This window comes from Leptosomus discolor, chromosome 8, assembly GCF_034619465.1.
Source record: "Leptosomus discolor isolate bLepDis1 chromosome 8, bLepDis1.hap2, whole genome shotgun sequence".
Classification (NCBI taxonomy): domain Eukaryota; kingdom Metazoa; phylum Chordata; class Aves; order Leptosomiformes; family Leptosomidae; genus Leptosomus; species Leptosomus discolor.
The window spans coordinates 14513681-14585769 of NC_141398.1; positions in this window are offsets into that span (position 1 = coordinate 14513681).

Below are 72089 nucleotides of genomic sequence, written 5' to 3' on the forward strand. Positions count from 1 at the left end.
ATCATGGATAGTTTTGATTTCTTCACTGAATCTGTGAGCATCTTCTACATACCATCTTATTTCTGGCAGCCTTTGTTCCTTGATGTATTTTCAGTTTTCTTGAGTATCACTGTTTGTACTAGGAAAACTAAAAGAGTGCCCTTTGAAAATATAATCAAAGCGATTAACTATACAGGTGACTGAAGAAGACACAAACATCGAAAATAAGTGCTCAGCAGATAACATAGTTCACCTTCCCTCTGACAAATTATTTAACGTGGTTGTCTGAGTATTCACCGCCTTGACTTAACTCTGCCATTTCCCTCTCCCTAGCTTCATGTCTTTCATATAAATACAACAGCTGATACTGGACAGAGGATTTCTCTGCAGGGCCTGAGGCTTTTCACAAGGCAAAGGTATCACTTAGGGATATCATGTTGCTATAGGAAGCACCCTTTAGGTGACAGGGGATATGGAGCAATTGCTCTGTGCATCAGTCGTTCCCAGCTGGAATGATTCTGAGACAGCAATCCTGATCTACCCCTTCTTCATTTTGCTGTGTTACCTCTTTGCTAAATGCAAATTGACAGGATTTAAGAGATGTGGCCTGTTTGTTCTGGTCAGGTCAACATATTCTATTTTAAACTAGCCCTTACTCTTCTTCTAATGTTGGTCAAAATCTTAAGGCTGAAATACAATACAGCCAAACAATAACTGTTCTGTGGTTTTAATATACACAAGTGTTTCTTAGCCAGAACATAACCAATAGTAACATACCATATCTGCAGACATTCCACAGATTATTAAGAGGACACTTTTATATTACAGCCTGTATTATGTGTAATAATTTTTTCAGCAACTGACAGAATAGTACGTGGTTGATTTGATGACATGATAAAATGCAGATGATACATAATATACATTCAGATTTCATAGGAGTCTATATAAAACTATTAACTTTGATAAATTTGTGATAACTTGCATCACAGCTGGCTTTGCCGCATGTGACCAGTTAAAAAGAACAAAACATTTCTTTGTTGGTGCAATAAAATAAGTCATGAGCATAAACATGCCAGATAAAATTTACAGCTAGGAGGTAGTACCATTTTGGTTTTGCTGATGCTCCACAAGTCTCTACTTTGTATAAATTAAGCCAAAATGGAGAATATTTACAATGTTTCTGACACTTTACAATATCTAATGTGAATTTACATTGATTCTCAGTACACCTCCTTGCATGTAAGTATAAACATTGTTAAAATTATCAAGATTATGAAGAATTTTGTGTTCATCATTGTTCCATCAATCTGGTCCATCATTTAGATCTGAATATTAATTTTTGGTTCTCCGACCTTAGAGTGCTCTCATCAACACTACTTGTAACTATAAACAAAGTCTAGTCCAGCAATACTTAACACTTTTTTGAAATGTCAGCCTCTTCCATCATGCTAGGGGATGAAAGTTTTCATATTTAAAAGAAATACTTCAGGTACTTCTGGTTTCAAAGAAAAAGAAGTGTAAGATGAAAATTAAATAACTATATGAGTTTGTATATGCAACTCATACCTTTTTGTAATACTCATTATTACAAAATGCTTAAGGTAACCCAAACAACATGTTTTCCTAGTGATGCTATGTTTTCATTAAATCTGAATATATTTAATAGCATTTTGTGAATACTATTTATTTTACACAAAAAACATATTAAATAGAAACTATTGTTTCATTATTCTAGTATCTTCTGTCTTTAAAAATTACCAGATCAGATTTCATTATAGTATTTGAAACATCATCACGTTTGCTTTCCTCTCCCCTCCACATGTCTGCAAGTGACAACTCATCACTGTTCAAAAAATTATTTTAAGACGACTGTTAAAAAGGATGAATAAGGCTAGATATTTACCTTGAAAATTGACTCCATCTGCTTTCCTGGGGTGATAACTTTTGTTATGTATTTATGGTTTCTCATGAAGAATTTTCTTGTTCAGGCAACAAAACCAAGTTACTCAATTTTTTTCATTAGCACTTCCACTGCCACAGGCTTTGGCAAAATACATTTTGTAACTTCAATGGTAAATTTTTATTGCAGCAGTCTACGGGTTTTATACACAGATATGGAAGTTTAACAATGTGAAAATGTTCGGAGAATTGAAGATACATCCAAGAGTAACGAGGTTACTCCATTTTATGACTACTTCTACTGTATGCTGGTGTTACATGGAGCTGCGGCTGTTTAGTCTTAAGAAAAGGAGGCTGAGGGGAGACCTTCTTGCTCTCTACAACTACCTGAAAGGACATTGCAGAGAGGTAGGTGCTGGTCCTTTCTCACATGTGACTAATGATAGAAAAAGAGGGAATGGGCTCAAGCTGCACCACGGTAGGTTTAGGCTTGACATTAGGAAAAAATTTTCCACTGGAAGGTTTGTCAGACACTGGAATAGGCTGCCCAGGCTGAGTCACCATCCCTTAGTGTGTTTAAAATTTGTTTAGACGTGGTGCTTGGAGATATCGTTTAGGGGTGTGCTTGGTAGAGTAGGGTTGATGGTTGGACTTGATCTCAAAGGTCTTTTCCAACCTGAATGGTTCTATGATTCTATGAAGTGAAATACAGGATCAACAACCAGGAGTCTTTACTGTAAATGTTCTGATATTTGAAGATGTAGAATGTTTCATTACTGTGTCCGTACAAGGTGGAAATAAAGCATAGCTAAAGCAGGCCAAGACCAGAGGTGCAGCTGCTCACTAGAAAGCATCTGCGTGCCATAGACCCTTCTGCCCTTTCTTGTCCAGTTACAGATTAGAGTTGCATCACATTCTTTACCTGTAACTCCTGAAAGATACAGCTGAACAGCATCTGGGTACATCTATCCTCAGGAGCAACTGCAGGAGGATTCAAGAGAGTTCCTTGAAGTGTCAAACATACTGCTACCTCTGGAACATGCAGGATATAAATTGGGTTTGAATGAGTCATCATCCCAAAACATAGATACTCACTAGTTTGTATGCCACACACATAATAACTCTGTTGATGTTTCAGGTACTCATTTTGTACATTTTATAAATAAAGTTATCATAGGTGCTCTGGAACAGCTGTCCTGTTCTCCCATAGCATTTTAGGGGAAACATTTGTAGAGAAGCTGGGTATACCAGTGTAAAGAATTTCTCAAGAGAACTGTTCTTTTTGTTGTTCTTTTTTTTTTTTTTTTTTTCCCCCCTTTGGTTAAACAAAACTAGCCAATTTAAAAGAATGCACCTGGTCTGGAAAGCTGTAATGCCATTAAATGCCTTATGTCTCAACATTGTGTACAACAAATTGGCATAACTTTTTTGCGCCATATTTGGGTGTATTTCCCATCTGCTTATTTTCTTTGATGTTCCCAGTAATAACTGACAGTCACTTGGGTCTCTTAGCTATCATCTGCTCAAATAAAACCTGACATTGCTTTCATAAAATAATGTTAATAGTATATCAAATTCTCCAGCATATTCCCTGCACAGCTGCACCAAGTGACAGAAACAAAAACTGCCTTCAAACATAATTTATAAAATCATAAAAGGAGTGAACTGTTCTCCCTCTTAAAAGCAAAGCTTAGCTAACTTGTAAACAAGATGACAAATCACGAGCAGGTTGGTTTAGGGTTTTGTTCCAGGACAGGAAAGGTCATTGGAAACATTTTTTTCCTCATCTGGTGCCTCCTTACCAGAGGCAGCAATACAAGAAGCAAGAATAATCAGTGAAAAGATGTGTCATTAAAAACAAAAATAAGTTCTTATGCCTCTCATAATGTAGAAACAAAAAAACAGATGCAGAGGGAAAGAGATCCAAGTGCTTTACAAATATGACAGGTTTTATTCTCCTTTCCACGTGAAATCTGCTGTTTCCAGTTTAGTACAAGCACAACTTATGCAGTCACAGTTGCATTTGAGATCTTCTAATGTGCTTAACACTGACGTATGTTCCCTATTGCTAGAGAACATATTAGTGTAGATTTCTTTCATAACTTCTTTGCTCAGCATGAGAATAAAAGAACAAAAATAAAAGAACAGCATAACATTTTATTTGCTTACCTGTATTTCAGATGGAATACCATCATGTTAAGTGGATGTTCCTAGCAGGTATTTTAGAATCATAGTCTGACTTTTGTCAGTCAGGTATCTTTTCTAATCAAATTATTTTTTAATAAAAAAGATGAGAAGTTTCTATACTTAGTTCTTCCGAAGCAAACATTGTTACAGAGGCCTTTACCAAAAGCAATTCATTGAAGATCAACCGAATACTGCAAAATACTAGACTGTAAGTTAACACTTTTGAAACCTAAGGCATATTTTCGTATATATAAGCTGAAGAAGTTTTAAGCCATGTACAAGCAACCTAATTAGCACACCGGAAAACATTAAGTGCTTGGAAAAGTTTGAAACTAACTGCACTTTCCAGCAAAGATGGTACAGTAAAGACATGCAACACAAGATCATAAGGATGATGTCCATGTTGCTTCCACTTGAACTTGAATTCTCAGCTACCAATTGGTACATTTTAAAGGAATCTGAGAAAAACAGATGTTATTACAGAATATCTAATTCCACAGTTTAGTACCAAGTACTCGCATACAGGCCAGCATCATTATCTGTGCTACAAGTTGAGGTGAGCAGTGGCTGCGTCTTTCTGTACCTCTTCACTCGTAACTGAAAGAAGCATTACTATATTTTGGGCAAACGACTGGAAATGTCAAAATGTTTGCACAGCTTTTTGAAAGTCATATATGCGTGTTTATCTTAGAAGATATATGTAGTTATATAAACAGATAACGTACTAAAAAGATGTGGAGTGGGACTGTCCTTACAACAACTGCTGAGTAACTATCCAAAGCAGTCTTGACTTGGGACTGCATGCTACAGCTATATGTAAATACTATTTATTTTTAACAGAAAATTACATTGCCGTTTTCTTTATGATGCAATAGTTTCTAAAAGGCTAGGAAAAGATGCAAAGACTGGAAGAACGTAGAATAACTCCTGCTTGTTGTCTTCTCACTGGCTCACAAAGCTAGCTGGGTGCTGAGGGGACTGTGTCTTGCCCTCTCCTAAGGATCTGAAGGCACGGCACTTACGTCCCCGCTACCTCGCAGAACATCCTTGATGTGGAGCAGCTCTGAACTGCCTCCATCTGCTTCTTAGCACAATTTCACCACTCACAGTGAGGCCCTGATCTCAGTTTGAGTTTTCGTACTCCACTGTAATGTAAATAATTAATGTGAATAATAATAAGCAACTTGTTTACTGCTACTCATGACAAAGATTTTAATTTAGATGAAAAAATAATACGCCAGCAGCCAGTTCCAAGCCTTTGAGAGTAAGACACATCTTGCCTTTGATTTTTAAGACATGATACACACACTGCAATGTGCCATATTTGTAAACTCAACTGTTAAGTAGTATTTACCATGGCTAATGTAGCAGCATACAAAGAATGCTTGTTTGTAGAAGCAACTTGCAATGTTAAGATTTACCGACAATTCAGAACTGTGAACATGAAGGAATTTAGTGAGTGGCCCTAGTGAACTGTTTCTTTACGAACTGAGAATTACACAGAGGCTTCAGCAGATGTTCTTTAGCTTTTAAACAATATTTTATGAGGTAACAATGTTCGTGGTACATCACTTATGGTTTAGTTTTTCTCTGTTCTCTTTCTCCAAAACTGGGTGGAATGCTGTTCATAAACTCTGTATTTCAACTATAAACACAGCATGTTTTCACTTCCTCAGTGTGAGCTGGTGGAATTGTAATTATCAATTACCTGGGAGTAAGCTATGTCCTGAAGCCCAACAAACAGCATTAGTTAAATTAATCTTGATTAGTTGGCTCAGTTAGGGACTGTGACTCCAAAACATACTACCATCCTTCCCTTCAAGGGATGAAGTTATTTTGCATCAGTTTTGAGATGATAGCGTATTTTTCCACGTACCCAGTGAATTTTGGCAGTCATTCTCTGCTTTCTTGTTCTTCTCTGGAAGAAGAATAGGTATAAGAGAATACCATTATTAATTCAGAATGTACCAAAGAAGCTAGAAACTAGACCTTTAATTTGAGAAGGCAAAACCATATTTCTACAAAACAGTTTAAAATGCTACAGCTTGAGCTTTAAAATCTTTCTCTCTGAGGTATGACCCTTTCAGATCTTAAAACTAAAGAAGTGTATGGTTACATTTTTCTGGTTTATACGGCAGCTAATGACAACATGCTGATATTGCACCACAGTGGATAAGTGACACAGATATTTCTTCACCTCCGTAGTTCTTTACCAGATTCAGCATCCTAGCAAGCCAGCAGGAGTGGTCCACGAGACAGTATCTCGACAGACTATAAGGGCCGGTAAGGTAGGATGTCTAGAGTCTGGATCATCACCATTGGAGATCCCTAAGCATAGGCCAGTCAAGGTCCTGCCAAGGGTGGCATGAGCTATGAATAGCAGATTCTGCCTATAGGCAGAGGATGAGGACTTGACCCTCATTTCTGTGAGTGTCTGGACAGTCTGACTCTGTTGCTTAGATGGTGTGACCTGTCTTCACTATTTAATCTTCAACATATTCCTTAGGCATTTGATAATAATAATAACTACCAACAGAACTTTCTAAGTGATATTTGTTATGCCTTCCTTCCTTAGGAAAGCCTGAAAATTTGTATTAGGTAAACTACTGTTATTACACGTAAGACGGTTCATGAAAGCTGGGCAACGTTTAGAGATCAGAAAAAGAAGCGCCCGAGTACTACAGATTCACAGGTTAGGTAGCAACTGGTGTGCATTTCATTAACACCTAACCTGCTGGAACTGGCCATGGTTAGATGAATTAACGTCCATGGCACTAAAACTATCCTTTTAAGCTCTCAGCATCTTTTTGTACAATCATTCTGCCAATGCCTTTTAGTTGCAATGGTTCCTATCACAACGGTTCCTTTGCTACATGAACTCTCTGGCTAGTCTTAAAAGGTTTTTTTTGGGTAATTGCCAAGTTAACATATCTCATAATTATTTCCATAATTGTAAGGACTAGCACAAAAGTCAAATATGGAGCTGCTTTTGTTAGGTTTTTTTTTTTTTTTTTTTCTTTTTTTATTCCATAACTTGTCAACGTGGCCTGATTTTGCAAAAAGCTGAATGTCACAGGCAGCCTCTGAGGATTCAAAACTCCTTGTAGGCATTAAGTTGCATCCTACAGAACAAGGCTTAGCCAGTAGCAGACCTACCTGTAAGCAAATTGCTGTTATACCGTACCCATTGAAGATGTTTATTGACAGCTGTGTAATTGTAAAACAACATCTAAGATTAGATACGTAATTAAAATGTGTACATAATGGCTAGTCTTCTAAAATCAAAAGAAAGAGAAAAAGAAGAGGGATTGAGGGCATCTCAGTTAGACATTATCTGCCATACATTTAAAAACCAACAAATCATTTATATCCCCTGTAAAACAATTAGGTATCCAGGATGTATTACAGCACAGGAGTACATCTCCTACTCATATTTAGTTGTACCCTGACTTACTGCGCTACTAAATACCACGTATGGAGTGCTTCATGTGCTAACTACCTGAGGCAGAGCTTTTTCAATTTTCAGAGCTTTTCAAACTCAGTTACTAAGTTCTGTGGCTGCTTTCATATAAACTTCCCTATTGTGTGCATTTGAGATAATTTTTCAGAGTTCCACTGATTTATGTACATAAATCAGATATTAAAATTAACCATCATTCATGTATTATTCTTTACACATACATGCAGAAATAGATGTGCCTAGGCTTAGAATACATCAGTTATCTAAAGAATATAACCGATGGCATAACAGAGACCATCACTCATCTTGAACTCATCGATTTAGCATACCTCAATTTAAAGTAATTGTTAAGAGAAGTGATTAACTTTGTCCTTTCCCTTCTACCCTAGTATTATCTATTCACTGGAGATACCTTGTACAGTTGCCAGCATTGACAATGCGTAGTTTTTCTATGTGTTTATATTCGCTGCATATATGCCAGAAAAACAGATTCACTACCTCCTCTCCTTGTTCCTCTCTCCTTTCTTCCTCAGTCTTCTGCTTCTTCCGGTCCGTCCGACCCTGCTTCTTCCACTGTTACAGTTTTGGGACTTACTGGAGTTTTCATCCCTCAAAACCAGGCTGGATAATGCCCTGAGTAACCAGCTGTGATCTGACCCCTGATACAGCTTTGTGCAGGAGGTGGTATTAGATGACTTCAAGACATCCCTTCCAACCTGAATTATCCTGTGATGCTATGATCTGAGTCACTTCAATCCTTCATGCAAGGCAAGCCATCCAGCTTTCATGGCTGGGTCAGGGAGTTACAGCATTAAAGAGTACCTGTGCACAAAGAACATGAGCTAAATGACAGTAGCAGCAGAGGCTGAAGGAGGTCCCTGTGTCATCTGCCAGATGGGCTCTCTGCACCCCGTGGAACTGCAGTGTGATATGCAAGCATGCTGGCATACAGGAAGTCATCCTTGATCGCTCTTTAATAGAATTCCTGTCTTATTCAGTGCCTTACACAGAGAGGGCTGTCTGCACCTTTTTTTTATCTTTCTATTATGCTGTATGTGGCTTTAGCTTCAGTTCAAGCCTTGCCCTGGAGACAAAAACGATTGTCTAAGCTTAAGCTTTTCTGTAGCGCTCAAAAGCACACCATGTGCTAAAGACTGTGATGTACCCTAAGAATGAAATTCACCACTACACTGTACGCTAAAGGCAGCTTTGAGGCAATCCTTACAAACAAACCTGTCTATGGCTTTTCCACAGTGTTCAACGCTACACTGTGCATTAACTCCGTCTGTAAGAGAGTCCTTGAGAACAATATTGTCTCCTATATAAACAGAGAACACAGACATGGAATTTTGGGTGAACATAGACATAAACTGCACCTTCTACCATCCGGTGAGGCTCTGCTCTATGCCACCTACACAGAGAGAGGGGCCCTCCAGCTCTGCATCCCATAACCCTGGCCTCTTGTTTCCCCCAGTGTTTTCCAGAAAGCTGGCCTGTCCCTTTCACCTCCTCACCCTCTCACGCTACAGGAGAGCAAGACCGCCTGGGCACAATGCTATTTAGTCTCTTAGAAGACCCTCTTTTCCATGCAACACACAGGAAAGAGGGATCTTTTCTTGTCTTTCCTCAGACATGACCAGAAAATCAAATGGGAAAAGGGAACCTTAACAAAAGGAACTAATCCATCAAACCTCTTGCAGTTAGAGGTTTTATATGTATCCTAGTGACCGCAGCTATTTTATTATATAACACAATGCCTAAAAACATTATTTCTTAACTGTCACAATTCAACTTCATTACTTACCAGTACTCAGAAATCTCTAGATAATTTTCTTTACTAGAAAGCTGAAAAGTCTTCAATCACTCTCGTATATTGCAGCATGGTATTTCACAATTCTAAGGCTCTAACTTTAAAATATTGGCCTATCGGGTTCTGACACTGACACTCGTATGACTGAAACCAACAACACTTTCATGAGTAAGAAGGATGTTAACAAAAGGCTGCATTTTTATACTATTTTTCAACCAGTTTAAGAGTTTACTGATGCTGGAAGAACTGTGCACCACAGCATACCTTGTGCCTTGCCAGCTGGAGAGGGACAGATGGGTTCAGAGCTGGAACTTCTGTATCAAAGAGTGGAATCTCAAATGATTTGGTTATGCTCAGATAATGATCATCTTAGTGATTCAATGGTTACTCTACTTCAGGCATGGCCATACAGCCATATCCCTTTATTCCATCCCTTCACTTTTTCAGAAGGTGAGTTGAAAGAAACACTTCCTCCACCTTTAGAGACTTCCACTGTTTTTTGGTTTTTTAGGGTGAAAGAACAAGCTGATTATTAGCCCATTGATTTTCAGGTAAACCTTTGTGAGATATATTTCCCTGAACAGTTCTATTAGAATTTGTTTCAAGTAAATTGCAAAACTGCACATCAGAAAACAAATAAGCCCTGAGTTAACACTTTCTTGTGAAAATCAAAGCAAGCATTATTACAAAGCAGCTATCATTATCTTCTTTCACTCGGTAAGACAAAACTATTTTAAAGACATCATCTTGGGAAGAAGCAGCTCTTACAAACATCTGCTTCATATAGTTATTTTTTCAACTAAGGTTAGTCTAACCCATATTTGAAAATTTTTGGTCTATTGTTAAACGCTAGTTCTATAAAATTACGTCAACCATACTCCAGAGCAATTGCGATGAATTTGTTATTAATACAGTTAACTTCGCAGGTATCATGCACAGACACACCTACAGTGTCCAGTCTATATACACCCCAACTCAAAGCCAACACATTTACATGTTCTATTCACAGATTAACACAAAGCTATACTTTTTCTTCTTTGATTAGCATAACTTTATATTAACATCTTCTAGTCAAGGATAAACTACTGTACCTTATACATGTTTAACAAACATAGTAAAGAACATTTATTACACATGAATAATGTAGCATGTATGACTTAAGGCATGGCTGTGTATCCTGATACAGTGATTCAGGAAAAAAACCAGAGGATGTTGTAAGCATCCTTGTTGACCATGCATTGGCTTTCTTTCCATGAAAACTCTGTATGCTTTTGTGAGTCTGTATGTGCCAAAAGATGAGAAGACCCCCAGTGCACATCAGTGGGTCTCCTCCCACAGATTCAGGGATTTGGGAGCAGTCTCTGGGTGCATAGGTCAGGATGTAGTCTCCTGTCCTCCCTCTCTTTCAGACTTTAAAAGAAGGAAAAGGTTTCTACTTAATGTCATGCTTCTCAGGACTTCTGTCTGTATTGCTTAAAAAGAAATAAAAATAATTGCCTCTGGGGGGTGGGGTGGGCTGTAAAGTTTAGTTTGATTTTGATCTTGTCCACAAACTGAAATTGCCACCTCAGTCTGAAATGAAATGAAAGATGAAGAGAATTTTTCCTAATTAGACAGTGTAAATTCTGAAAAGTCCTTCCTGGGGATATTTCCTTAGAAACTCGATCAGACTTACTTAATTATGAACAAAGTATTTGGAGATTTAAATACATTAAAAAAAAGGGCAACTTCCTGGGTTTTGTTTTCTTTCAAAGAAAAGCTGAAATGCATAATTATAAGAACTGATCTGTGAGTGATGAGTGTCACGATTATTTGAGTTGCTATTGAACTTGTAGCCCGGCTACTGAAAATAAGAAAATTAAACAACAACAAAATCTTTCATTTGCATACAACAGAAAATAGACCAAGGCTTAGGAAAACTTTGCAGAACCCAACAACCTTTCAAATAAGGATACAAGCCTGTAATGTGATTGAACCAAAAGCTCAATACTGTTGTAGATCCTTTGCCCAGGGTTACCAGATCTAATGAGCCAATAAATGCTAATAGATCAAAGTCTAGTTTGGCCTGAAAGGCCTAAGCAATCTACTTAATGAAACAACAGACATCCCTAGACTTACGCTACGGTTGATGTATCTGGCTCAAAATTTCAGCTAAATTCCATGTGTAAGGCAACCCCACAAAAAAGCTGAACTAAGAGAAAATAGCAGTTAGCATCTGATAACTGCAGATCATTTAGAGAAACAAACAAACTTATAAGAAGGCCATCAGCCTTCAGAATCTGAGTAACATTTTTCTGCCTTGATTGTCAGTAAGCTGTTGATGAGGTGAGACTTGTCAGTGTTTTTCCAGTGACAAGGTAGGTTCTGTGGAGCAAGTCCTTCTAATCTTATGGTTTTAAATGTGTGTTTTCTCATCAACCTTATCAAGATGCTCTTGTTCCCCGCCCATATGCAAAAGGTGGGAATTGAAAGCCACACATCTGGTCAAACCCACAGGATGCTTCACGCTCCTACGAGGTTTCCTCCATTAGATGTCCAGGTAGCAGCATCAGTATGCATTGTAGAGGAGAACTGATAGGAGTGACAGAGAAGCCCACTCTCTCTTCCACACTTTCTCCTTTCACCCCAAGCATCAAAGGAGCACAGGTTATTGCAGGCTGCATCTACAGGGACTTCTGCAGCTTTCCCTCCCCTCCAGGAACTTCAGCAGTCCTGGCACACTATCTTGTAAAACAGTTACCTAAGCTAGTTGTCAAGGTAAATCAAGAACAAGCAGATAGATCACAGAAAGAATTAGAGTTACTTACATCTCTTACAACACTTCTTTCTGTTCAGTAATCATTGATATGCTGCTCCTTTCACAATAAAATACTGAGATTGGTCCTTATTTAGGCATTTTATTTCGAGGCATGACAGAATAATTTGAATCAGTTTCCTAAGCTTATTTTCCTATTTCTCAGTTGAAAGTAATTCAAAGAACTATCCTATTTGGGTTTTAGCATGCACAGTGTACATTTCTGTAGCTGCTCTTGATATACTCTTCAACCATAGTCCCTAAGAAAGCATATCACTTAAGCAGAGATAATTGAGGCCACTAAAATTTGGCCAACTAGTTTTAGGACAGCTAGAACATTTGCAGCTATAGCTCTTCTCTACTTCTACTCTCAGCTATCACAGCTGTCAAGGAAAGCACTATTAAAGAAATACATGGTTGCATTTAGTCAGATTTAACTTACATGTTCTCTTATGGCAGGGGGACTGGACTAGACGATTTTTAAGGTCCCTTCCAACCCAAACCACTCTATAGTTCTATGATTATTAGATTTAGTGGGAACTGAATTATATCTTACAGCTACTGGTATCATTCACATGATATAATTCAGCCACTGTTTCATGTGCATGACACATTCCATTTTTGTGATTTTTTTTTTCAACACATTAACACAAATAATTATATCTATTACAAATATTAGGTACTGCTGTCATCCAATTTCTTACAGACATGATAAACAGAGTATAAAAAGAAACCCCAAACCTAATTGTAAAGTATACTGTATCATTCGTGCCCCTGACCTGAGCTGAAGGTTTAGTCTCTCAAGACTACCACTCCAGGGGTAAAATATCTCCTCTATCAAACATTATGCAAGTGACAAAACAACAAAGAGCTTTTCAGAACCCACTGTTATTTCTAAAGTTTAAATACATATATATGTACATACACACACCCACACAAATTATCCTGATACAGTCAACAGTAATACTTACACATGGCAAGAAGTGAAACTTTCCTCTCCTGTGCCCTTTTTCATTGAAAGGCAGCTTGTAGTAATCATCCCTTAAAAATTACAAATGCCAATCATTAACTTTCAGCTGATATTATTTTAGCAGGTAAGGTTATTCTAGTCCTACAGGGTCAACAACAGCAGGTGAAAATCATTTAGTGAAAGAACATCCTGTCCCTGATCCCTGAAGCAAACCCTAAGGAAAAAAAAATAAAAGTGACATAAAAAAATGTATTCACCAAATGCATTGAGAATGACAATTTTTCCCCGTAAATGAACATTTCTGGGACTGCTGAATATTAGTACACTAAAGAAACAATGTTTATTACGGAAAACCTGGTAAACTATATTTTTTGCTTACATTTATAAGAAAGCTATTGCTATTTCTCTGTTACCAGTCAGCACAGGAAACTGCCAATGACAGCTCCACACGGCTGTTACTTCCTCACCTGTATTTTACAGCATGAAGCCAAAGCAGGTCAGGAAAAATAAGAAAGAAAAGAAAAAGGTCAGTCAAGAAAGAAGTAATTTCAGTACTGCTAAGGTAATTTTCCATTGTGAAAATCTAAATTTGTCCTGATCAACATTTCACTTCTGTGAAAGGAAGCTGGTTTTGGCAGGCATGAACAAAAGGTCAACAGAAACTACAGATCGAGAAGAATCAAATAGATTGCAGCTTGAAGTGGGCCATGTAAAGATGAAAAATAATAGGTTACTGTAGTTGGAGTTCCCACTCCTGGTTTTTCTTTTGTCCAAAGTAAGAAATAACTTTACCGAGTGTGGCACTAGAGATTGCTTCTTTTTCTCCACTGATTCAGTTGCACGGTACAACTCTCACCTGCATAAAGGAGGAAAAAGCCACCTTATCCATCCAGCTTTCATTTTGTCACAAGGTACAATGATCAGTTGGCCTAAATACTGCCCAAGTGGACAAAGAGTAATGACAATCATTTGTCTCAGTAGGCCTGAAAGAACAATCTGGAGGACTCAATAAGACATATAGCAGGAGATCTTCTAAAATCAGTCATAAGAAAGACAAGTTAGAGACTTGAATGGAATTTTTGCAATCTAAATAGTCCAAGTTATCTTTTGGCATATCTTTGCCCTTATTATCACAATAGGTCACAATGTTTGCAAAACTAACTTTGGCTCTTGTGTGCTTTTCTTAGACTCATGCATCTGTGAATATTTAAAAGATTATTTAAGTAGAAGTTTGAGAGTCTGAATTTCTGTTTTAAATATTTTGTTGATTAGTAAGTTTTAATATATGAGCAGTGGCAATGTTGAATTTTGCATGATATCATTTCTGTAACTCCAAGATAGACAGGACTTATTTGAAGTTGAAAAGACTGTTATTTCATTTGGGGAAAGATAAATACCCAAGAAAGTGCTGAGCTATCAAAACAATTCTGAGACGCAAATTACATCCTGAGCTAATCATTCGCATTCACTGCCAAAAGCATCTTCCTTCCTTGCCTACAGTATTAGAAGTAGCAGCTGCTGCTGAAATCTCCCCTGGAGATTGTTAGGATCTGCATGAGAAAAAGCTGTGCGCTGGAGGGCAATTTCAATAAATAACAACTGCAACTTTATTGTATGTGTTAATTTGTAGATAACGATGCAAAAAGGTGGCACTTATTTTCATACACATCAGATGATGGTGATCTTTCAAATTACAATGTGTCTACCCACCTATCTAGACAAATCAGTGTATGGAGCACTTCTGCAACAACACGAGGCTCCATTTCCCATCGGTTAGTATATAAGGTGCTCACTGCAAGACAGAAGTTACTGACTGTAAGACATTATCCTTACAGTGCTACTCTTACTGAGGGCAAATTTCCTTCTAGATGACTTTAGAGACTTACTTTGATTCCTGCCAAAGTAAATGAAGAACTCTTAATTCAGGTCTGTTGATGTGATTGTTTATGAACACACATTGCCTTTTCCAAGGCCACAAACATTGCAAAAGCAGATTGACCTGAGGAACCTCTGACAGGTGCAATCCCACAATGTACATAATCCTTGGACTGCAGGGGGTGAAGTAATAATTTTTATTGCTGTACGATTTTTCAACCAATCCTCAATCACTGAATTACAGGGGAAATGCATTTTTAGTTCATTAATAGTGCAAAAGACAAAGGAAGTGCTGAGGCTTCCACTGAAATTAAGTTGGTTTATGGTATCTTAGATGACCTCCTAAAATGAGACACTTGAGCAACAGTTTTGGAAGATACTGCTCATGTTTATTTTGGTGCAATTAAGGTCAGAACTACTTTATTCATTGCTGGTCTTGAACAGAACATCCAAACAAATGTCTCTGTGAGAAATTAAACACTGACAAAGAATGAGGTATTTCTGACCAGGCATCAATAACAATAAGAAAAGTCTGTTTAAAAAATAAAACTTAAAAGGTGCTTAATAGAACAGCTTGCAAAAATGTGTTTTCTTTTAAAACAAGGTTATTTATCAAAGTACCTGTTCCTTCCCTATTGACTCTTTTATTTCCTTGTATTGACAGATTTAGTGAAGACTAATGGCCAGTTTGACATTTCCTACGCTAGTGGTTTAAAACAAAAAAAGGACACAAAACCATCAGCACTTTCTTTTCTATCTCCAAACTGTTATTTATGGAAACCACACTGCATTTTAAGAAAAGCTGTTTATAGCCTTAGCAATTTTGTTACGCAGTGAGTAATTATTAGTATACTGCTCATGTTCCTTGCTTTGGACCTTGTTTATTATGTATTCTTCATGGTCATCAATTTTTAAATTAGAGTACTGAGAAGAGGTAATAAAAATTTCTGAATTACAGAGTACATACGAAAATGTGTCATCATAACAATAATCCAAATATATAAAGGCCCAAATATTAATAACATCAAAATTTACTGGTAATTTGGCATGGTATTTGGCATATGGAGAAATAGGAAATTTTCCTTTTTTGTATTTATTCCTTAATGCTATATTTTATAATAAAAAAGAAAAAAGTAATCCCAATTATAATAATTATAATTATATATATAAAAATATATAATTGTGAATATAATTGCAGTAAAACATCTTTACAAAACCAAATATAATCCATTACCTCAACATTGATATTAAGCACTGGAGAATCTACCACAGGTAGGAGATGAAAAATATAATTGATCTTTTCCTATTGATAGGAATTGATAACCACTCCAATTACTAGATACTTTCTTCTACATAAATCCAAATCTTTGGATGAGATGGTGATCATCAGAAACTTCTCTTATGGTATGACTTCAGTTTGGCTCAGCCAATGTTGCCCTCTTATGCCAAGTGTCTCGTGAGGGAGAATAGAAATGCTGTTCTGGGAATAAAGCTATTCACATCTCTGTCTATTGACACTGAAGATAATCTACTCTACTTTCACAGCCTCTCCGAGTATGCTGTTTGACATAAGTGTAGTGACAGGAGAGAGGATGTGCAGAAGAAAAAACAAAGTTCTTTGCCCGAGTACTCTGCTTATGTTGACTTAGTGAAAATATTCACTTTCCATACAGTACAACATCTGTTTAGTTGTTGGCATAGTCTTCCCCATATTAATAACAGCTAGTTTGAGCCTTAGTCAAAACTTGGAATAAAGCCAAATGAATTTAACAGACTTACTCTGGTGTAAATCCAGGGTAAAAGAAATTACCTTTGCATGGAGATTGACTTGTCTTGCTTTTCAAATTTCTTTGCCCATGCATGTAAAGCGAATCACTTTTTATGCTGCTCATGGATAAAAACCTGTCATGCAGAAATTGAAATTTATATCCAATTTCTTTTACTCAGTAGATCCTATGTGTCAAAGAAAGTAAAACATAAACAGTTAGTTTCTTCACAGATAAATCTTTTGTTTCTTCACAGATAAATCTTTTTAGTACTATGTTATGTCTGAAATTGTTTTTGTGTCTACTTCTCCACATGTCAACTTGCTAGAAATTTTAGCTATACCTTTGTTACAAATGTAACACCTCAGCATACAGAATTATAGGTGGCTTTCTGTGTTTTTCTAAGCTGTAATAATAGTTTATAAAGCTTTCACAGAAAACAATGCTATCTGATATGAGAAATTAAATTAAAACAAAACTTAAAAAGTTACACCATTACACTCATGTAAAGTTCCTACAAAAATGCAGTTACATACGTCAACCAAAACTGTTCAAATTAACTGTTTGAACTGGTTCACTGATATTTTAAGGGATTAGAGGTTAAAAAAAAAAAAAAAGGGAAGTCAATATCAACAAAAGAAGGATCTTTCATAATATTTGAGAAAAAATACTTTTTGTTTTATACTAGAAATGGCTGTACTGATAGTGAAAATATGAAACAAAAAATGACGATGTCAAGTTATTTGACAACAAAAAACTAGAAATACTATAAGACGTACAAAGAAAAAGTGAAATAATTGTCAAATAATGAATTCAACAAACAGTAATTCATGGCTACCCAGAAGGAACAATGGATATTTAATGTGGTAAGAACATATAATTCTATGGAAGGAAAGAAAAGGAAGGCAATTCTTTTATTATGAGAACTTAGTATGACAGAATCTCAAACGTAGCAAGCAATACACAGTTGGGAATACAGTGCTTAAAAATTATATAGCAAAGAAGTCATTATGTTAATCCAGTTGTTCTTCCTAAATAAAAATGACTGGGTTCAGCACAGTGTTATGTAAACCATTACTTAGTAAGCCAGTGGCTACCATATTACTGCCTTCACATAAACATTGTCTTACCCCATATAATTCCTGGCTGTGCCCACACACAAAAGCACTGGATTTTTACCACGCACAAAACCACTGGGCATAGAGATCACACCTTACATCATCCAAAATCGTTGCACTGGTACCCAGCACTGTGTGCGCACTCTCAGTAGACTACAACTCCCTTTTCCAGTCCTGATGGATATTTTGAAATATTAGAATAAGCACCTGGAGAGAGTTTACCAACATTAAAAATCTCATGCTGTAAGTCAGATATGAAAAGCAAGAGAACTGCCATTTGTAGTTTCAAGCTGAGTTTCTGATGGACTTTGGTGTAGCCAAGTTTTCACTTCAAGTACCTGGATACGCAAACGGCTCAGGTTAGAAGGAAGACCATGAGAAATATGTTTGATAAAATAGCTGGTTTAAGAAATGAAACAATGCAATAAAAGAAGTGTTCAGATCAATACAGATTTACTCACTGGACTACAAAAAAACAAACAAACAAACAAAAAGAAGAGATACAGTCAGAAGAACACTATACGCAATTAATAAAGTGGGACTAATCCCCAGATGACACCTGTTACAGCAGTCTGATTGTAGTTGTGAACTATGTGGAACTTCACTGATTTATGACACCTGAAGACATAGATTCATTTGTGTATATTTCCAAACAGAAATTATTCCTACCAAATTGCCAACAGTATTCTGAATTTTCAGGTACAGTGCTTTCAAAGACGGAGAGTTTGTGTCTCAATTCATTATTTCATGCATGCTTCAGAAATTTTAGATTGAAAAGGAAGATTTAACTTAAAAACAATGCCATAATAATAGCAGTCTGAAGAGAGACTCCTAGGTACCTAGATGCGGAAACAGGCCATTGATCACACACAGCTGAAAGATACCCTAATGTAAGTCTTAAAAACGTAAAAAAAGACATCCCAAATACAAATGATATATTTGTATGTCAACACATATGTCAAGAGAGATGAAGAATCTTGTTAAATTCAAATTAATGAGGAGACAAATAGCTAGGAAATTCAGAGAATTACAGCTGAAAAGCTTCCTGACATCCATAAAACTTAATTTTCTTTAAAATTAAATAAAATTTTTTTAAAAAAGTTAATTCATTATCATTCTGGATGAAGGACTGACCTGCTTTTATTTTTCTGGTAGGTCCTACAGGCTTTCCTGTCTCTTGTATAGCTGTTCCAAGGATTTGACCTGTGAGGTCATGGGATCCAAGAAACCTGAGATAGTGTCACTGTCCACATTCCACTTCATGACTGTCTATCTAGTTCTCTTATACTCATCAATTATTTTGTATCTAAGTACTGTATGGAACATGCAGTTTCCAATGGCGTTGTCCCTTATGGACATGTGAATGACATGAAAAAAGGATAAAGCAAGATGACTAAGCAAGCAGCTTTTGTGGGAGATCAAGAACATTTAATAAAAATGTCCTTGCTTTTCTGCTTGTAGAAGGTCTACTGAAAATCAGAGATGATCTATTATAAAATACAGAAGAAATTAAGACTGCAAAAAAGTTGGAAGTTGTGAGAGCAAAGAAGCAAAGAGAAAAACAAAAGTGAAGCTAACAAACCCTCAGGAGTCGAAACTCAGAACTGAAAATTCCGAGTATTGCTATCCAAGTTCCAGCTTCCACTAACTGGTTTTGCAAACTTGCCTATGTAAGACAGGTGTCCACAAGACTTAAGTAGTTTGTACGGCTGTTTAGAAAATATAAAGAGAAAGCTATTTATATCAAGTGATGCTTCTGTGTACCATTTCCCTGATGGCAACACCTGCTTATGCTACTGCACTGACTGTTCACTGTAATTCTTTCTCACAAGTATCAGGGTCGAACCATTTTGCTAGTTCTTTCATATTGTTGTAGAGATCATCAACAGTACTGTTCAACACTACTGCTAATGAGGCCTGCTTCACATAAAATAAAATCAAGTTATTTGTAGTCCAGATCAGTTCCTCCATTGAACTTCTGGTGCATTGCCATAAAACAAACAAACTGAAAAACCCAACTGGGCTGAGAAAAACAGAGATGGCAGGGTAGGGGTGGAACGAATGACTGACAAAGATGAGGAGACAGGTGTGAATTGCTTTAATCCAGAATCGCTTCAAAGGAAATGAGTCTGCTCTCTTAGACTGCAAGAAACAGTAAATGACACAAAACCTCTGAAGCGTAAGAAAAGAAAAAGCCAGGACTGGGGAGATCAGAGGCAGAGTGCATTTGTAAACAGAAATAGTGTTATGTGAGGAGGTAAAAAAAAAAATCATATGAGTAAACAGCACTGTTCTCTTACAGTTCTCCCGCTGCGTGTGACTTGGGGAGTGCAGCAAAGTCTGCAGCGACTCTGCAGAAAGAGTGCGGGATGAGTAAGCAGCTTATACAACTCAGAGGAGCAGAAGTAAATAAATAAATCTGTGGGACAAATAAAGAAATAGCCAGTCAAAGATCATAACCATAAAGCACAGAGCAAGCTGAGGATTATAGGGTTAGTGGCTAGAATCAAATTCAACGCAATCTGTAAAGGCAATAAGGCAAGGAAAATGTAATTCCAGGAAGTGAGAAGAGAAACGCTGAGCTACTTGCTGGATATTTTTTCCTGACACTAAACAAGGGCACTAATGAGGCCATATTTGAAATGTCGCATTGATTTTCTGTCTGATTCATTATCTACAGATAAATATGACTTCATGGAAAAGCTACAGCTTTGGCAGACTGCTGGCTACGTACATATCAGTAAAGTAAACAAGACCAGGAAATGGGCTGGAGCACTAGTGTGGGATTATCCACACTTTAACCCCAGCTTGCTTTCTGGCACTGTAATGTGCAAAGTTCAGCTGACTAACCGAGGCCCAGCTTGACATAGCATAGCTGTATGACTTTGCCCCTGTTTCCCTAAGAAATTGGGACAAACCGGCGAGAGAGTCTGTAAATTAGAACAATGCTGAAAAACAAAAATACTGAAGTGAAATAGTTTAGGTGGTGACCCCCATTGCCTCTTCTGAGGATGTGTTTCAGCTTCCAGCCATGCGAATTTATTTACGCTGTCTCAGTCTATATATATCCCTGATTTCCTGGGCAGCCTCCTAGTTACATACAAGTTCCTTTCTGAGATCCCAAATTCCTGTGAGCCCTTTGCAAATCTTGTAAACATCTCCATAGGGAGCATGGAGTTGGCCTTCATGCAGAAAAAGCGAAGTATCGTTTGAGCATCTGGCAACCAGGTTGTGAATACATATGCTGGCATTAATTCCCGAACTGTTGGTCCCTTAGCCAACAATAAATAAGTGCAAAATGTGCAGATAGACTTCTAAAGTCAGAAATTAATTTAAAGAATATAAGAATACACCATGGTCTTTGTAAGGATGTTCTGTGCTTGTACCAGTTATAAAAAGCTTGACAGAAACTAACTAGAACAAAGTGTGCAATCATATTAATTGAAAGACCATACAACTATGGTTTTTAAGATTTAGACTACATAAAGGACACAAAACCGTTTAAGAGACTTAATAAAATATCAGTTCTCTCTTCATTCTATACATATGAATAATATTTCTTTACATCATTCTTCTGATAAGAAAACTGCGTTTTCAAAATGTGAGAGCCTGTGTGATAGCACTGTAACATAGACCTCAAATGGGTGACATGAGCTAGGCACAGTAAAACTGAAATGCATAAAAATATACGGCCATGGACCATTCAACAGTGGACAGGTGTTTTTATATGTCTTGTGAAGTTGAAGATAGGACTAATAAGGGAAAAAAACCCTGAAATTGCACTCTGGAAACTCTGCTAAGGAATTTCTTGAGCACAAAATAAAAACCAATGAGATTTGCCCCTGTGGAAACTGTTTTCATGAAGGCAATTACATATTCCAGGCAAATTCTAATTAAATTCCACTTAGACATGCATGAACTAATGCTGTGTACTGAGTAAATACCATCCAAGGATGACTATAAAGAAAATATATTCTGTTTATCCCTTGCCTGGACTGATTAGTTTTCTATGGCTTTCTCTGACTATACTGTCCATTTTTGAATGATCCATACCTGAAGCACATGTAACTTTTGTTAGTTAAAAACATCTTAAAACAATTTGAGGAGATTTCCTTCTTTTACTGCACAACAGCTCCTCCAGCAATTTTATATCAGTCTTGTGAATCCTTGAAATGTAGCATTATTACCATGGTAAAGCCATGAAATCCTTCATCTGCTACCATGATCTATACAAGCCATTGTATGTAAGAATTAATTAATATTGGAGTAGTATGAAGTTATTTGAATCCCTGCCAGATTAGTTCCTGCAGGTATAAATAAGAGAAGACCAAGTTTCTCCATATCATCTGCCCAGAGGGTGTGTCACAGGGTCCCCACACCTAGCTTTCAGCTAACTTTCTTGTAAGGCCTTCAACTATAATGGCAGGAAACCTGTTTCAGTCAAACATCACTTGAGCTTCCTGGATCAGATGAACCTTTTGAAGCTGACATCTACCCCTTGGCCCTAATGTGTTTAACACAGTAATATATCTGGCACAGTAACATACCTGGCATATACCCACACTGTATCTGGCGTAGTAATGTATCTGGCACACATCCACACTTCTTGTGGGTATAAGTCACAAATCACCTACAAAATAAGTTCTGATATTCAGTTGCAATGCACAGTATATTACCTGTGGAGACATTTATCCAAGTAGGACCTCAGCTTATGATTCCCAGATCTTTGTTTTCTGTTAGCTCCCCTTCTTCAACCTCTACAGCATCAGAAGCAGTAAGGTGGTGTAGTCTATATGATGACTCACTCCCAACACCTGTGCTTTTAAACTGGGTCACTTCATGCAAGTAAAGAAGTGTAGAAGAGTATAATGTAGCACAAACTCACAATCTTAATTTTCTTTAAATTCTTACCACACTTAAATCTGGTGGGAAAAGGAGAGAGTCTACTCAAAAAAAAAAGAAAAAAAAAAAAAACAAACCCACAATTTAAAAAAGATGTGACTATGGGGGAAATTTATGTAGCAACACATTTCTAAAATAAAATGTTGTGGTTACTTTTCCTCAAGAATGAAGGATTTGGTGTCCACTTCCGTAGTTCATTCTTCTTCGCATGAGAAATCCTACATATTTTTTATCTCCTATACAAGATTTTCTTTGAGACTCTAACAAATCCCAAAAGCTTCATGACCTTTTTGCAGAAGTTTGATTTTCACCTGTGACATTCATGAGCCAATGCAGACTCTTGCTCTGAAAGAGATATAAATAAAGCTGGCCCACAGTCTTTATTAGCTTTTTTCAGTTGATGAGAACAATGAATAAACCAACTGTGTACTATTTCTTTTAAAATAATAGTTACCATAGATTCTTTTTCAAGAGGAATACAGTGGTTCTCTGTCAGGTAACGGTGGTTTAGATTTTAATTCATTAATACCTGTAAGTGGATATACATCTCCACTTGAAATGCTCTGCAAGGTATAAAGTATTATTACTAAGCCTATTACAACAGCTACAAGTCACGTATACGTATTTGAGATCACAAACTAAACCAGCTGCATATAATGTTTATCTGGCAGAAATAAGAGCACCACCTGGCTCTTCCTCACCATTAAAAGCATTGCAGGAATAGACATATCATAGGATATGTGACAGATTCATTTTTACAACTTTCGAATTTATTGCTTGGTGTCCTTTATTCCATTAAGCAATGGCTTAAAGGCACACAATTAACACAAAGCAACCCTCTGAAATACTATTTTAGGAAAGATAGCACTGTGTCAGCCCAGAACAACACAGAGGTTTCAGCACCGACATTTGCTGGTCTAAACTGCAATAGCGCAATTGCCATTTAACAGGAAAGTCCTGCTCAGATGTGAGACCAGGTAACCCTTAGGCCTACTTGTGATTCTCTGCCTGCCTGCAACCATCTCTCTCCCTCCCTCCCTTGCTAACTGCCAGCAGCCTCTCTCATTTACCTAATTCTGTTCATGACCCTAGAAGAAGTCATAAGCCCCAAACTGACTATGCCCCTTTGGTCCCTGATGGTGCTCACCAGCTCCCCTAAGACCATTAGAATGGCCAGCGCTAGAAACGAGGAATCCACTATCTGCCGTGTGTGCAGTTCCCTGCTTGCCAGGGAAATAAACAGGAGGTGTGTGCTGTTCAGTGTGATTAGCCTGCAACAAGAAAAGCCCCGTAACTAACAGGTTTTCCTAAAAAAAAAGGAAGAAAAAGGAGCAGCCAACTATCCCATCTAGTCATTACATTAGAGGAGGCAGCTCAGGGCAGGCAGGGGAGAGAATGCTAACTAATGCTCTGCCTTTGACTTAATTCAAATTTTGAACTAAGGTTTAGACATATTCCTGTCTTATGGATATGAGACTATATGGGTCAAACTAGCGTCATATTCCCGAAGCTAAGGTACTACACAATGCAACCCTCATTAAAAACAGTTGACGTGACAGTTTGTTACTATAAACTGGTGATTTCAGTATCAACTTGCTGGTATTAAATCTAGATCTCTTTCAGCCAGAGATGCTGGCAGTGTCGAGAACAAAAGCTTTAACAGGAAAAATTAAATATTTTTTTACAAATATGGACAGAGAGTTAGATTAACTTTTTTTATTGAATTTAAGAATAATAGCACAAATTCTAAACCAAGCACATTTCTGCAGCTCCAAGTGATTAAAATTAGTCATCAAATGCCAGAATGACTAATTTATCAGCACAACTACTCCAGCCGTAATGTAACAGCTAACGCTTTTTTTAATATGCTATTGCTGTTATAAAAATGCCAGCCACTCATTAACTGCCTGTAACAATTTTTATGGATTTATTGCTTAATTAGGTTTGTACCTTTATTTGACAAGGGCTGTTGAATATAGCATATACTCCTCTCAAATCAGTGTAAAAGTCTAAGTCAGTTTTTATGGGAGCCTATATTAAAGCACAATTCAGTGATAAAATAAAATGTCTTAACTCACTTCAGGGAGTTTTAATATGGCCTATTATAACAAATAGCTATTTACATGTTTTCATCATTTTTCCAGACATTTTTCATGATTAAAATAGTTATGTTTTTAAACACTAAATGATTATTTTCCTCTCTTAAAAGTCCATCTGCTCCTTCTCTGTGATGCTGCGGTTAAGTAACGATGTTGAATTTATGGTACCTTACCAGGGAAAGACAATTGGTACTGCGAATGTAACAATCCCATTTCTCTTCTGGACAAAGCAGAAAGGGAATGCTTTTTATCAGCTGACTTCTAACTCAACCTCTGACTTCAGAAGTTAACCATAATGGAGCAAAAGGAATATTTCTGCAATACGTATGAAGAAGAGAGAGAATCATCCAGACCAATATCTGGAGTAGAACATTACCTCTAGTTAGTTGAGCTGACTTTTTCTTGTGTGGAATTCAACTTTGTCCTGATAACTGAATCAATAGACACCTGCTTGCCATGCTCAACAGGTATTGCCACACTGAAGTAAAGAGGGTGCAGATTCGACCTCCAATGATGGCACTTCTCTCACTTCTGTGCAAAATCCCGCTTACCGTGTGGTAAGACCCTGTTATTCAATCTCTCCAAAGACCCTGCAGCTAGTTTAGTGTCAGCCCAGAATATTGCCATGGGAGAGTCACTGGCATTTCTCACTCAGCAGACATGCCTGCAAGGTAAGCACAGAAACAGAGGTCTCATAAACATTTCCAAGTCTCATGGAATTACTCTAGTCACTGTGATATTTCTGGCTGGGAAAATGGTGTACTTCTCACATGAATTTTATTGACCCTGGCATATAGAAGGAGAAATACAGATAATAAAGTTACAGAGGATATGAAAACTATGAGGCAGAAACACAAGGATTAATGACAAACTGTGGCAAGTCTTCAAAGTGCTCTGAGGTCTCTGGTGCTTAGAATGAAATCCAATCCTGCTGAGGGCACAACAAAATGCTTATGCCTCACTGCAGCTTTGGAAAGCTTAAAACAGTTTCTTACGCTTCCCTTAACATTGGCATGAATTTCCAACTTCGATGCATAGTCTAAAAAGACTTGTCTTTTTAAAGCTGGGTGATAAAAAAGAACCAAAGAAACCAATTTGAATAATTTTGCACTTTAAAAAAAAACACTAGAAGTGCTTTGAAATCTCCAGCCTAAAATAAAAGATTTATATAAAGCAAACAGAAGTAGTGAGCAGTTTCACTGCAAAACACACACGAGTAGTTTTCAACACAAATCTAATATTTGGAAATAAGAATAGCTGAAAAGATGGAAGAATGGTCATAACTACACTTAAACAAATATTTGTGGGAGTAAATTTATGGGCCTACAAAACAGGTAACCAGGATGAAAACTCATCAAGTATCAAACAGATTGTTTCTTAAGTTTCTTCACATGGAGAGAGGTCCTTGGGAAGGAGAAACATTTAGAAAATTTGCTATTGGTGTGCAAACATTGGGGCTTGCAAAGCACTACAGAAACACGAATGGAAAAACCCATACATTTAACCTCAGAAACTATAAGCAATTGAAAAGATTGAATGAGAAAGACTTGCAGGTAATGTGGATTTCAGATGAACCTACAACAGGCTAACGGTAGACAATCTTGCCTAAAACAGGACAAAATTATTTCCATTATTGTCCTGCTGGACTGGATGTTACCAACTGGTATTTGACTGAAATTGTGACACAAGGCTAGATTGTTTCTCCCCTTGGAAACCAGTTTGAGAGCGTATTTTCATTAATCTGCTGGTAAAAGTTTTTAAAGGTAAGCCAGAGCAATAGAAAAACAGCCTGTTAGAGCCTAGGCTGTATTTCTGTCTCCATACAGAGAGGTTCCTGGAATTATGAATGCAAAGACCTGGCTGTTTTGCTCCCTTGTAAGCTCCCTCCTGAAAGCTTCTGTTTCTCTTCTCCTACAATGGTACATAACAGGCAAGATACTTTTTCTCCCCAGCCACTGTTTGCTCCATGCCTGCCATACTCTTTTTTTCTACATCCACCCCAGGCACAGAAAAGAAAGCATAAAGAAAGGAGAGGTGTTGGCCAATGCATGGGCAGCAGTGTCCCTGTGTGCGCACAAGCTCGAGGACAGAGGTTATAGCCTACCATCTCTCTCTTGACCCAGAATCTGCTGTAACATAGACTGTTAGTGTTCAGTGAGATTACTCCAGTGCACGAATTTATTTACTGCTATGAACATTGGTAGTCAGGAAAGTATGAAGGTGTTACAGAAAAAAATAGGCCATGTTAGCACAATGACTGTACAAAACAGGACGAGAGTAGTGTTGCTACTGCTAAAGGGGACTAACACTCACTTTCGTTTCATCAGTATTGGTTTTTTCCACCTTCACAATCCAATTCAGTACCCTTTATCGTTTCATGTGGAGCCCTTTGAAGATGCAACAGATTTCAGAGCCTCAAACTGCACCATATCAGTTACAGTTACATTTCTGAAAATAAAGTTCCAAAGGATTTTTTTTTCTTTCTTAATAATCTGTTTCATTAGCAATCCTGCAATTGGCACTGATGCTTGGTAATTATAAAGGCTTTTACACAGAGGTGATTAAGTTTTAGCCTATGTAATGGCATTAGAAAGAAATCACACCTGGAGCTTACCTCTGTCAGAAGTGTCCGCTGACAGGGTACGGACTTGTAAGTCTATAACCATAGGATGTGATCACATCAAGACTAATGTCCTAATAAAATAAGACTTTAAAAATTTAAAAGATCATGGACAACAAACATCTTTAAAGAGAGAACATTAGCAATTTAAAATAGATGGAGCCTGCTTAATACCCATTCGAATACAAAAAACACTGCACAGCTTTCAAACCACATCTTAATTGCTTATGTAGACATTCCTCATGTTATTTGCAGCACAGAGGGAAAAAAATATGTATAAGAGAATAATTTGTGAAATTTGTTTTCTAATGATGGAAGGTCCATGAGTTATTCCTTAGAATTTGTTTGTTGGGACATACATATTTTTTATTTTTAATTTTTAATTTGCAGATTGTTGACAGCTTTATATGGCAACTACCCATCACAATTGCTCAGGTAGATGCATAAAGTTGTATAATATTACCTCTAGTTCTTGAACAGACAAGTGCAATTATAGAGCTGATGAAACACTGAATCCTTTAAATGGAGAAAACAGATAAATAGCACTCGAAATAAAAAAAAAAAAAATGTATCTCTTTCCCATTGTGGTCCTCGCTTGAGGCAGAATTCCTTGAAAAATTAGACTATTGCAAAATTTATTGACTATGTTAGAAGTTTAAATTTAATTTTGTCTCTTCACATTTATATAAAGTAATTCCTCATGTCTGGTCTTTACTGCAACAATGAAGCTAGATGCTTGTGTGATTTATGTGGTTGTCTAAACTCTGGTATAGAGAACAAGGGCTTTGGAGCCTTTGTGGCCCACATATTTTATATTGTTTCAGTATGCATGAGTTTAAAATAAAATATCAGTTGCACATTAAAGTTTAAAATTTACCCTCTATGATCATATCTTTATTCACAATCGATTGGAAAGCGTATATAAATTGGAGCAAATACACCTAAGGCACATGGACCATTTCTGTGAATACTCCTAGACAAGTTTTTATGTGAGGAGCTCAACACTGATTTATTCTTTCAGGGATACCCTTTCTGACCTGCCAGGCCCCAGCATTCTGCTTTCAAAACTCCCTCAGGATCTATCCTACACACTTGACCCAGCTTATCTGGGAAGCCATAATCTTTAATGCTCAGCTCCTAGAGCTCTTTAAGCCAGAAGGGACCTCTCTGGCTGTTGCATCTGTCTGCCCACATAACACAAGCACAGAAGCCTCCACCCATAATTTCTGCCTTAAGCCCATCACTTTCATCTGAATGGTAGCTTCTTTTTTATAGAAGACACATAATCCTGAAAGCCAAAATAGACTGTAAAAGTGGGCATTTGTCAGTGATGGTTAAAGTTCCTGGCTCCCTTAAGCCTCCAGCAAATTTTTTAATCAGAGGATCCCAGCACTGCAGCTGTTCTCTAGGAACAACCTTATTTTCTGTCACTTACTACATAATCCAGAATTTGCTGTTTCTTCTCTCACACTGCTTGAATAATTTCTACGGGACACATTTCAATTCACCTCGCAGCAAGCAATAAATGCCTTTGTACCACCTCTTATGGTGGGTACTGCATAGCATGGTAGGAAGTAACATACAAGAAGAACCTTCTTTCCACAACACCCAGTACCTTCTCACAGGGCAGAAAGCTCCTCCTGGTCTTCAAATAATACTCCTTTCGGTGTCAGGGGGTGGGAAGGGGCGTATAACTAGCACGGGTGCCCAGTGTATTTATGTGGTATATCTCCACATAGTATGCTTGTGGAGCTGCTTTTTGTTATGCCAGCTGGCAGGAGCCTTTGTTTTGTCTTATGAAGCACCTCAGAACAAGTGGAAAGAGCAATGCCACCAGGGAAAGGGGCTGCAACTGGCAGTAACCCAAGTGTAGCTGGTTTGTCTACACTGTCAGTAGCTGCTGCAGGAGAGAAGAGAGGTTTTACTCTGCCGCATATTGAGTGCTCCAGCTATTATCCCAGACTACTTTAAGATATGTTAAGCATCATAACTGCATTCAAAAAGATAACGACTGCTGTAAATCCTCACCTTCCCTTTTTTCCACTCATGAGGTTATTTACATGATTATGGTATTTAGAATTTGACCCAGTTAAAGACTAAAGGTACATGTCTTTGCTGTGTAATGAACAGAGAGAAAACAAAGCAGTCTAGAGAATGATTTTACGCTAGCAAGAATGAAAGCACATGCAAGCTTGGTAACGAAAATCTTACTCCACAGTATGGGTTTATGTGACAGCTTTTCGACAATATACTTCAGCCACATCCATGTCTCTGTAGACCATCCCTACAGACCTGAAAGATATCGAAGACAATATTCTGTAAGACATTTCACTTTCTTCAGTTTTCATTTCTCATTCATGTAATGCACAAATTATCTTCCTAGAAAGGACAATTGTTGTCTATAACCTGTATTATAAATCTCAGCTATTATGTCATCTACTAAGGACTTCTCTAATTCATAAAACTGTACAAGATTCAACCAGGAAGCAAGACCTACCTGTACCAAGTTCCTTAAAATCATATAACAGGCCCATAATTCCAAAGAGCTCATGGTCAGACAGGGTTATAAATCATGTTCATTAAGTGTTGAAAATCTGTAAGCAACAAAAAATAGTGCCATCTACAAGACAAGCAATTTTATCAGTAATTAAAGGACAGGTGGTAAACCTATAAGAATAGAACAGATGTCTATTTTATTCTATGCCTTAAAAAGATTATTTGATGAATGACAGAACTGGAAGAATCATATCTTACTGTTATCACTGCTTGTTTTAAGTACAGCATTGGTATTATCATTCCTTGTTTAGTTGTGACATGTTTACACAGTTCATTGTGATATTCTGGAAAATCTCTCAAAAAGCAAACTGAAGGGCTTAAACAAACATACATCAGAGTCAAGGAAATTACAAGAACATTTTGCGGTTGTGTTTTGGGGGCTTGGGAGTTATTTTTCTGCAGGAGAAATCATCTGCTTTTTGTCAGATATGTAATGAACATATTCACAGTAAGAATAAGATAAAAATCTTTCTAATCTAACAACTAAAGAATACCCCTGACAATAACTGAACAATTGCTAATGAATTCATTAGCATAGAACAAAGGAAAATAATAGCCTCATTTAGCAATTTCACACATTATTTCTGTGCATTTTCAGAAACCTTTTAGAAATTATAAAAATGAAAAGAAGCAAATCTTGAATTTCAAGCAGTATATGAATAAACAGCATGACATTACCAAGTTTAAAACATTATCCAAAGATGCATCCAACTGGTCTCTTGGTGTGTTACTGAATAAATCAATAGTGATGGAACAAGAGTCCCAAAGAGCCCACACTTGGCATTTGGAATACATTTTTTTAAAATACAATTTTATATTTGAAATGTTTTGTTTATGTCATGGCATGGACAGTATCTAAGAGTTTTTTAAGGATGTAAGACAGGCCCTCTTGCAACTGAAATACAGAATCTGATGATGGTGGAGTGGTATTTCTCTGAAGAGAATCAGGCAGACTAGGCCAAATAATGCTGGATTGCATGGATACCACCCACTCATACAGGCTTGAGTATAGAATCAGAGAACCCCATTTCACTTAACTCACATAGTAATGGGTGTCAGTGAGCAATTCTGCCCTTTGTATTACACAGCAAACTGCATTTCATGTCCACTTTGTTTATTTTTCTGAAATCCTGCCACACATCTACTTTATTGTTGATCATAATGTAGTACTTCTGATAAGTAGGACCCTATTTACTGTCGTGGTTTGAGCCCATCCAGACGGCAACAAAAGCCCCCCGCAGCCACTCGCTCACCCCTACCCCGTCCCCTGGGGGATGGCGAGGAGAAAGTACAACAAAAAGGCCCGAGGGTCGAGACAAAGGACAGGGAGGGCTCACTGACCGGTTGTGGTCACGGGCAAGAGACAGACTCAATTTTGGGAAAACAACATCAATTTAATGAATAACCAACACCACCAAGGACAATGAGAAATACAACTAGGTCTTAAAAACACCACCCCCCCCCCCCCCCCCCCATCTCCCCGGGCTCAGCTCTGCTCCCCCTTCCCCCCCAGCAGCCCAGGGGCAGGGAACGGGGGTCACAGCCCGTCCGGCACAAGGGGTCTCCGCTGCTCCTTCCCCCTCGGGCAGAGGGGCCCTCGCAGCCCTCCCCTGCCCCACCGCGGGGTCCCTCTCCCGGCAGACAGCCCTCCACCCACTGCCCCAACGCGAGTCCTTCCCGCGGGGCCGCAGCTCCCCAGAACCCCCCGGGGCGGGTCCCTCCCGGGGCTGCCGCCCTCCCACCGACGGGCGGCTCCAGCGCGGGCTGCCTCGGAGCCGCGGCTGCTTCGGGCCCGGGCCCTGCTCCTCCGGCCCGGGGCCCTCCGCGGCTGCAGGGCGACCTCTGGGCCACCGCGGGGCTCCAGGGGCTGCAGGGGCTCAGCCGCCACCCCGCCGCGGGCCGCGGGGGAACCTCTGCTCCGGCACAGCTCCCCCGCTCCTGCCTCACTGACCCGGGGGGCCGCAGGGCTGGCTCTTTCACATCCCCCTTCGCTCACCAACACAAACAGAACAAAGAGAGGTGCCATTGGTCTGGCTTTGGCCAGAGGCGGGTCCAAAATTGGAGCTGGGGGAGCTTCTAGAAGCCTCTTACAGGAGCCACCTCTGTATCCCCCTCCCCCACTACCAAAACCCCAGGAAAACCCCCCCAGACACCAAACCACCACATTATCTTAACTAATGAAACTGGTTTTGATTTGAAATATCTTGAGATATGCCGTTTTGTTAATGTTATTATCGAAGTTTCAGTTTGTTTCTGATGATCTTATTAGCAGCATCCAGTCATTTGACACAATTATTTGGGATCTCTCCCTAGCCCTCAATAGGACACATCAATGTCAGGACTTTCCTAAATGCAGCATCCAGCCGTTATGATAAATAAGGAATGAAGCAAAAGCGACTGCTTGTGAATGGCATATCCGAGCAATCTGTGCCAAGGTGTAGAAGGTAAATAGAAGATAAAGTAGCATGATCCTGCCAAAGAATACCAGAAAATGTTTATACTTCACCTTTTACTCTGATTCACAAGCTATAAAATTTATAGGTCAGTAACCTGTTTGTACACGTGAAGCACTTCTGTTTGCAGGTATCTGTTAGATATTGCAGGTCTTAAGGTGCCTTTTTCCTATCAGTAAGCTGCTATTTTCCTCCTCCAATAAAGATTAAGGAGAAAATAACTGAAAGTTTATATCGAATGTAAACTCTAGGGAAAACCAGGCTTCTCCTTTTAAATTCTAATTAGCGATGATATTTTCAGTAGAATTTACAAATGTATTTGTATATGCACACGTGTGTATATAAATATACACGTATGCACTCCACACACAGGTGCTGTGCAAGTCAAATGATGTTGTCATAAGTAATCACAGATGTATATGACAGTATCATTTGCTTTGCACAGCAAAGAGTCTTCCAGACAGAAAGGTGTAAAGAGTGAAAGGGTATATCTAATCATCTGGTGGCCAACATACATCCATCGTTCCAGTAATTCAAAGGGGGAAAAAAATAAAAATTTCTCCTTCCCTCCAGAAGTAAGAATACAATTGGCCTACCCTGAATGCAAAAACTTGGCAACACAGGGCAGGTAAAAGGACATATTCACTCTTCTGGAGGGCTACAAAGGTCAGAGAGTCAGTAATTTCATCTGAATCAGCCAATAGGTAGGAAATGTGGTCTAAGACTTGCCTTAAGTGAAGCAAGCTGTGATTTTTAAAAGCCCTTTCTCTCAACTGGAGTGTGTGCTTGTGCATAACAAGCATGGCATAGAATAAGTGATTTTTTTTATTATTATTTTTTTCTAATAACAGAGCTGTTTCACTTTTGTGAATCCCTGCTTGTTTCTATGCTGGACTGACTCTGTCATGAAGAAAGCTTACCATGGAAAAGTATTAGTCTTTTGTAACCTTACCTTTAATAATCTTAAAATGTGTTTTAGAAAAGATTACTTTGAAAGGCAGCTTTCTATTATCATGTTGAGAAACCCAAACGTTTACCACATTTGACCTTGCCATAAGGAATGGGAAAGGTAGGAATAAGAAAATCTTACCATGGGATACTGCTCCTACAGAAATGCACAGTGGTTTTACTTCCAACAGCACAATTGTAAAGCCAGGCTATTGCTGGCTATGGAAAACCTCACCCAAAATACATATTCCTGTAAAAAAAAACCCAGCAGTCAGATAAATGAGGAGATACTGATTCCCTTGTACCACTGAATAACTTCAATACAATTTTGCAGCAAAGTGTTACTGGTGAATCAGGAAGATTAATTGTATGTGTATGTACACACTGGGGAAAAAGAATGAACGACTTATGTGAAACATTCTTTTGCTTTGTATCTGGGTGAAACACCAGACTTCACAGAACTAAAATTTTGGGTGTAAACTGCCAGAATTCTTCTTCACATAAATTATTCACAGTCAATAATTTCACTGGCTCTGATACCAAGAACAAATGACACACTTTAAATACCCTGCAGCACTATATGAGCCAAAAGAATGACACTTCCAGCAACAAAATCACTGACGGTTTCCTAAAGACTGGCTAGGCCCTTAATGCTATTCCCACCAGTACATCCTCTGAAAGGGAATGCCAGCTTTGACTGGACAGGTCACCTGGTTGTCAACAAATCATTGCACCTCAGCCCAACTTGCAGGGTTTTTTCCAACTCCATTTTAAGCAGCCTTGGCCAGAAGGCCAGTGCTGTCATCCAACATGTGCAATGAAGCAAACGATAAAAGGACGGTATGACCAGACTGAGTGATGAGTAGAGGTCAGTTTGTACTAGTGGACAGTATTTGTGCAGACACTGGAAGTTTGTCTCTGTCCCCCAGTAAATCAGAAGATATGGTTGGAGGAATAAAATCCAATTTGCAACACAAAGTTCCTAGAAACAGTGAAAAGGTCAGACTTTTCCTCCACTAGCTACTCTTTTCTGTTTCCTATGGTCCTTAAGATTTCAGTTCAGAAGTATCAAACATTTTACTTGTCATTTTGTACTTAGAAAAGTTCAGCCTACTACATTCCCATAAGCAATGCTTCTGACTTGTTCTCAGCTCTTGCTACCATTAGGAAGGACAGAACTGTTTCAGTGAAGAAAAGGACCTCCAGTTTGCAGCTACGTTTTAGCAGAGGCCAAAACCAGGGTTTTGGCCAGTAAAAGGCTATTTTATTACTATTTTCTAACACAAAGTATACTTTGGGACCAGAATAGAATCCTGTTCTAACCTCTTCAAAATTACTTCTTCTGGTGAAGTAAAATACTGAAGTCAGTCATAAAACTCAAACTTATTCTAATGGGACTAGGATTTTGCTGATGAATGCTGAAAGTATCGTAAGTAAATAGACTTTTCTAAGGTTTCCCATCAACTCATGAGCACAGGAGGGTTAAGCAGCTCGGGTAGCTATTCAAATGGTACTGGCTGCCTAGCTGGATGAAATATAAATGTTAATTCACTGCAGGGGAAAAAAAAAAAGAAAGGTTAAGTTCATGTACTTGTCTCTGGATTAGGTACAATACTACGAAGAGGCGATATATAGCAATTGAAACTCCACTCCTATGGGGTGCAAGGTTAACAAAGATTGATGAAGCAGCATGGTATTAAGTATTAATCAAGGTTAATAAAACTGATTCCACTGTACAGGTACAAATGATAAAGAAATTTAGGTGGAACATATTTTCTCCATCTCTCTGCATTTTTTTAGGAAAAAAATAAATTGATAACATGGATATCAATAAACTAACTATATAAAAACGAACTAGAGGCAAGTGTTCAGTGAACTTTCAAAGAACGGTTTTCACAGTATTTATGTTTGGCAGATCACCAGACAGCTTAGCCGTCAACAACCTCTGAGAAACTGCCAACGTCAGGCTTAAAGAATTAAACAGCCCAAATGGACCAAACTGTGTTCTTTGAGGGTTTATTACACTTTGAATAAGTTCACCAGAAATTAGCCATCCCATTTTTTTTGATCCAGCCCTGCTCCACAAAGTTTGTTGCACAAATTTCACTCTACTATGTGTCCATGCAGCCATCATGACTGTATTTGATCCTGAAGAGCCTGCCTATTCCCAAATGCAGCTGCATGTCAGGGAGGTTGAACATGCTCTGTACCTCACAGCATCAGTCCTTCTCTCTCTATTGCTCTCTTTCTCACTTCCTTGACTTTCTCTAGAGCTATGTAAGCTTCCTCAGTGAAGTGGATAATCTCAAACAAGAGTTAATATCCTCTGTTGCATCTATTTGTATATATTTATGATGTGGTGTCCTAGGTTCCTTCTGCCTCAAGAAAAAAAATTGACTCTGAAAGCCTAACTGGTATATAAATCTAACGTGTTGAAATGAAAGCCTATCATGAGAGGACTCATCAAGAAAAGCTGACCCCACTGAAGTCAGTAAAAGTGTGCCCTGCAACGGGAAAATCATAAGGGGCATTTTAGGTTTGCACAGGAAACATTGCTTTCTATTGATTTAAGGCTGGGTTTAGTTTAAGGCCCAGCTTTCTGTAGGTAACTGTATTTGGTCTGATAAGGCTCCAGCAATACAGTGGCTCTTGCATTGCTGAAGAACCTCCTGTGTTCTGTTTTTTTCCTGCGAACTGTCAGACTGCAGTTGCAGGGTGCTCACTGCATTCCGTGGGTGAAAAGAGAGCACACAGAACTAAACCTGGCAACAGTAGAGCTGGCATCTTGCTTCCTACTGATCAGACTTTAGTAAAATTACCAGATCTCCATCAAGTCGCTCTGTGCCCTCAGCTAAAGTTAATGGTAAACCCTTGTCCAAGAATGCAAATTATACCCCAATGCTATCATAATGGACTTGTACCGGCATCTGAAATTAATGATAATAGATCATGTTCAATGACAGAAAATTTTAATATTACTGTGGTGACAGTTAGAGGCCTTCTCAGAACCGCTAATGGCTATATCTACTTGGTGTATTGTCTATTCTCCTGAATTTAATTTTTTAATTGATTTTCAGGACCTTGTATACAGATTCTGAGATCTGATTGGAGTACGAAAAATCAACTTCTGCATGTGCAGTCATTGAGAAGTCCCTCCTTTTATTCCAGATGGAATCTTACCTTCATATGAATCAGTGTCAAAATTAATGTTAAGTTCATTGTGACTTTAAATTTCAGTGCTGGTCTAATTATGTACGGAATGCTGGCCTTTTTGAAGTATGGCATAAACTACGGCGCTAAAAGTGATGACTGACAAGGCTTTGTGTGTGGGGAAAAAACAAAACGCAAAATATCAGCAAGCAAACGCAGTGCTTTGAAAGTTTATTTGTTTGGTCACTGTAGCCCAGAATTTATTTCATCACTTGTACCTTAGTATTGGTTGGATGTGCTAAAAAAATGAAAACTTTTGCCTGCTTCTCAAATGAACGGGGAATGTTCCAACATTTGTTTTCATTCGGTGTGGTCTGAGTCTCTTGGAGGTACAGAGGTTATCCAGGAGTGTAAAATCTGTTTGCACCGAAGTAATATTCATGTTAATGGGAGTCAGCCAAATCTGACTGGAGGAAGTAAGTAAAAATGTGCAGTTTGGTACTACGGATGTCAGTAATCACAAAGGAACACTGAAAAACGTACCTTGAGAAAAGCTAGGTTAGATCTCATTAGCAAAGACTAGTGACTGTAAAGACTGTGTTAAGGGTTATCTCCATACCTCTCTATATCATGCTGTATATCTCTATATAGTGTAAGCACTATATAGTCTGTATTACTAGATGCAAGAGCAACTTCAGCTAAAAAAACTTACTCTGTAAGATGCTGTCCCTCCAGATGTATGATTATATTAGGAATTTAAGACCTGTTGGCTTCAAGCCATCTCTTATTTTCAATAAATTGGATAGAAACTGAAGGCAGTTTCACCTTTCACTAACCTTCTTCAACATTTCTTGCCCTCTCTTGAAACCACAGACAGTGAGCCTTCTGCTGGCTGCTGTAAATCATCCAACTTTCTGCATTCATTTTCAGAAGAGCTTTTAAAGATCATACCTTTCATCAACTACTGCATCACCACACATGTTATTTCAATGATAAAGTACTCTTATGAACCAGAACATGTTAATAAAAGCCACTAGAGCATTTAAAAAATGAGTATTTTGAAGGAAAGCTGTAATAAGGTAGTCAGTCAACATAGGCTTTTATTCAGTGAGATTTTCTTATTTTACATGTTACTGGACTACAGGAATCAAATTCAGTTTAAGAACAAGTGATAAAGTAGTAATGAAAACAAAGCATTTCAACTCACAACTTGTAATCGCATTTTGTCAGGTGGTTAGGCAGACCTATGGATTTTATTACAGGTTATGTTCCTAACTATCATTGATCTTTAGAAGTGAGATGGGTGTGTTTCATTATTCTGTACTCTGGCCATAATGGTTTGTTCTTTTCTTTTTTAATGCATTCTCAGTTTTATATTGACTTACACAATGGATACAGTGGCTCTCCTGATTTCATATCTAGTACTTTTTTTCCTAGGGACTTCCAGGACAGTTATATGTTGCTTTCTATGAACCTCGAAGTTCTTAATTAGGATCACATTTAGAAAGCACTTCAGGCCTGATTGATTAGGATTTTCACCTTTACAACAGTGTTGTGATCTGATAAAGATAGAATACGTTGATGCAGAAATAAGAAATGGAAATTAGCCCATTAGATGCTGTTATCTGGCAAAGAGAAGTTAGCTTTTTTATACATATAGAATATTTAGCTTCTCCTCTCATTCTCAGTACATGGTCAATATTTTCTTAGGCTAAAATTTTTTTAAGTAAAATGTCAAATAGGTAACTTTCATGATTTATAGCTCTGTATTACCCAAAAATGATTAAAAATATATATAATTTGATCAATTAAGTGTTAATAAAGGAATAGCTACTGTGAGACGGTGTGGCTCATTGGACAGATGAGATGGGAAGTGAGAGAAGAACATATAAAAAATAAATTAAACATATGAAGCATCCCTCAAAGTACACATAGAATTGAAAAGCATGAGAAAACTAAGCAAATTCAATGTAGTCACCTAAAGCTACGAACAGACACTGTGTTAGACATATCTAAACAAGAAGGATGGTAAATAGAGAAAGAAACAGTTTCTGAAGGGACTTGCTTTGATGTCTAGAAGGTGCTGCTGAGGGACTAGTACTTATCTATGATTGGAAATATGTTCGAGAAACTAGAATTTGACATTGCCTTCTCCACTCCCTCTCTTATATTTCTGCCGGTTTGTTCATATACCTGCAGCAGATTTCCTTTTGGCCTTGGAAACAGTAATTAATGCAAGCACTTCAAAAAGGAGCATACAGCACGAGATACTTCAGTAATTTCTACAGAAAAATTTTCTTAATTCTTCTCCCCTCACAATCATACCCAATATCCTGGCCATTCAGTAATGTAGTCCACCTCAACAGTGTGCCTGAAGGTTATGAATATATATTTAATGTAATATATAAAAATCACAAAATTTCATGACTAAGCTGACTTATGCCAAGCACCAGTATAAACAATATATGCCTGTCATCTCTCCAGTGCTTGGCCCACAAATTTACACAGAGTTGTAAGACTTCTACCCTTGCTTCAAATTTGATAAAAACTAGCGAACAGACTCTGAAGTTTTTGGAAAGAGAGGGAAAGTTCATGAAAGAGGTGGGTGGATGAATGAATGGACATCCTGCCAGCACCACCAGAATAAATATTACTCCTTTAGGAAATCAGGTTAAAAATAGAAAAAGACATATAAAGTTTTAGAAGGAGAAATCTCCCCAGTGTTTTCCTGCACCTGGTTTAAGGTTGCATTGCTTACTTTGTTGAAGGGATGGGGAATGTCGAGCTGAAGAGAAACACTTCTCACACTCACAGTTGTCAGTCACAATAACCTTAATGCTGAGTATGGCATTTTTTCCTTTACAGCTGCAATTTCTATTCCTGTTGGGTTAATTTGTTGTTTGAAAATGTTTTTTGCATGAATGAGCATTTTGCTAGTAGAGAATGATTGTGCCCTAGAGCTCTGCCTCTCTGCATTTCATCACATTATGTAACTACTTCATGTCTATAAAGGCTATCTTCTCGTGCAGTATGTACATACCTCTCCCGATGAGGACACAGCTCCCTCCATTGCTGACAACTTTTTACCATTTGCACCATGTTTTCTTCCCTCTTTTCCATTTAAGCTGGGAATAAGACCTGCCTTTTCCTTCTAGCCTTGTCATCCCTTCAGAAGGTGAGCAGGCCTACTTGGAAAATTTCCTTGAATTCCTTTAGTAGTTCTGTTGCTTCTGCCACGTTATTAAGAGACAGCGATTTTCCTGGCAAGACAAGTATTTTGAGGACAAGAGTCGAGTCATGAAGTTAATGAACAAAGACAGCATTAAGTCCAGCACTATAAGGCATTAAAAATAAAACAATAGTCATGCTTCAAAACTTCTAGCAAACATAGAAAATTTTTATCTTTTCTTCTCTCAAATTTAGAAGCCATCAAGGGAGGAAAGTGGATTAAGTAGTTAATAAAATCTACCATTCAATAGCAAGTGAGATGCATATTCATTAAGAAAACAGCATTGCCTGAAACATTCTAGGAACTAAAGTATGATTCACTTAACAGTGCTGTCTCACAAATACGTACAGACAGTTAATGAATGGATTTAGCTGTCTGGTTTCAGGACGTTTTTAACCACTATTTGCTAATAACTCAGTGCAGAAAGAGATTGCATTGCCAGTGGCATAAATCAAAGTCTAGTTATGAAGAATACTTTCAATATGCTACCCTTTATGTGAAATCAAAATTATTACTCTGCTTTCCTTAGACTAAACCTTGGTATTCGGCCACAAACCAGAAACACAACCCAAAATTAAATTTAAAAATTTATAGGGCTGACAGCTTCCTATTTATGAGGGAAACTTTGACAGACAGAATGAGAGGGAGCACACAAGCAGTGTGGCAGCACTTGGGTCTTTTGCCACAGTTAGATTTCTTTTCAGTGAAGGGGGAAGAACATGGAAGAGAAAACAATATTCATCTGTGAGTTTAATTCAAATGTGCTAGTTTTTTCTTCACAAACAGGAGTGGCATTTGCATGAGAAAAGTAGTTTACACTTTCAAATTGTAAATATGGCTGATACAGCCTCTCCTTTGGGATGCTGGAGGCGGCAGTGCAGCTTTAGGAGATTATTACAGGTGGAGTTAGGAAGAAAATTGTTCTCAGCTCCAGGATCTGGACAGTTTGAGACACAAGTCTGACTTCTCCACTCAGTCAGGTCCCCCACAACCAAGCCCACCGTATTTGGTCACACGCATCACCAAACATCACAACTGGCATCCCAATGGCCACCTCACTGCCTTCTGTTCCAGGCCCTATAAATACAGGAGCACCTGCAGCTGGCCCGCACTTCGCTGAGCTTCGAGCCCTCGGATGCCAAGCATGCTTGGAAGGAAGAGAGGCTGGAGCAGCGAGGTGGATGGCTGTCCACCTTGCCGTGGGATGCCACAGAGCCACTTCCTGCAACCACAGAGGAGGAAGCAGAGGCAGTAGAGCAGGAGGAAGAGGAGGAACAACAACAAAATCCCCCCTCATTATGTCACCGACATCGACATTGATTCCCTGGTCAAGGCCATGCAGTGCCTGTCTATTGGCCCACCAGATAATGGCGTGGAGCCCATGCAGGCCTGCCTGCCTGCCAGGGAGTAGCCGGAGCAGCAAGGCGGGTGGCTGCCCACCTTCATGTGGAACAGCACACAGGGTTCCTGCAACAGCCAGAGAGGAAGGCACCTCTCAGGAGCCTGAAGAAGGGCAATCAGCAGCAGAGAAGGAAGAAGAGGAACTACAACCTCACTCCTCGTGCCATGAGAGCCCTTGCCCGCGCTCATGGAGCCAACATCGTCCAGCAGGCAGTGGTGGGCACCCAAGAGAATAGCACGGGGCCCTGGCATGTCTACCTGCTGAGGTACGGTGTGAGGCCCAGGTGTGACTGCCCAATGTAGGATGATGCTGGAGCCCATGGAGGTGGATCCACCTCCAGAAAAACCATTGATGGCCCTGGGTCCACCTGCCACAGCGATCACCTGGCAATACCCAAGCCATCTGGGCTCCTTTGCATGAGATGGCGCCAACAGGATCATAGGAGCTCCTGGCTGGCTCCCTACCAGCTGCCCAGCCTCCTCACCTTCACCATGGGGCAATAAACAACGACAAAAGAATAAAAATGTTCTTATTTGACACTTTGACAAATGTACCTGTACCCCTGTCACCCCTTCTGTTCTCTGTCATTGAGTAGGAGGCTCTTTTTGGAAACTTTATGTTTCTATGCCCACCTTCGTGCTTTGGTGGTGCCTTACATTCTGGGATTTTTAGGCTATATCATCAATAATTTGATACTAGATGTACTTCTTTTTAATGGAGTAAAATTGTCATAGTAAAGCCACTTCCTGTGCCACTTGTAGGGATCTGGGTCTCTGGGGCCTCACTGAAGACCTTTGACCCTCCTGAGATGTTGTTGCTACCATCTCACCGAGGGGACCCCAGCACAGGACGAGGAGGAGGCTGGAGCCAGAGCTCATGAGAGGAGGTGGAGGGCAGTCCCTGGGCCCAAGGTGCAGCAGAATTAGCTTCGAGGCCCTCAGATTCCAAGGATGCTTGGTAGGAAGAGGTCCCAGAGCAGCAAGGTGGGTGGCTGCCCACCTTTGCCTGGGAGAAGAGACGTGGCTGCAGGAACTATGGAGGAAGAGGAGGCAGCGTCAGAGCGGGGGCACCATCAGCTGCATGGTAGAGATGGCCATTGGTCATGTGGCTGATGGTGTGGAGCCCACAGAGTTGGATCCACCCTAAGGTCAGGAAGAGCTGATGGAAGTGGATCCACCTCCAGCATGGCTCCCTTGGCACCACTACACTGTGCCAGGGCTCCCCTCCATGACGCCATGACAGCAGCGTCACAGGAGCACCCAGCCAACGCCCTACCATCAGTTCAGCCTCCACCTCTGGCATTAGCTGCAAGGCCCAGCCTCTGTACCTGGCTGTCCTGTGGGCTCACCCATAACATCTCCTGGCAATCAGCAACTTTTTTATCTATTGCCTTGATTGGTGTCAACTCTTCTTTCCCATCTTGCACCCCCACGCCTCCTGAAGAGAGGCACTCTCTCTGCCCTGATCCCTGAGAAAAGGGGATGAGACAACCTGGCTTCTACCAGACTGCTGCACCGGAGCGACAGGAGTCATCCCTCAGATGTTCACTGAGGACTCTGCGGCCTGGAGGTTGGGTTTCTTCAGTCTGGGGATGAGCAGGATGCCTGGTGAGTGGCTGAAGATGAAGCCTGACCCTCCACGGCAGTGCATGAAGAATAGCAACAGATGAAGCAAAGAAGTTAGAGAGACAGCTGATCCTCTGGAGAAGCAGAAGGCTGCAGTTCTGCTAGGAAGAAGTGCTGGCCTTCAGGTTAAGGTCCCTCCTAGCTGCTTCGTTAGGAGTTCTTTTCAAGCTTAGTCAATAAACAATTAATAAAAACCAATAAAACAAGAAAAAAAAAACCCACAATAAAAATTGTTTCCTCCTCTCTTATTTGGCAACTGCATTTGGACCCCTCTGTCCCATGATCTCCCCAGTCCAGGAAAGACACTGATGCATGGAGTGGGGGCCCAGCCCAGGGCCTTCAGGATGGTGAGGGGCTGGGGCACATGGCATACAAGGGCAGGCTGAGGGAGCTGTCTCTGGTCATGCGGATGGTGAGACACTGGACCAGGTTGCCCTGTGGCTGCCCCCTCCCTGGCAGTGTTCAAGGCCAGGTTGGATGGGGCTTTGAGTAACCTGGTCTGGTGGGAGGTGTCCCTGCCTATGGCAGGGGGTTGGAACTAGATGATTTCTAAGATCTCTTCTAATACAAGGCATTCTGTGATTGCACACAAGGCAGGGAAAAAAACCAACCCGCTGGTTTACACTGGCAGGGTCAGGAATACAACCTGACACCCTGTTAGGGTGGCAGTAGCAGTCCGATAAGATGGTGGCTGCAGTCCTCCTGAAGCGATGGATGTAGTTCTCTTGAAGCAGCGATCTTGTAAAAGGGTCTGGTCTTCCTCCGAAGGTCCAGTGGTAGGTAGGTAGCTCTTGTCCTCTGGAACTCCAGTGAGGGAAAAAAACTCTGGGAATCCAGTGGAAGAAGGCTGTTAGTGTGTTCGAGATCTCAGTTTATATTTAGCATGGACTGCTTGGCTCCTTCCCCCCGGGCGGAGCATCTCACCATGGGATGGGGAGTCGTGAGGCAGTTCCTTGATGGGTCATTAACAGGAGATAGCCCAGGAGCGAGTTACCGATGGGTCAGGCGATAAGGCATTGTTGTGCCCATTGACAGGAGATAGTCCAGAGGGGGGAGGCAGGGAGCACCGCCCCACCTGGTCTCAACAGCTCCTGAAGATGGTAATAGAATACTTTTTGGGGGCACATTTTACACTGTAACCTAGCACAGCATGATTCTATGCTTCTGTGATTTTTAGGTTAGTCTCGGATTTTTTTTTGCAACCTAGTTTACAACATCAGGAAGTGACTTCTGCCGTAGTGGTCCCATAACAGTAATCTGTGCCCTCTGATAACCTTTCTAGATGAAGCTAAAGAAGGTCATTAGCCCCTTTCCGATGCTTGCCTGTGAAAATAAACTTTCGAGGCGTTAGATTTGGGCTGATGCATAATCTAATGGGATTAATGTGCTGCACTGTGGATGCATTAGTGAATGTGGCACAAAGGGCAATGCATGCTGAAATCTTGTGAACTGTCAGTCAAATTTGTTCAAGTTTCTCGCTTCTGTTGCACCTCCTGAAATTGTCATGCTTCACTCAGGCATAGTAAAATCTAAGAGAGTTGTGCTGTACTATTTTGAATAGCTGACATGAGTAATGGCCTTCAATATAATAGCATGAGGTAAAGAACTCGCAGTACTCTGTGATGTTATGGTATTGCTCTGCATCTCATTTATCTACAGCTAGCCATGCTACTTACAGTGAGTATTACACTGCTGGCTCTTGACAAGAACACCGCACAAGAACTAATTTACATGTCTATAGGATTTTGCCACACATTAGCAGGGAATATATAAAGCATTCAGAGGTTTGCACACAGAGAGCCTTTCTCTAGAAAGCCCTGGGATTGCATTGCTATTTCTCTTTTTTCTTTTATTAAATGGAATAAATAGAAGTGCCTCTTCTTGAACTCAAATGAGCTAAAACTACATTTTTCTCACTTTACAAGAAGTAAATAGTATCCTAACACAGATCCTTAAGTCTTGCCATCAGATAAACAATGCTTAGCACATCTCATCATTGCGCTTCACAAGCATGATTCAAAACCCAAGAGTCTCAGTGGAAGAGTCACGCTTTATAAATTTCAGATTTTTAATCAACTTTAAGTGTAAAACTGAATCTCTTGAAAAATCAGTGAGTTTGAGAAAGATTTAACACTGGAGCCAAATTAGATTTCTGCAAAATTAAAATCCAAGTTTGCCTATAAAAGCTATGAAGTAACTAGTATTTTGACGTTAGGGTTGAAAATCATATAACATTGGTTTTAGTTCTTACAACTCATGCCTGAATTCTATGTTACAGTTCAGCTGCTCAGCGAGTTGTAAGATCTAACAACATGTTTCTGATACATATTTTTTCCTAATTATAACCCACACTAACTTGGATTCCTCTTCTTTTTAGCCAACTTCTATGCAGTCTGTGACCACAAATTACCATACAGTTCATACTTAAATGTTTTACTCAATTTGTTTGCCCATCTCTTTATGCATTTAGTTAAATAGAATAGAACAGAACAGAATAGAAATGTTCTCTTGTATTAATTGTTCATGCTTGCATCATGTTGCTTTCATTTTTCCATTTCTAAAAGAAGCTGTAATACAATGAATAAATGTCCTTTTTGTTCTTATTAATTTCTTAAACCTTTAAATATTGGTATACTCAATAAAAGACATCGTATTATTTAAGGTAGCAATAACTTATTTTATCTAACAATATCACTGACCCATTGATCCTATGCTAGAATTTTGTAGCTTTAAACAATACATAGCAAAATTAAATCAGTAATCTAATCCAGCAATGATCGTGAAATATGAATGTAAGATCTGCTAGCAGTTGAATATAGTAAGAAGAATGTGATAAATAATCTTGAGAATATACCTCAAGATTGTTTGAGGGAGATAGGTTGTTTCTTTGAAGTTTTATGAATTTATTCCTTCTTCATTTTTCATTATGTTCAAATCCAACACCTTAAAAAAATACATTTTTACCCTCTCACCACATCACAGCCAGTCTTCTCCAAAGATTAGTATTTTCCAAAGATTAATACTTAAATTCTTAAATATCTAAATTCGTAATAAGAAAGTGCCAGTTTCAACTTAACACATAAGACGCCAGATTTAATTCCTCCCGGTTTCCAGAGCAGATACCACAGGCTCAAACTTAGTTATTCCATATGCCAGGTAAATGTGCATGTCATTGAAGTGCTTTTCTCCTTAAACTTTGACCACAGATGGTACCCTAGATCTTAGAAACCGTTCTCTGTCAAATGTTTTTGTTCTTGCAGAGTAAGTTTTGTTAAAATAATAAAGCATTCAATGAAAAAAGTGGCTAAAATTTCCAAATAGAGGATTTATAGTACTGGAAGTGGTCAAGGTCTGTTTGTTTGGGATTTTTAAAATGTCCCTTGATCCAACTCAGTGCTCATATGCATAATGTCCCATAATGATATGCTGGATTTTGTTCTCAATAATGATCTAAAAAAAAATGTTACCTAATACACAGTTGATGTAACTTTTTGTTGTACCCTGGATCTGTTTTGGAAACCTTTCATTCCTGGGGTGAATGTATACATCAAGTACAGCTTTTCAGTTTCTGAAATGCAACAGGACCATATCTGGAGCAGTCACAGGGGTTTTAAAGCATTCTTTGAAGGTGAAAGGATTTTCCAGCTCATGAATAGAGCTGATAACTTCTTAACAAACTTGAAATGGAAGATCACATTCCTTTGAATAGTTTGACTGCTGTTATCAAAGCCTGTGTCCTGAAATGTATTATAGCACATGCCTCATGACATGCCTGTCTTCTGGGCCCGAGGAATTTAAATAAATGATTGAATTTACAAACACACATGCATATATTTAAAAATATGAAGTCAAAAAAGGTTTTCTGAATCTTTATCTAGATTACAGTTAGTAAGGCTTATCTGAATGAAGCTTTTTGAGGTGTATTTGTGTGATTTTTATTTTGGAAACTACTGTCTCAAACCGAAAGTTTTTACTGAACTTACATCATAATATTTTCTCAGTTGGAGAATGAAATTTCTGGTCAAATGAGAGGACAGTGCTTCTTGTATCTGTATCATAGTAGAAAAACCAGCTCATTCTTCAGTGTCTCAGGAAGAAGCTGCAGTCAATGTGCTGTTGAACTGGCTTTGTACAATGTTCTCTGTTGGAATAGCTCCTCTTAATGTTAAGAATTTAATATACATTGATAGGAGTGTCAGTCTTAGAAGAAAAACTTCACTTGATTCTCGTTCAACACACAATCGCTTGGCTCTTAGTTATTTGCAGTATGGAAGAGGCTCTGTCTGTGGGGTTTGGTTGGGGAGAAAAATTGGGAAAGTCTCACTTACAGATTGTTGTGGAGCCAAAACTAACGCAGAAACACTAAGACCCTTGCAAGTGGAATTCAGGGGGCTGTTTGGCTTGCTTTGGCTTTTGTGGAGTAGAAAACAATCATAAAAGAAAACAAACACACACAGCCCCGGCTTCTCCTCCAGCAAAAGGAAAATCTCTAGCTTCAGTGTCCTTGCAAATCCCAGCCCTCCATTTTACATGTTTGAATGTAAAGATTATTTATACTTTATAAAAAGTTCTCCTAACAAACGATTGCGTAGTATTGTGTTTGTGCTGCTCTTTCTACTGTCAAAACAATGTGGACACAGACAATTTTCTTTCCCTGCAGCTTTTATTTCTCCAGGTCATTTGCTGATGATTTAGTTTAGTAAATATTTCTGAGAAGGTATAAAAACATCCCAAGAATCATGTAATGCTTCAACATGTTTTTAGACGTGTTATTTTCAAATGCCACAAAATTCCCCTATAATCAGTATTCAGATGTCCTTGTCTCTATTAACATTCCTTGATGTGCCTTGGCATCCTGACCTTGCAATGTTTTGTCTGATAATTTTCAACTTTTCTCTCTTTCAATCTTGATTGCCTCTGCTCTGTGAGATTTCTTGCACACCACTTCTTACAGCACTCGAGGCAGAACTGGCAGAGATGTCATTGCTACACAATAGGGGTTTCAGCTGCTTCTAATTTGCTCCTTCATATACAGAAGTGTTTTCCAGAGGCACTATTTCTTGTGATTATGTAAAAATATAACTTGTCCAATGGAAATAAGGGAATGACAGACATAACTACTTTCCAACACTAGAACAGATAACTTTTAGTAATGAAATAATGAATCCCATTTTACTTCTATATTCCAACTATAATGTTAAAAACAATCAAGACTCAGCAGTTGTTTTACCTTTAAAATGGAATAATGAAGTAGTACTTGACATTCTCTGAAGCCAAGCTTTACAATACATGGGCTCTGTTTGATGGCTGTCTGTCTCCCAATTCTTGTGTTTACACATTTGAGTGAAACAATTGACTAATTGAACTAAAACCAGACAATACCTTTTTAGGAAATGCAGCATCTGCTGTGGGAAAAGAAAAAAAAAAAAAAAGAAAAGAAATCTTGGAAAACTATTAAACCAGAGCCAAATTTAATTCTTTGTTCCTCTAACTGTTTCAGATGCCATCATGACTTTTAGGAGTAGAGTGACTTATTTTTTGGAGTCTTTTTTATTGCATTTGCTTAACACTGAAGGCATACTTTTTTGTAAATATCTGCAGCAATTTGAAAACCAGCATAAATAATTGATTTTTCCTCTTGTTTGTATTTTCAGAAAAGAAGGGGAGGGGGCAGGGGTCCCACATGCAGAGTTATTAATTCTAAAAAAGCAAGACTAAGTTCCTTGTTGCAAAGACATATATCACATGTAGCAATATATCCTTCCACAATTATTATTTGCATGTTTAATTTAAAAATTATCATGATCAAAATGACTGTTGCAACCAATAATGGCACTGTTCCTGACAATCCGTTTGTTTTAAGAACATTGCTGAAATCTCATAAATAACTCAGATTGCCAGGAAGGCTCCAAAGAGAAAATTAGAACACACTGCTTAAGAGTAACTGCCAGTTTAATGTAAAAATGTGTATTGGCTATGAAAACGAATTCTGCTTCTTTCTTTCCATTTACAAAGGAAACAATGCAAACATTGTGGGATTCCCATGTCTAGTACCTGATTCTTTTCTATCCACTTTTTTTTTCTTTTGTGTGATTTTCATTATTACAGCATGTATGTTTAGCTGTAACATCACCTTAATCTTTCCCATAAAGGAAAGATCAGGAAATGAGATTTCTGTGTGTTCCCAGTAGTGATGATCAACTAAAGCTCAGACTTAGGCCAGATAGATAGATGAAATCAGGCCAGGCCAGGACCCGTCACCAGAATGCTGAGTATTCTAGCCAAAGTGGCTTGTTAGGTGTGTAATCAGACCTGGACTCCAGGAAAACTGCGAGAGTCTTCATGAACTACTGACGGGATTAGTTGAAGGCAAATGTTGTGTCAGGCTAAAGGTTTGGGAGTCAAAGAGACTAAGCAGTAGCACATATTTTCAGACGAAAAATAAGGCCAAAGACAAGAACCAGTGCAGGGCCTTTGGACAGGTGGAAGGAACTGTAATATGATCAGAGCTGACAGCCAAGCTGAGACCAGGGCAGAGAAACCACAAGGAACAAGAATCTGACAAAACCACAGCATTTGAACTTAAGCTCTAGCTAAGAAGGGAAGAGAGCAATCTCTGTATCAAAAATTACTGTGGAAAGAGACTGGCAGATCATGGTCAAGATGGGCCTGACAGGGGCTGACAATCATACCTCTGAAGGCTTTATTTTTGAAAAAAATAGAGAGCAGCCATTCTGTTTTACTTTGAAATTTTAATCTGCTGCTCCACACCTTGTAAAGGGGTGCAAATATTCCTTGCCACTCTGTGAGCAAATACTTTTCCTATTACTTCCAGGTACTAACCCAGCTAAACGTTCTCCCATGCACAGTCATTCCCTACAATGAAAACAATCTGTTATTTTTTACAGCACTTAGGAGAGCTCCAACTCCCACAAACCGTCAACAAGAGGCACAAAAGGGCAAATAATGAAATGGATGAGACATACATAGTCTCAGTTAACTACTGTGATTCCTGCCTTCTGGAAGATGGGCAGAGATATTCTTCCTTCTTAGATACAGTAAGGACATTTGTAGCCCAGATTCTCCTAAAAAGTTGCAAAAGGCATATTAGACCAACAGAAAATAATGATCAGCAACACAATTGAAGTTTGGTTGCATACTGATTTTAAATTTTTTGTTTCTACGTGTATCACTGACACAGTTCCAGGTGTCTGAACACCTTCTAAGCCCTTCTGTATTATTAGCGCCTCCCTGAGGTGGCATGTGTCTAAGCCGCATAGTAACCAGCTGGGAAGAGGTAGCATGTGTTGTGATCAGCTTGCAGATATACATGTATTAATTCAACAGCTACTGATATGTGTGCTGGTCAGCAGGCCAAGCAGATAAGAAAACTGTTGGTTTCACCATGTTGCCACTATGTCAGGGGCTTACAGCAATGCTAGTCTCTCTCCTTTAACCATGCCCTGGTGTGGCTGGGACAGAATCCCAGTTCAGCCATGCCAGGCAGGCTGTTAGCAGTTTCCCGTCAGCCAGGGCAGCTGACGGGAGCAATCTCTGTATGGCTACAGAGATAGCCCATCCCATCATGGCATGGTCATGATAAAGGGGGAAGGTTTGCTGAGGAGGGGGAGCCCCTGTGGTTCCTCTGGATTCTCCTGAGGACTGCTCTCTGGTTGACTGTGATGACTGGATAGTCATTTGGCTGAGTATAACTCTATGTATCTCTGTTGGTATCGGTGGTGTTTCATTAAATCTGTTTTCACTTCTACCCATAGGTCTGCTCTCTTTTTTCCTGATTCCCCACCCTGGCTGGTGAGGGGTTGTCAGGTGATGGAGCAACTGAGTACAGGCTAAATGTAGAAAACCCACCACCAATTTTCAGTGATCTTATGGAATTCAGTGTCTTTGATCCTGGTTGAACTTGGCCAGCAGACATATATGTCCCTGCAGGAGAACAAGTGGAAAACTGAAAAACTGGCAGATGGGCTGTGCAATTCCATATGTCACATTTCCTTAGAAAAGCAGGCCAAAAAAATATTCCAAATCCACCTCTTGAATGTTAATCTTGCAAACAAAGTCTGTTCTTAAGAGGCTGAAAGTAGCTTGTTGTATGGCTGACTAAACACAATAAAACTTAGGGTGCATACGAGGACTGTATACATAAACATGAAAAAAGTGAAGGACAGCAGTAACATGTTGGAAGGTTCAGGGGGAAAATGTCTTCCTTTTTGTTTTTTAAAAAAACATGTCACCATGAAAGAAGTAGTCAGTGCTTTATATGGAGAAAATGGAGTAGTTATATGGGTGCTAAAAGAGGGTAGATTGTACATATGATTAGAAGCAAAATATGTAGATACAGAAGTCTAAGAAACAGACCTTAACCTCAGCAGCATGCAAAGTTTGTGTTTTGAAGTGCAATTTTGTTATTTCTCCTGGGACTCATCTTCCAGTTTCTCCTTTCCAAGCCCTCTGCCTAGTACCAGCACTTCGTTCACACAGTACTCTTCTATACTTAACCGATTCTCAGGGTATTCAGCATTATCTTTTCCCCATATATTTTAGACCTACTGATGGCAGTTAAAACTGAAAGATGTGAAAATTTTAAATTGTTATGAAACATTGCTATAGACAGGTAACAGAAAAGAGTCCTTAACACGCATTTCCTCTTCACTATGTTTAAATAACTATAGGGCATATACATGTGTATTCTACTGTTCAGAGATGGGAAAGTTGAGAAAGAAGGAAAAATATCACCAATTGCTCCTATGCTAGGCAATACTGAAATATACTGTCAGCATCAATACACTGCCCACAAAGTAGAGTACCGTTTTGTTTTTCTCATGCAGTTTTTGTGTTTGGTGCACTGTGCAATTCCAACTCTTTAACTGTTAGAGCGTCACATAAATGTTAAAAACTAGCTATGAGCAACAAACATGAAAAACTTACTCTGGAAAGGGTCACCGATAGCACTATTTTGCTTATTCAATTTGTTGAATGGAAGCAAGAACTTCATAGAATAACCATCGAATCCCAGCTTACTGTTCCGATCTAATGAAATGGGTAGATTTAATCCTAAAAAGAGGGATGGATGAGAAAGGTAAACTTCTACACATGGCAAAACTTTTCACAATGTGAAAAGGTGGAGTTTGCAGGAAATCATGCTATTCCCATGTGTTTCATGTATCAGTTTTAGAAGAAACACAAGACTTACCTAAAGAAAGCAAGGGAGGAAATCTCTTCTTTTTTTTTTTTTTTTTTTTTTCTTGTCAGTTCTACTTGTTCTATTATCTTCATTACAGAAGTGTTAAAAGTGAGAAAAAGAGAACAGCCCTCCATAATATTATTGCTACCGTCGTGTGCCTCACACTTCAGATGACTGAAGAGCAGGAAATAATCTTTTGGAGTCAGAAAACAGGATGAAATTTTTTAACAGTTGGAAAAACTATCCTGAATCTTGAATTGCTAAAAAAAAAAAAACCCACCCAAAACCAGCCTGTTATTTTTTTTCCTGCTTATCTCTCATAACTTCCTCTCCATGGGTTAATGTTTTGTACAGAGAGAAAGAAAATCTGAGAGTTTCACTTCAGTTACAGCTTGGGTCAACATCTGTATCACACCTAACAATAACTGCACAATAGGAAAACAGTGATCAACTGGGAGAAAACAGTGGCAACTGTGGAATATTTATGTACCTGTTTTCAATATTTAATATGTGTGCCATATACAGAACCATTTGCATACTTAGGCTTCTGTTTCCAGCTTCCTGGTGGTAAACGCCTTGACATTCCTTTCAATGTTATAACTGTCCTATTTGTCATATTCTATTATTAATGGATTATGCACATCCTCTTTTACGGAGAGGGTGACATGGGCAGAAGAGGTTGTCACTTGCATGCAAAAACCCCACATTTGTTTATAAACAGTAAAGGCATAAGATAAAATTGTTTATCCTATTCATAGTGATAACCCCTTATCTAAATTGAAAGGGAGATATTTGAGAGTTCGGTTCTCATGTTAGCAGAAAGTCTACTTTCCTCTATTAATAAAGCTAAATGGTATTCTAAGTGTCTATCTATCTGCAGCACTGGATGATTTCTCTAACCATTAAGAGACACCTGTGGTTCTATCCTAAGCTGTAGAAACATCATCAGAAGCAGACAGACATAATTTGCCCTTATACGTTCCCATCTGTTATTTGCTGTTGCTGCAGCTAGGGGGATATAGGTTAATCTGACAGGTTTCAAGACAACATCGTAGCCACAAACAATTTCAAAGATGACATGTTTCACAACAGTCAGCTTCAATATTTGTCGTCAGACATTAAATAATACTTTGTTCATGATGAAGTAAAAGAAGTTAAATATATAGGCAATGAATATACTGAAAATGAAGTTTCAAGGGAGTTTGTAAAAAAATAATGAACAAGACAGTTCTCTCCCTCTAAAACAAAAATAGTTCAAGCATTCCTTTGTCCAGACAGTAGATACATTTTTCTAGAAATCACAACCTATGAAACAGGTAAGACACAGATGCCTAACATGGTAATCTATAGAAATGCCATCTGTGATACCATTCTGGTATAATTGCTATAAATCACCTATTTCTCGCCCTATGAGTGCAGAACCATGATGACTTGTCTTGTTTATGTCTCCTACACAAGGGAGCTAAGACCCACTAAACAAGAGCACAATCAATGTGCAAACTGCAGATCTTCTGTGCTAAGTAGCACCGAACCACGGGTATGCTATAAATTTCCCCTACCTGCTTACCGAGTCATAACCTCCTTGGGAAGAAAGGAGGTTATGCAGACAGTGCTTTGCAACCAGCACATGGTACAGAGGTTGTGCAACCACTGTTTCACAGGGCATAAGGCAATTATACCTAAATGGGTGGTGCTGATGGGAAGAAAGCAAAAGGGAGGAGTGGATTCCTTTGCACCCCTTAGTAATATCCATATCTGCAAGTACAAGCCCATGAAACCTTTCTTTAAATATTTTATTGTCAAGATATGTACCTAACACTTGACACTTGCATCCCAATCAGACACAACTATTTCATAAACAGTGAAGACAGCAGCAGGATTTTAGAGGGTGTTGGTGTGTGTGCATTACATATTGTGCATATGAAGAATGGCAGACGGGTTAGAGAGCTGGCTGGAGTCAGGGAGCCCTCCGTCAGCATGCAGGTAACCCTCCGCTGTGGTCTGTGCATTGTCACAGAGAGACAATTTTATAATCTGTGACTGCAATTCATTCTCTTCTTTTGGTCGTGGGCCCAATTTGCTAAGGCTGGGTTTGTCCAAAGGTATATTCCCATCTGTTAAACAACAAAGAAAGGTCAATTTAGTGGCCAGTGGCATCCTGGCACTTTCAGGAAAACTTTAATTAAGGCTAATACAATCAGGTATTGATCGTTTCCTCACGGTATGGATCCTGATTGGTAAAGCCATGTTAGTGTCTGACTGGTTATCGAAACATCACCTACTCATGGCCAAAACCTATTCTTTTATCAAGTACTTCTCCATAGGCTTCATGCTGTTGTGTATCTCAGTACTTTGTTACACCTCGGGGGAGGTGATCCCATACCCTTTTTGGAAATACCAGCATCTAGAATCTCTGGGATTACTGTTTGCCTTAAAAAAAAAATAATTGTGGGCTAAAGTGGTATATGATAATGAATATGATAATGATAAAGACTTTTATGATGATTACCTCCCCTCTAAATTTTCAGGAAGTGACTGAACACTCATCCAAAAGCAAACAATTCACCCTGACTTCATTAGGAATTTGCTCTGCAGGAAAAAAATGTAGAGTTAGTCCTGCAATGTCTTAGAATATGTTACATACCTGGACAAACTTTTACAAATCACACTGTTAAATTATTAGTATTACACTCTCTTATTCAAAGTGATTAAAAGTCAATAATGTCGAGACAGAATGCTGTAAGAGTGTAGACTGAAAGGGCAGGGACTGATAGGACAGGGACTGTCACCGTCATCATATAAAATCAGTTGTTCAGTTCCAGTAGTTTTCCATCTAGCAATTGTGTCTGTAAGTAGAGAGCTGACTTCTGTCAATTGGGATAAACCTCACAGCACTGATGAGATGTTATCTCTGGTTCTACTCACTTTCTCATCTCTTATTAAAATTCATCCAGGTTCCGAATAAAATAGATAACTATAGCAGACTAGGAATATGTATAAGCTACCCCTTCACTTTGAAAAGAAACTGTCCCCTCATGCTATCAATGCTTCCATGTTTGAACTTTCCAGCTGTTTCCTCACTTTGCTGTCAAGCACTTCATCTGCCTACTTTTTCCCTTGCAGACACTACCTCACAGCTGGTGGATGCTTCGCTCCTCTCCCAGAAAAAAGACAGGAAGCATTTATAGAGAACTGGGCTGAATACCTTGTTTTGGCTGTAAAAAAAAATATTTTTAAAAAATCCAACACATGACAGGAAAAAGAAATTTGGTGAAATTTCTTGAAGCTGAGAGGAGAGTTGCTGAAACAGGCAGTCCCTTTAGGAAATCTATTCCCAAACGAGGCTACAGTCACTTTTCCCCCAGAGTGTTCAAAGCGCTCAAAATGAAATGGAATTATTAACTAATGAAGCAACATAAAGCACAGGCTGCAGTATGCACTTGGTTATTATTTAGCACACGTATAATGTGCAAATGTCATCTCATAATGTAGATTGATGAAAAGTCTAAATCATACTAAGAAAACAGTTTTAAGACATCCATCAGTATGTTGTTGGCAATTTGTTTTCTTAAGCACATGTTAATGGGGAACTGGAGACACCTGGTTACTTAAAACCAGATGTACCTATTTGCAAATGTCTAAAAGGCATCCCCTAAACTTATGCTTTGGCAACTGCCAGTAACAAATGGCATTAACTTGTCAGCTTCCAGCGACAGTGCTGAGAAATTTGCAGTCACAGGGCTAAGCTTTTAGAAATGTGCAGCTGTAAAGTGCCTGCACACTCTTGGATCAAAGTGGCTTAGTCATGCAAATATCTCAGTAAAATCCTGTCCCTATATAACTACACATGATCCCTAACAATGATAATTTTCTATTTGTTGAATTCACTGGCCATCAGACTTTGCAATTTCCAGGAAACTATGTATTTGTTGAATCAGTTTCCTGGCCTTCCATTGGCTCTAACCAGGAGGTTAACAACTAAGTAAACTTTCGAATCATGGCCTGTTTTAGTGTTTCTACCATTATCACTCAATCTGTGAGTGTAAATAGCTGATTTTGTGATCCCAGGAATTTAAAAAGCAGAAAAAAAAATTAACACAGCGTATGCAGATAATCAGGCCAGTGTTTTAACCACCCTTAACATTTAACTTTGTCATAAACACTATGATAGATGACCTTAACATTTTACTTACTTGAGTCTCAAAACTGAATGATGAGCAAATAATAAAAAAGGAAGTCATCAAGAGCACTTGCCAGTAGTTTCCAATACAGATTACAGATCTCTGAGCAACAGCATCATGCAGAAGGTGGTCTTAAGCTGGAAATCAAGCTGAAAAATAGAAATGCCACATGAATGCCTACCAGTTTTATCTTCAATATTTACTGTAAAGTCATTCTGTCTGAGACATCACAGTCAAACTGTCAATTTATCACCTACCCAATCAGGATCAAGAAACTGCATGTCTGTCTGCCTCTGTTCCCTGCACTGCTCATTCCATATTCTATAAATACATGAGCACCAACAAAATCAAAATTCTTCAAAAATGCAATTGAAGCCTCCGCTTTATTTTAAAAACACTGGAGTAGAAATTTCCCCCCTCTACTTAAAGAGCTTATTAAGGAAAACTGAGACTGGTTTCAGTCTTCCTGAAGAAACCAGCCTTAGCTCTTTTCTCTACTTCCTTCATCCCAGCAGGTTAAAGGTTACAATCAATTTTGTGGAATTTTCTACCCAACAGTACTCTTCCAAGATGTAACAAAGAACTGAAAACTCTGAACCTGGAAGACAATGAAACGGAGAAGATGACTCAGTTGAGAAAGAAATCCTCCTTCTCCTAAAACAACATACAGTTTCTGCAGATTATCTCATGACCATATTTGTTCGTATCTTGCAGAAGAAGCAGAATGAATCATCCTTTGCTGTTTCCTGATTCAATGCTGCAACTTGTAGACTACAGCATACCAAGAGAAGTGGAGATAACCTTCCTACGACAATGGCTGTACTTCCTACTCCAGTGGCCCATTCAAGACACTAAAAAGAAGGAAATAGACATCTGCCTTCAGGAAAGAGTTCAGGGCCATGGTAGGAATAATATTACTTTCCTATATGAGTCTTCATAGGGGCAATATTCAAAGATAAATCCTGAGCCTTAGGCTTTTATGCTACCTGCCACTGTATATGTATTCACCAAGGGAGCTGACTAGATGATGCTCTACTGAATATGCTGCCTTTTGGGGATCCCATTCAGAGGCATCCAATTCTCCCTTTATATAGGAGGCCCAGGAGATAACTTACAGCTTTGGATTCTTCTACTTGGGTCAGGCATTTGAAAGAGTGATGGTGTTCTATTTAACTCTTAGACTTTACAATCCCTTCCAAGCCTGACCCGAAGACCATAGGATGCCCCTTCTTTCAGCAGCACAGGTTCCAAGTCATTCCCAGTTAAGTCAGCAGGTGCAAAGGCAACAGAGCTACCCTTTAGTTTTTCTACACCTTGTAAAATCTTCCCAGAATTTAGACAAATCTGTGAGAAAACCTTTTCAATCAAAGAAATAAAATAAATCACTGTTTTTTAAACATACAGTCTTTTAAAGTGATTCTGGCTCCAGTTGGCCATGAGAGGGAAGCAAAATAGCTGTTTAAAAGCATTCAGTTACTATCTACCCCATTATATGGAAAACAAAATGGCTAATGACTTCTTCTGAGCCGCTATATTTGCATTGATTATTAGTTTCTGGATGGGTTACTGATCTCCACTGACATTAAACTGTACAGATTGCCATATACAACATATCTTAGATTCATCTGTCAAAAAAGCAACATAGAGTTAGGAAATGATGATTCATAAATGTTAGGAACTGTTCTACCCTAACTCATCATGCTTCTAGCGAATAGTCTTACATATAGTTGCAGAGGTTTTGACAATCTCTCTTTCTCTTGGCAATCATTAATGTGATTCCAGGACAGGCCCTCAATAAAACACAATTATCTGTCTAAAGGGAAAAGAAATACTTCGTATCAAATTGTTTTGGTGAAAGTTTCTGAGCTGCTCTTGTTATGATGAGATCACCAGAAATGAGAAATTATGCTGCCAAACATAACTCTTTGAGAGTTCAGGAAGGCAAAAGAGCAAAATGTAATCACAAAGATTGAATATGGAAGTATGTCCAGAAAGGCGCTGTTTTGACAAATGTTTAGTGATACTAAATGACTACATAAAAGCAAGCAAAACTGGAACAAACTAATAAACCAGCTCCCCCTTTTTTTTGGTGTCCCTCTGGTTGCATCAATAGGACCATTAAATCTAACACTCAAGCAGCGGTTTTCCTTGTTGAGAAAATAGCAGTTAGTTAGGACATAACATCAAACTGGTGGCCGGAACCTGTTTTTTCAACAATCCCTAGCTGAAGAGAGGCTCCATACTTCCTAAAGTGAGTCTGAGACTTTTTCTTTACCAGCAATTCTGGGACCCGCATGGAAGACAGGAGTGAATAAAAATGAAAAGCCTTTCCATTGAAATCCCAAAGCTAGCCTTAGCTCAATCCAGAGGATTAAGAGAACATCTCTCTGCTTCTACGATATTTTTTCCCCATAAGGAGAAATAATACAGACCATCTGAACATTTGAAAATGCTAAGCTGAATATGCACAATAGAAAATCCCATAAGGATGCCAGCTGTGCATTTATGGATGGATGAAAAGTACAGGCTTAGTTGTGCAGTCATTTTCTTAGAGACATTAAGATCTGCTGTTAAGAGCAGGAAAATGCAGTCTCAGAGCCCACAGCTGACAAGCTCTGTTGATGAAGGGCTTGGTGTTTTGCAGAGGCTTGTTTTCTAGACGTCAGAGGAAGCAGGAAGGAGGTAAGGGGTTGACATGACTGGTGAGTTAGACTGGGACAAATTCCTATTAATGTTTTTGTTTTCGGAGTGATGATGGTGAAAAAATACCCAGGTTTGTGATCATGAGAAGAGCATGAGTCAGTAAAACAGCCTGAGCTCTTTCTGGGTCCATGTGGAGGATGGCACAGGCTGCATGTCAGGAAGGAAAGGGATTTATGGGGAGCTGGAAGTTATAGCTATTACAAGATAAAATTGCGATAGATAAGTCTACAGTGGTAATATGATATAATTTTACTTCTATTTTGAGCCAAGACAGAGGGGAAATTTCCACAGAGGTCCTGAATCCCTCCTTCCATTCCCTCAAGTTCTGTGGGGCAATCACATAGCCAGCACATGGGCGTCTGGCTGCTGGCACAGCCGTTCCCTCCGTGGCTGGGACACCGGCTGCGCTCCTTCAGGAAAGTGGAGCACCATGCTCCCTGATAAACTTGGTGGCAAAAATAAGGCCTAAGAGAAATGATGGTAAGCTTCACCAGTCTGCTAGGTCTATGCTCTTCCTGTCAAAAAATATTTCCTTTGATACTTCAAAAACACAGTAGGAGAGCAATTGATTAGATAACTGCGAGTGCACCTCTATATATTGGTGGAGAGACTGGAGGAAACCCCAAGCTGTGAGGGCATCACATCTGCTGAACAAAGAACTCCCCCTTCCATTCCTCATGGTGAACCCATCTTGCTCTCCTGCTCAGTGTCTGTCAGAAGTTTAGATTTAATCTAGCCTGTAATAGATCAAGGAAGGCTTCAAAATATTTGTGAAGCATTCATTGATTAACCTGAAACCAAAATGTCACACTTTAAATCATAATTCTAGGACAGAGCTGTCTGTTACTGGTGTAATTTAAATTTTCATTTAGTGTGACAGCACTTGGTCATAGTCTTGTTTAATTTACCTTCAATTAGGATGTTATTGCAATTAAATTCCATCAGAACTATTGGATTATATCTCAGCTGAATACATTGAGGGATTTATACAGCCTTATATTTCAAAAAGCAGAAGAAAAAAAATGTAAACAATTCACTTCATTTCTTTGCTCAAAAAAATTGTGAGTAAATAGCATTGGCACAGGCACACATCACATCTTCTTGGGACGTGCACACACACACAGGTACACACAGAAGTCATCATTCTTTTTTGACTAAGGCTGCTGACCGTTCAGAAGGTGCCGGCTGAATCTTATTTTATGTCTTCTCATCCACGTTTGCTTCCTTTTCAGGTTTAGCCACTTGGGGAACTTTTCAGCAGAAAGGTAAGAGAAGGTTAGTTGATATACTACTGCTGACCTATGCCTGTTTTGCCTGATGAACAATTTGTTAGATAGCTGAAATACACCTAAGTTGGGTGTCACTCAGGTACAAAATTATTACTTGTTTTTTTACCATTTCATCTTGATTATGACATCATTTCTGTGTAAGTTTTTTTAATCATTTATGGCCAGCTGAAACAAATTCTCCTTATTAATACCTAGGAAGTTCTGGAATGATTATAATCAGGCAGCTCTCACAGAGACAGGTGATCTGATTAGCTGGAGAGAATCTCAGTGCTGCAGAATCATCAGACGTTATGAAGCTCTTGTTAATTTAGCATGGATTTTGAATTACTCCCTCACATTGTTAGCTACATTCAATGGATAAAGGCCACTTTCCTACTATGAGATTCAAAATAAGGTTTCTTTAAGCCCCAGGATATGACATTGAAATAAAGTGAATCCTGCTTAACGTGTTAAAACATGTTAAAAATGAGAGAAAGAGAAAAAAACCTGTAATTTTAAAGTAAGCACCAGGATTTCGGTATGCTGTTCCCTTATGTCCTTGTGAAAGATCCACAGCTTATTCTCATACATCTATCGTCCAGAAATACGAGCAACTGATTTCCAAAGGTATAATGGGAATAGTAGTGTGAAATGAACTACGCCCAAATTTTTCTGCTACAATGCATTGCCAGGAGAAAACATAAATGAATTGCAACTGCAGAATTAAGTCTCTAGCAAAATAGTAGTTTAAACAGGAACCATGAATAAGGGAATGCAACCATTAACAAAATAAATTTCTAACTCACTAAAGGACGAAGCACAGAACAGCTTTTCAGAAGATCAGATAAATTATATGTATATGATATCTATGGCATCTCTGAATTGATTAATTTGGAAAAACAGAAGTAAGAAACTGCAAGGTGAGTCACATACCAACCAGCAAGTGCTAATGATATATAATCTCTCATTCCAAGTGGTGTTTTCATGTCCTAAAGGAAAGTTTTAGGGTTAGATTTTTTTGTGAATTAAGTAGAAGTATTTTTCCCTCAATCTCATCCTGTTACATTTAATAATTTATTAAAATTTGTGAATTTGGTCCTTATTTCCAATAGGAGATTTTGCTAAACAAAGAGTTATGGTGATGATGACTTTAGAAAGGGTTGTGGGTTTTTATTTACAGAAAAACAAACTGGGAAAATTACTCCTGACAAGTTTGTTAAATACAGATGAGTGAATGCTGGGTCTAATACTTTGTGGAAGCTGTTCTTTTATTCTAAAGGTTTATATTGCTCTTATTTATTGAGTAGAAACAAAGCGACAATGTTTTTGTTAACATAGAATATTCTGGTTGCTTGCTAGAAACATTTTATTAGTAATCCATCTGTAAAACTAAGTTTTAATAAAATTATGACTGCACTGTTACGGTAAATAAATGCTTGGCTAAATCTGATCTAAGTATAAATGCTGATTTTATAGCAAATAAAATCCAGATTCCAAAAGGCTAGTTAAGAAATGCTTCATGTATGAAAATGTACAGCAGATTAAGTATAGAAGGTGTATTTAAGTTTATGATTCTTTGGAGTTTTTCCTAAGGTAATATGAATTGCCCAAACAATGTCTTGGTCACCAGGCCACAACAAAAAGTATAGCTGGTAACAGCCAAGAAAACAAAGCTTCTATTTCTTTCTTTTTTTTTTTTTTAATAGCTAAGAACTCAAAACTAATTTCTGTTTTACAAATAACTGATATTGGTTTAGAATGTACTTAGAATAACAGATCAGATAATAATGGAATAAAATGTCAGAACATTTTGCTAACCCCTATTTGAATCAAGCTCCTCTGGTAGATATGGAGCTATATGAGCTGCATGTGCCGATGAGAAACCTCAAGTCTTTCAGGCAGACCCCACTTTTGCGTGCTATCTGAAAATACAGACCATTTTCAGAATCACCTAAGTTTTACACTGCCTAAGACCTCTCTTTCTCACACAACTTTTGAAATTAGCGGGGACCAATTTGATAGAGGAAAGAAACCACACTTGGGTCATAAGTCAATTATTTTTTCCTAGCTCAGGAGAGCTCATTTATAGTTTTAATATGATTTATCAGAATACAGTTCTAAAGGAATACATGACATACTAATTTAGTACATTAGTATTAGAGTTTAATGGCCACAAAATGTCACACTTACTATTGACAATCCTTATTATATATTCTGATGTTACTGCTTTGATGTACAAGTGATAACTATTTTGGTGTACTTTGTAGTACAGACTTTCCTCTAGAGGCTAGCTCTAAGTAAGAGCAGATTCCTTTCATTACTTGTAGAAAAATGTGGATATTTGATCAGATGAAAACAATTCTCTTTCTGTATCCAAAGAATTTGTATTGGGACATACAATGTGCCAAAGATAATTTGATACCATTCATATTTGATTGCTTTGTTATCTTGAGTTTGAAAAGAAAACAACATCTGCCTATTGCCAAAGTCCATTTCCCTTTGAACCATGCTTGGATAAAACTCACAGCTGAAGCAATTTACAGCATAAAAAAAAAAAAAAAATCATTGTTTTTCTTATAGAACAGTTTTTTGTACCTTTCATAGTTTGTACTGTGCTTAAAATAGGCAATATACTGGATTTCTGTCTGAATACCAAGCTCTTCCTATTTTAAAAGTAACTTTGTAAGTTAATATTCAATATGTTTGTACTTCCTCACCACGTCTAAACAGAAAAAAAAGCATGGAGGGCCAACACTGGTGTCTGAACACTGCGTATGGCCCAACATCACAGGAGGGTCAACCCTCTCCAAATGGAAGAAACCCCTAACGACAGCACAACCTGTCTGTGGGGTATCCTTTCAGTAAGCTTTGAAGATCCTGGAAGCTTGGGATGACTTGTTTATCTTCTTGATTAACAAATTCGTGGTCTTCGCTACTGTGCAGTGCGTATATAGCTTTATGCTTGCTATTTCCCTGTCTCAAATCTGTATGCACTCCAATTCCACCTGCCTTACCTAAACCTTGATGGTTATGACACCCTGAAAGGTCAGGCCGTAACTCTGAACTGCTTCAGAGTGAAACAGCACAGACCACCATGGTGTTAATAGTTCTAAATGAAAGGGAGTAGAAAGATCGAGTGATCAAAAAGTCACATAAAATGACAAAAATAAATATATTCCAGGATGTGCTGTTGAGATCCCGTATGATAAACAGTGAATGGATATGAACTGATAGACAGAGTCCTATTTTGTAAAATTGGCTTTATTCATTGTGAATTAAATATATTTTGATTCTATTGGAGTTGAAATTTCCATCTATGAATACAATACACCTGTGTGTTGATACTGAATTTGGACTTGCATAAACTGATTGTAGTCTCACAACTGTGATGAACATAGGTCATAGTAGCATTGTCATAAGTTAAAAAATAATTATTTTTATTTTTTTAATTAACAGAAAAGTTAGAACAAATCATTAGGTAGGCTAAAAAAGTATGGCTTCTTAAAAAAAAATCTTTGAGTAGCGAAAATTTTAATTTATTTCACATAAGAAATTACAAAGATTTATCCCATTTCTTTATAGATTACTACTTGAATACTTCTTAAATATCACTACAGTTATTTATGGTCCTGTGCAGGCAAGATGGGACAACAATGGGAGAATGTACACATGCTCTTTCAGTTTTATCCCACCTTGTCTATTAGTCCTGTCCCAACTCATCAGCACAGTAACAGAAATAATTGCTGGACAACTTGCAGTTTCGCCTTTTGTACAACACTGCTTCTAACATAGTTAACAGAACTGGAGATAAAAGCAAGGACTGAACCTACATTTGGAAAATTGCAAATTTTTCCAATTTCCAAATGGGTGCCATTTTCCCCAAAAAATATATATAGGCTGTTCTTATTCATAAATGGAAAGAACAAAAGCATTCCTACAAGAGATGGAAAAGAAAAAGGAATGTCTGCATTTTCAATTTATTTCCTTGGGATCTTTGCCCTCACATGACTTTAGACATAGGGGCTGAAGCACAGTGTCCTAGATCTTGACATTGACATTGATTTCTCAGATGTGGGAGGTTAATTTATCACCTCATGTTTTGTATGTTTTTTTCATGGAAAAGCAAGGGACCTTCTGGTAGTTATTGTTGATAAATGGTGAAAGCACATTTTGTCTTTACGGGAGGCATTTCCCTGTTATTACAGGTGAGGTCTCCTACACTTTGCCCCTGATGTGGAGTGGGCTTTAGAGTCCCCACTTACAAAAAGTCACTTCCGGGAAAGGTATTTCATTACTTTTTCTTCGAAAGTGTAGAAGCAAGACCTTCACCCAAAACAACAGACAGAGGGCTCATCTTTGTCAGCTATCTTCTTGCAAGTAAATTAAGAAAGTAATAATGGGACCTTAACTAGTTGGTAAGTTCATACTTCTAAAAACATCTTCTCAACATCAATTCCGGTTAATACAAACGAATAAATATCCCTAGACCTAGCTTGCATTTGGGCTCATGTGTAGGAAAGCTCTTATTTGTTATCTGTGGTAATATTTCATGTGTTCAGTCAGGAACACTTATTCCACTGCCTGAAGCATTGATAGCACCTAGTCATATTAAACTTGGTATTATTTCAATATGTTCCATCAAATAATGCTTTCAGACTATGCAGTTTATCTCTCTTCTGATCCTCTGTTTTCTTCCGTTCTGTTGCCAGTAAAGATGGCTGGAGACAGCAGCACAATTACACTAAACAGAATAATAGTACAATATAGAGCGCCTTACCTTTAAATAATTCAGGTACTGCTGACTATGACCAAAATTCATTACCATCTGTCAGTAAGTAGATTTAATTTAGCTAAACATGGCAATCCCTTCCACTAGACAGCTGTCCACATAAACCATGGCACCCCACATTGAAAAATCTCAACAGAAAGAACAGTAAGTGAATGAACATGGAGTTTTATCCTTATCAAGAACCAATCAAGAGTACATGTATTTATATATATATATATTTAATATGTATGTATACTGAAAAAATATTTTCTCATATTTTAGGAGCATATGCTTCATGGCAAATATAGCTAAATAATTATGACCTAGTTTTTCTTGTACCAATAACTCGAACTGCAGACTCTACACATAGCTAGATTAATAGGAATCTCAAAACCCTGCATCCCCCCAAAATTACCAGGTCTTTTGCATCTTCCATTCAAACCCAAGTTTTTAAATAGCACTATGGGACCTTCACAGCCCCATTGGTGAAATTTCAGACGCTACAGTATCACATGCAATTCACTTTCTCTTTTGGCAGTTTAACTTAACACAAGCGAGGATGACCCTGTTTCTGTAGAGAGAGGAAATTGTCAGTCACAAGGAGCTGATCAAAACTGTTAATAACCTATGTAAGTTTGACTGGATGGATACAACACAAATATTGACTAAAATAAAAATTTCTTGATCCTAACAACGTTTCAAGATATGCTCCAATTTATGCCAAGTTTGTTACCACTCCTGTGCCTTGAAATCTTGGATCTGCAGAAGCAGAGCAATCCGTACTCAATGGGTGGAATCAAGGTACTTTACTGAATGCATAAAGGTATACACTTACAACAGAGAGCAGAAAATCTCTTGTTACTGGTAGTTGGGGAGAAGAGAGACTTTTGTCACTACTGCAAACCACCACGATCACCCAAGCGATCTCTTCTCTTTAACAATATCAGCTTCATATTTGTGTTAAGGGATCTGGTAAGTACCTATGCTTAATTTGAAGAAAATGCTCTTTTTCTACCAGCTAAAAAACTCAAAGTTCATAGATGCATGATTTTTATCAGACTATACTTCATGCTTGCACTACTCAATTTCAGGGACTCTGCTCTGAAGCTAGGGTTAACCAGGAGGACTATGCATCACCACTGCCAGTTAAAAATAGAATCACAGAATACCAGGCTGGAAGAGACCTCAAGGATCATCTGATTCAAAGTTTGTTGTCAAAAGCACAGTCTAGACAAGATGGCCCAGCACCCTGTCCAGCTGAATCTTAAAAGTAAAATATTCTCCTTCATCTCCTTATAAATCATTTCAACTGCATTCACGAAGTCTGGAGTTTTCAACATTTACATATATTATATATAAGCTTTCTCCTACTAGTAATTTTTCTATATTCATCCCCAGTGATGTTTTTTCATGTGGTAACAAAACTCGCTTTTCAGTTTTCAGTATAGCAATACACATTCACTACAGCCAGAAATTAGAAGGAGAAAGTTTAAAACTGTTTCGCTCAAACATAACTCAAGATAAAGTTAGCTATATATATATATATTAAGACTAGGCCTACCTTCTAGCTTGGCTGCTGCTCCTACTCTTTTATGAAGTTAATGATATTTTTACATTTTCATTTTTCTTCACTGTCCATCATTCTTTGCGTACTAAGTAACATTTGAATCAAAAGAATCAGATCGCCCATGTGAATAACTTAAAGTTTTGTAACAAAAACAGCAACAAAATTTAGTCTTTTCAGGAAAAGGCCATTTTTATCTAGCTTTTATTTGTTTTACTATCAAATTAGAGACATAAAAACAAGGCATCAAATATTATTTTGGTGTTTATTTCTTTTAGTTGAGATTCCTTATTCAACACTCTGAAATAGATTCCAGAGTCTTTTGAATCCGTTGTTTTTATAACCGCTGTCATAATATAGGTCTCTCAGCTTTATGGTTTATGCATGCTATGATTCAGAAATTATAACTCAGCAATTCTTACGTATTTTGATTCCTATTTCAGGGACTTATTCATCAGGAATTCAGCTCATTGGCTAACTTTTAAAGTTTAAATAAAAGCCTCTGCTTAGAGAATGCTGGTAAACTAAAATTAATTCTGAACATAAATCAGCTGGCATATGGATTGCTTCTTTTCTCTATACTTTTCCCAAAGCAACCTCAGTCATGAAGTTGTCATAGCATAACAAAAATATTTACAACCAATTCGGGTATAAAATAATAATATGCAAACAATTTCTGTCATGGATCAAACGCATGGTAAAACAAAGTGTCCTTTACCTTCAAATGACATATCAATGATTGAATAATTGTAGAATTGTATCATAGAATAATAGAATAGTTTGGGTTGGAAGGGACCTTAGAGATCATCTAGTCCCAACCCCCCTGCCATGGACAGGGACACCTTCCACCAGACCAGGTTGCTCCAAGCCCCATCCAACCTGGTTTTGAACACTGCCGGGGAGAGGGCAGCCACAGCTTCTCTGGGCAACCTGTGCCAGTGTCTCACCACCTTTACAGTGAAGAACTTCTTCCTTACATCTAATCTAAATCTACCCTTTTTCAGTTTGAAACCGTTACCCCTCGTCCTGTCATTACATGCCCCAAATCCCTCCTCATCTTTCCTGCAGGCCCCCTTTAAGTACCCAAAGGCCACTATAAGGTCTCCCTGGAGCCTTCTCTTCTCCAGGCTGAACAACACCAACTCTCAGCCTGTCCTCATAGGGCAGGTGCTCCAGCCCCTTGATCATCTTCATGGCCCTCCTCTGGACTCGTTCCACAGATCCATGTCTTTCTTGTGCTGGGGACCCCAGAGCCGAACACAGCACTGCAGGTGGGGTCTCACTAGAGCAGAGTAGAGGGGGAGAATCACCTCCCTAGACCTGCTGGTCACACTTCTCTTGATGCAGCCCAGGATATGATTGGATTTCTGGGCTGTGAGCGCCCATTGCTGGGTCATATTCAGGTTTTCATTCACTGACACCTCCAAGTCCTTCCCTGCAGGGCTGTTCTCGATCCACTCATGGCCCAGCCTGTATCTGTGCTTGGGATTACCCTGACCCAGATGCAGGACCTTGCATTTGGCCTTGTTGAACTTCATGAAGTTTGCATGGGCCCACTTGCTGAGGGTGCACTCAGTCCCACTGTCCATGTTGCCAGCAAAGATGTTGAGCAGCACTGGTCCCAGTGCCCACCCTGAGGAACACCACTCATCAAAAGTCTCTACTTGGACATCGAGCCGTTGATCATAACACTTTGTGTGTGACCATGCAGCCAATTCCTTATCCACTGAGTGGTCCATCCATCAAATCGATGTCTCTTCACTTTAGAGATAAGGATGTCGTGTAGTACAGTGTCAAATGCTTTGCACAAGTCCAGGGAGATGACGTCAGTTGCTCTTCCCTTATCCACCAGTGCTGTAACCTCATCATAGAAGGCCACCAAATTTGTCAGGCATGATTTGCTGTTAGTGAAGCCATGTTAGCTGTCATCAATTGCCTCCTTGTTTTCCATGTGCCCTAGCATAGTTTTCAGGAGGATCCATTCCATGGTCTTGCTAGGCACAGAGGTGAGACTGACTGGCCTGTAATTCTCTGGGTCTTCCTTTTTTCCCTTTTTTTAAAAATGGGATTTATGTTTCCCCATTTCCAGTCAATAGGAACTTTGCCAAATTGCCATGACTTCTCAAATATGGATAGTGGCTTAGCCACTTCATCTGCCAGTTCCCTTGGGACCCATGGCTGCATCTCATCAGGTCTCACGGACTTGTGCACCTTCAGGTTCCTTAGATGGTCTCAAACCTCGTCTTCTCCTACAGTGGGCAGTTTTTCATTCTCCCAGTCCCTGCCTTTGCCTTCTGCAACTTGGGCAGTGTTGCTGGAGCACTTGCCAGTGAAGAGTGAGGCAAAAAAGTCATGGAGTACCTCAGCCTTCTCCATATCCTTGATAATCAGGTCTCCAGTTTCCTTCTGGAGAGGGTTCACATTTTCCCTAGTCTTCCTTTTATCACTGACAGACCTATAGAAGCTTTTCATGTCGCCCTTGATGTCCCTGGCCAGATTTAATTTTGTCAGGGCTTTGGCTTTCCTAACCCGATCCCTGGCTGCTCGGACAATTTCTCTGTATTCCTCCCAGGCTCCCTGTCCTTGCTTCCACCCTCTGTAGGCTTCCTTTTTTTTTGTTTGAGTTTGTCCAGGAGCTTCTTCTTCATCCATGCAGGCCTCCTGGCATCTTTGCCTGACTACCTTTTTGTTGGGATGCATCGCTTCTGAGCTTGGAGGAGCAATTATAGTCTTAACTTTTCCGCTGGGTTTGTTATACTCTTGTAAATGCAAATGATCATGTGAATAATCATTTTCATCACTGCATAGCAATATATTGTGTAGTATTACTGGAAAGATTGCATTCTCTGAATCTATGGAAGTTTAAAATCTTCAAACAAATCATTGTTCTGAAATCTTATTATGTAATAAGCAAAAGAATAACATCTTCCATTATGACCAGATCTAAAAACCAAAAGTACTTAGATCCCTGAAATGCATGGTTTGACATGATTTAAGTAACTACATTTTCTATAGAAGTCCTGAAATCTGCTGTTTAGCTGACCTCTAACTCTGGAGACCCCCACCTCCCCTCCTTTCCCTTACATCTTATTTGTAATTTCCAAAAATGCTTACAGTTGACTTTCGTGTGTACACAGGAGTGCAAAAAATATAATCTCTCGTCTGTCTTGCAATACACCTTTTTTAGCATTCAACAACTGTGTCTGCTTTCACCAAAGCTCCTGTGTCTCTTGGTCCATGGGATCTACTTTGCACAATCCTCACACAAGTTGTAGGACTGGCTTTTCAAAAAAAAAAATTTGCAATGGCTGCAGGTGTCTTTTAGATTATTCACAATATACTTCATGTAAGGATGAGTAAAATAGAGATGATTTGTCACAAAAATTAAAGATACGCAAGAGTGAAAACAGTTTATTTCTCAAGTTACTCAGTTTTTATTTCTGCTGACAATCTTTAATCCTCTGTAGTTTCAGCTCTACTTTATCTCTTGTTAGCTCTCTGCTGCTATTTGTTGCAGTACAATATTCTATTTCTCCAATAATATTTTCCTCTCTATAGGCATAGGTGTAAGATTTAGCAAATAGCTTACTTTAATGTCTTTTTGGTAAAGACAGGAAGAAAGCTATTGACCAGCATAAATACCAGCAGGCATAATATTAAATACAATGGTCTATACTTACAATATTAATAATTTTTATATTAATAACAAGTATATAAATATCCTTTCAGAGCTACATGAGCTACCTCTAAAATGAAAACATTTGCTTCATTGTAATGAAAAACTATTCACAGTAGACAAAAAGTTCTTGTCATTAAATAACTTCTGTTTTCACATATAGCCTGAAAAATTCCATTACTTATACCATTTGCTTTGGAATAATCCTTAAAATATCCAAAGAAGAAAATGGTATCAATTTTAACTAGATTATTCTTTATCAGGTGCAGTTAAAGGAAGACACAGGCAGACCAGCCTGACTGACTCTAAGCAAAGGAGGGAGGAAAAGAGCACACTGGAATGGAATTTCTTACTCACTCCCTTTGACTTCTCCATTAATCGTTAATAAGCATCTATGGTTATCTTGGCCTTTACAAGGAGACAGGCCTCAAACTGGCTTCTGCTCAGGGTCTATTTAGATTGGTAAACCAGGGCCTTGGGCTCTGGAAAGAAGAGCAAGTGTGAAAAAGAAGAGTTCCCCAAAAGAGGAAGCAGTCTTGGAAAGATGAAGGTGCAGACCCTGCCTGCAGGAAACACCCCAGAAGAGGAGGAAGACCCTGGAGATCAGCTTATTCTGTGGAAATGAATGCCAATGAGCACGCAGGGACCTTGGCCACCAAAACCCAGGACTGGTGACTGTGAGCGGTGGCACAGCATGAACTGGCATGACTTTCCTGAAGCAACCTCTCTGCAGGGAAGGAAACCCAAGACCTGGGAATATAGCCTGGCGGGGGGAGTGGGGGAATGAGCGTGTGGGATGAGCAAGCAGGGTAAAAGATGTAATCCTGCTGGTTCTTAAATAAACACCAGCATCCAGGTCCATTATGGGTTGTAATTTACGCTGTTTCATCTGCAACAGAAGAAAATAATTTCTAGAATATATTTCTGGAAATAGCTTTTTATTATCCCAAGACAGCATCAGGTTTTTTGATTTAGGGAGAAAAAAAATCAATTACAGACATAACTTGTTAGAAAACGTGATGCTTCAAGAATGACCCTCTCCTTCCTCTCTCCTAAATGGCAAATTAGTCAAATTACCAGGAAAAGATCTTGGAATAGAAGTGCAGGAGGTCTAACAACAAACTTGCGGTGAGCTACTTTTTTTTGATTGTTGTTACACATTTTTTGGTTAATGTGAAATTGGTTTGGCTTGCTGTGCTTCGGTTGCTTTGGAGAATAAGGTTGATTGCTCAGCGGGAAAAAAAAAAAAATCAAGTATTGCACTATAGAGTCACTTGGTTGGCAGCAACCAAAATTTGTGTTGCTTTTGGAGCAACCCCAGGCGCCCCCACAACCCAGAAGAGGTCTCTGAGCAGGGTATATACTGCCTGCATGTAGCCACATAACTTACAGCTCTGTCATCTCCAAGAGACAGCTGTTCTCTCCATTTACTGTATAGGTGATGAATTACACCAGAGTTAGATAGCTAACATAGACTGACACAGATAGCTTGGAAATCTCTGTACTTCTTTCTTGGCCCCTAGAAACAACAAGGCAGAGCTCACCTTTCCTCACAGACTTATACTTACTCCTGCACACCATGACCAAAGTCCCAGGTAGTCCAGCAGAACAGGGAAGGGAGCGTCTCTTTTCCAGCCTGACTCCCGGGCACAGATGCCACTTCAAGAAATAACACCATCCACAGAAAGAGTACATTAAAGGATTTATTTAGCCATTTTGACCCATCTGTGCTGATTATTGAGCTTGCGACATCAGCAGCATGCCCTGCATAAAATATTTTGGCTACAAAAATATACAGAGTGGATGCACTTTGTAACTTGTTTCCTCCTAAGACATGCAGGTTATAAAGTTATGATCTATAACTGTAATTGCTGTATGGCCATAA